Below are 71,818 nucleotides of genomic sequence, written 5' to 3'. Positions count from 1 at the left end.
TTTTTTTTTTTTTTGTATTTATTTTTATGCATGGATGTTTGGCCTGAATGTATGTCTGTGTACCACAAACATGCCTGGTGCTGGAGGAGGCTAGAAGATGGTGTCAGCATCCCTAGGACTGGAGTTATAGACAATTGTGAGCCATCGTGTGGCGACGGGAACTGAACTCTGTGCTGTTAACTGCTGAGCCATCTCTCCAGCTCCAACATCATTGATTTGAATAGTTAAGACTCTGACCACCCCTCCCTCTCCTCTCTGCCTCACTCCCCTGCCCCCTTCCTCCTCTTCCCTTCTCTCCAATAGTTAATTGATTCACAGGTGTCCCGACTTTTGACATGGTGATGTGACATTGTTATATACAAATGTGTTGGGACATAGCTATCCTGGGGATGCATGCAGCCCGCGGGTCACAAGCTGGAAGGGCACCAGGGAAATGTCAATGACCAAAACGGACAATTTGATTCTGCCTAGCAGCAGAAAAACAAAACAAAACAAACAAACAAAAAACAACAAACAGTAAGTGGTATTCAACAGTAAAATGTGGAAAGGCTGTGGGAAAATTGGAGCTGGCAAGATTACAAACACCCGAGTGAGCCAGTGGTGGTGGCGCAGCCTTTAATCCCAGCACTCGGGAGGCAGAGCCAGGTGGATCTTTGTGAGTTCAAGACCAGCCTGGTCTACAGAGCGAGATGCAGGACAGGACCAAAGCAACACAGAAAAACAAACAAACAAAAAACACCAGTGTGATTGTAGAGTTTGAATTAAATATTGAAGGATGAAATTTGATGGAAATGATGAATGAAGAAGTAAAGGAATGGAGTTTCCCGTAGAACCACTGAAGGAAAGATGTGTGCCAGCCTGAGCACAGCTGCATCCTAGGAGAGGTCCCTGGCTTTATGAATGAACAACACAGACACCAGTGTTTTGGGGCAGATGGAAGAGAGCACATAAAAGGGCCTGGGGTTCTAAGTTTATTCTGGAAAATGAGGGGGAGATGAAGTTACTGTTCTTTAAGGCACCACATAATCTAACAGATTCTCAGAAAATTACCTCGTCTGCCTTACTAGGGACAGACTAGAGAGGAGGGAAGAGTAGGATGAAGGAGACCACTTACAAGGCCATTACAGAGGAGCAGGAGAGGAAATGGAGGCCAGGACAGGGAACCATTCACACAGATACAGCAATGTGGTCAGCCTCAAGATAGGCCTCAAAGATAGGCCGTGAGAACTCGTGGATTAGATATGGAGTGTTTGAGAGGATGGCATTAAGGGGCACCCCAAAGTTTTGGACTGCTCTGGAATAGATGAGAGAAGACAAGAAGTACTGCTGAGACCTGTTAAGTTAGAAATACCTGCTAACAATCCATGAGCATATGTCCACCAGGCAGTTAAACAGCATGGACACTGCCTCCTAAGGAGATAGCCTAGGGCTAGCCCTCCTGGAGGATGCTGGGAGTTTACAGGTGATTGACAGCCCAAGCAGCTCCCCCTAAAGATATGAAGCCTTTAACCAAGGAAGTTAGGTAAAAGGACATCTAACTTTCAGCTCGAGACCTAGGATTCCTCCCCTTTGGCAGCAGACCCATAAGGCGTGGATCAGGAGACTCTGACCAAGCTTATCTCCTCCAAGGGTCTGTGAGAGCCCAGTGAAGTAGACACACTCTGCCCTCTGATAGCTAAACACAAGGAAGGACAGACAGAGTAAAGAGTTACCATTAGTTAGAGGAAAGATCTCAGCCTGTGAGGTTTTAATGTTAACCTACAGAAAGTACAAGAAAGATAGAAAGAGAAAAGCAGGAGATGCCTCTGCAAATGTTCTTGTTTGTGAGGCTTATTGGGAAATTGAGTAGAAAACTGAGGGAATTGGGCACCTACTTAGGTTCCCAGAAGTTCTACAAACCCACCCCTGATTCATAAGCCTTCCAGGATATGAGGCTCCTCTCTGTGGGCAATGGCCTTCAGAAACCATTTCAAACACTAAGTTGTTGGTTTTTAAACATTAGGATCTTTTGGAAGTTGTCAAAACTCCTGGATGACATCTCTAGGGACTTTGATTCGGGTGATTTTTCAGGAAGAAAATCCTAGGAGTATCTAGCCATGTGAGCCATCTCTACCATGACCATAGATAGATGGATAGATAGATAGATAGGTAGATGATATATAGATAGGTGATAGATAGATAGATAGATAGATAGATAGATAGATAGATAGATAGATAGAATGTCGATATCAAGACTTTGTTCTCTATCAGGGAGAGGGACACCCATCCACAGCTGTAGACGAGGAGAAAGACAGGGACTACCAGGACAGTAGATTTGCTCTTTGTTAGGGGGTCTCAGTCAACAGAGTTTAAGGGGCTTTCACTTTGGTGTCTGTCTAATTCTTGGAGATTTGCTGGTGTACTGAGGACACGTGTATCTGCTTCAACCGAATGTCATTGTTACACCTTTCACGCTAATAACAAATGTGACTTAAATCGTTTTTCTAGAAAATGCAGCAAGTATATTCCCACAGCATTTACATATCTGTTTCTCTTCAACAACAATGGAATGAAAGTTTTTACTTGGGTTGAACTCTCTGCCCTTCCTGTTTTTTAAAAAGTCTTTTTCTTTTTTAAATCATGCTATTTATGTGTGTGTGTGTGTGTGTGTGTGTGTGTGTGTGTCTGTCTGTCTGTCTGTCTGTCTGTCTGTGTCTGTGTGGGGGTGGGGGTGGCTGTACAAGTGCCACAGTATGTGTGTTTAGGTCAGAAGACATCCTTCAGTATTGGCTTGACTTCTTCTACTATGTAGGTCCCAGGGATCAACCTCAGGTTGTCAGGCTTCGAAAAAAATCACTCTAACCCACTCAGCCACTTGCCCAGCCCAGTGAGTTGTAGTTTATATAATTCAGCTGTTCCAACATTGAAGCCCACCGTGGGCTACTATGGCCTATCTTGCACTGAAAGTCCTTTGTTCTGGTGAGCTGTGTGTATTTATGGAGCCCTATGTTTATCCCATATGCTGAAATGTTAATTATGGTTCCTTGAAGGGAAGGAGGTGGTCATGTACACATGTGTCCCAAACAGAGCTACTATGACTTTACTATCATCAAAATGAAAGACCAGGCTGTGGAGGACTCTGCATTCTTTATTTCATGTATGCTTAAAGGGACCAACTTCCTGAGTACTTGTTAACCATAAGTTCATGAAGGAAGGAGAAATGGATCTGCCCAACATCGTAGGATTTGACCCCACATCTATGTGACTCCAAAATCAATTCCTTCTCCTCTTCTTCCTTGTAGAAAACATACCAAGATCAGCCACATTTTCAGTTCAGCATTGTACTCACCGCTGTGACAAAATACCCAAGAAAAGCAACTTAAGAAAGGTTTGTCTTGGCTCACAGTCCCAGGGTACAGTACATCATGGCGGACAAGCACAGTGGCAGAAGCTTGAGGCCACATTGCATCATAGTCCATACTGGATCTTGACCCGTGGTATGGTGTTGATCATAGTTAGATTGGGTCGAGAAACTCCCTCAGAGACATCCCCAGAGGTTTATTCTAAATGCCATCAAGTAGATAACATTAGCCATCACAAGCATTTCCCCACAATCAGTCACACTAAAGAGAAGTGGCAGATCTCTTTATCTCTGCTGCTACTCCTGGTCACTTCAGAATCACATTTAACATAAAGTTTCTGGTGAAGAGCTCCATCCCCCACACACCAGAAACTGTGCAAAGGTTAAACACTCTATGGCTGAGAGATAAGAAAGGAACCACCTGGAAACCCCCTTTTGCAAAAGCATCATCAACAAATGAACACAACATGTTTGCAAGCACATCTTTGCTCCTCAATCCCTTGGCGTCATGGATTCATTCAACCTTTTAAATCACAGGGAAATAAACACTTCCCAATGACTGGTCTCCTGCCAACATAACAGCCTCACTGTTAACAGTCTCAGGACCTCAGTAGACTGGGGAGGAGAGATACAGAGAAAGAAATGGATTAAGGAGTCATTGAAATCAAGAGAACAGCTCCATTGAGTGCTTCCTGATCTAATGTATGTAAGTCAGATGCAATAAAGGCTGGCTGGCACTGATCCTTGTTCACTTTCTGGAAGACCTCAGGGCACGCGGCTGCCCTGCTCTCCTTAACTGCCCCTGAGAACCACAGTCAAGACTCAGGCCTGGTTTCTCCACCTGTTCTCTGTCACCTGGTGCCTCCTCAAGCAACGAGAAACAAGCTATTTTTTCAAAATGATTAGTACATTGACTGTTTTCTGAAACCCTTTTCCCCATCCTTATTCAGACTGAAAAATAAGAGGTCACCACTGCTGTGTGCCAGCTCTTTCTGGTCTCCTATGGTTGAGTGGAATACGGACATGTACTGGTTTGAGCTCATGAATTATGTGGTTTTTACATTTATTTATTTAGTGTGCCTGAGTGTATATATGTTTGGCACATATGTGCCATAGAGATCAGAGGACAACTAGCTGAAGGTGGTTCTCTCCTTCCATCATGTGGGTGCCAGGGATTGAACTCGGGTCCTCAGACTTGGTGGCAAAGCACCCATACCCATCTCGCTGGCTTATGAGGGGTTTTCTTACTGCAACATGCTCACACTTGAACAAATTTACTTTGTAGCCATGTTTTTAATCCTGAGAGGAACAAGCAAGGAAATCAGTAGTTTAGAGACCACAGGATACTTCCACCAGTGTGGTCTCTGATTCTGAGGAGTGGCAGATGCCTAAGATTCCTGGTGTCTGTTTGGGGAGGGGGGGGTAAGGCGGAGGGAGGGGAGGGGATCTTGGATTGGTATGTAAAATGACTAGAAAATTTCTTAATAATAAAGAAATATATATTTAAAAAAGATTCCTGGTGTCCATGATAACACCCAGCTCTAAAGAACTGCCCTATGAAGACCCAGACTCTTTGCTCAAACCTGCTTGAATTCAAATGCTGCCTATGACTCTGGAGTCCATGACTTTTCATGCCCAATACGCCAAAGCTCCCTGCAGAGAAGACCGATAGACATCATTGCAGACTGAGAAGTAACAGGTGCACGTAAGGGCAGCACTGCCCTTCCACCACGCCCCCGTTTCCACCAGCACGGGATCCTAAGTGTGCGTGCTGGAGCCACACTGACAAGTAGCAGTCCAACTCCATCACTTACTAGCTTCATAAGGACACGTGGGCAAGTTGCTTAACGTCAGTTGTTCTCAGCTGTGAAGAAGCAAGACGATTACCTACCTCTGTGGGATAGTAGTGAGGAACAAACAAGGCAGGGACTGGGGAGGAGGCTCAGTTATAGAAGAGCTTGCTGCACAGCATGAGGACCTGAGTTTGGTCCTCAGAACCCATTGAAAAGCCAGGCATGGTGGACCACATTTCTAATCCAAGGGCTCAAGTTTGCTGGCCAGACAGCCTAGCTTAAGCTGTTATCCCTAGGTCCCAGTGAGAGATGCTGTCTCAAAAAAAAAAAAAGTGTACGGTTCAGGAAGAGGGACTCCTGAGGTGTCTGACATATGGCCTCCACATCCTCTTGCAGCTACACAGACATATGCACACACACACACACACACACACACACACACACACACACACACAAGAACAAACAAATTAAAACAAGAAAAGAACTTGGACAAACACTTTTCTCACACTGAGCATCATATAAACAGCAATTATTCATACTAACTAATTGTTAGTTGATCTGGACCAGGTCACTCTTCAGTGACAGTGTCCCTAGTGGGAGGCTAAGAGATGAGAAGATAAAGGAGATAGAAATCCAGGGTCGAAGGTCTTACACAAGCTATGTCTATGTCAAGCAAGCTCGTTAAGAAGTGCAGCATCTTATGTACTGTCTGGGGGTGGGGAATGGGACGGAGCCAGCAGAAAGCTAGCACACAATGAAGTGAAGTCAGTAGGAAGCAAATCAAACCATGTCGCACAGGATTTCTCAAGGGTATCAGAGACTGAGCACAAAACAGCCGTGGGGTGTGTAACTCCAAGTCTCCTAGCCCGGAAAAAGCCAAGTTCCAGGAACTGAAACCTTCACTCCTTGGAGGCAATGGCGGAAGCTCCAGACTGGACCCCGCCAAGTCTGCCCCTGGTCAAGAAATAACTAGGTCCCCTTTGTCCTTTCACCAGGGCCTCTGAGAAAGCCTTGGATCGGCCTCAACAGTATTACCACTAGCTACACTTATTTCCATCACTGAATAAACATCCTTTTGTTATTAGACTGATAGGTCTGAGTACGTATATAAAGAATTTCTACGATCAAAACATTTTGAAGCAAAAATAGATTCTGAATATTATTTTTCCAATCCCAAAGTTAGCCGTTCAGATGGCTGGGGAGTCCCCACAGTGAAGCACTGTGTTTCCACCAGTGGTACACACGTGGAGCATGATCAGGAAGCACCCCAGGGACTATTCTTTAATCCATACAGAACCCTTGGGTCACGTGACTGAAAGAATTTGCTAACACATTTGAAAGTTTCCTGCACTTCTAAGAAATAAACATTCTCCAGAATTTTGGTGAATCTTGCCTTTGCTATCATCACCATCACCATCACATCATCATCATCATCATCATCATCATCATGTATGTATCTCGTCCTAAAGACTCCAGTGATTGATTTTATATGGTTTTATTTTGATTATTCAATCTAGGGCTCATTGGAATGTTTTGAAGATTTAGAGTCTGAATAAAATTGCGCTGGTGCATGGCCATATACTCACATACGTATGAACATCACTAACTGGACTTAATAGGTTATTTTTTAAAAAAAGACATGAAGTTGAGATGGAGACATGTTAGGGGAAATATGGGGGGAGTTGGAGAGGGGGAATGGGGACCTATGTGATATTTAGTAGTATATCTTATGAAATTCTCAGAAATAAAGAAAAAATAAAGAAATAAATTTAGAAAAATTTATGCAAGGGCCTTCTGGACACCAACATTTTAGGGGATCTCTTTGTGTCTTGCTCACAGCTCCTTAGTTCTGTGGGGCATATTGAGACAGGCTTCATTTTTGCCTGAGTACTCAATTTTCTTTAAGTGATCCACAGGCTGAAGAATTATAGAAAAGTCCAGAGGACGAGCAGCTGATGGCCCCCACATTTCTCAGGGAGCACTAGGTCCCTCTGAACTTGACTTTTAGTGAATGTGGCACCAATGCATCTACTATGACAAAGCTCGGTGTGCTCACCACAGGCTTCAAGAGTATCAGTCTTCCCCTGCTGACCCACCAGCTCCCCACAACGTGCTAGGGACCATTTCACGGCACTTAGTATGACAGCCCCCCCCCCCAGTCGGATCTGCACAGGGACATGCGGCAGCCGATCATTGCACATCCTTATCTCACCACAATCTGCTCTCTCCCTGCAATGTGAGCTACTTTATAGCTGACAGTGAACGCAGAAGAAAATTGTCCCCCTTTCATCCCTTCTGACAGATCTGTGTTACTTATTTTATAAAATCTAATTTTTTGCAGTCAAATGTACATATGATGACACTTACCCTTGGGAGACATGCAGCTCTCTCATCTTTTGGCAGACTACATAGTTATGTGCCACCAAGGCTGTGTTGTTTGCGTCTAATGATGCAGAAAGTCCTTGTGGGGTCTTCAAGGAGATGTCATGGAAACTGCTTAGGGTTCCAAACACAGCTCGGGTTGTGTTCTCAACTTCCACCCCCCAGACATGTGATAAAGCCACTTCGACGCTTATAAACAAAGGCCATGTAAGCCTCAGTTTTCCATAAATCCCAAGAGACCAAGATGTCCCTTTTCACTTCAGCAGGGTCGCTGTGCACAGATTAGCCCTGCCCCTCCTTTTTTTCCTGTAGTTCTGGCACTGGGATATCTGGGGATTTGCTGATTCTTGCAGTGTCTGGAGACTGGGTCCCAGCAGAGATCCACAGTATGAGACACCATCTGACAACACCCAATACCACAGACCAGGTATCAGATGGCAAGAGAGAGCCTCTGAAATCAGTGAAGTTAGCCAGTCCGAAGCTCACTTACCATGCCTTGCCTTGCCTATTTTGTGGCAAACACACTCAAGACCCAGGCCTATGCTCTCCTCTCTCTCTACCTCTTGACTGACCCTGATCTTCCCCAGGAGGCTGTGCATGGCACTGTCCCTCCTCTTGGGATCTATGGGCAACTACTTCTTCAGTCAGAGCCATCTTCTTCTACCTGTTGGCTTTGCCATACCCGAATTTTCCAACGGTGGACACGTACATGTTGTGAGCATTGTATAAAGCACAAGTCCAAACAACTTCTTGGGGAGCTTTATGGGCTGTCTTTGGTAATAGCCATGCAGCTAGCAGATGGGCCAATTCTGCCCCTCCATCATGGCGTCACTGACAATATTAACAGCTTAGAAATCATTTTGTGAAAGTTAATATAAATGTGTTCTTGCAGATCTTTACTGTGTATCTGGTATGGACCAGGTTCGTGGCTAATGGACACTGAATCATAGCTGAGACCACCAAGAGCTTCCAGTACCTTTAGCCTACTGGTTATGGGTGGGTTAGGACTTCTATTGGTTTTTTTCTGTGACGAACACACAGATTGCAAGCCCAGTGCCACTTTGAGATCTTTGGCAGCAGTTAACTCTGCAGCTGACACAGGATTGAGTCTGTATGATAATGAATATTCAGAGACGGGTAATGCCTGGGGGGCACTCACCAACCTAAGGCAGAACACCTGTGTGGCCTGGGCAGGCGTCTCCATGACCAGTAAGGTGACCTGCTGATGTCCCATGCAACCTAAGTCAGAAGCTCATTTATTTTACTAAGGGGGACATGTAGGGCCCTGGCCCCATTTTGGATAACTGTTGCCTTGCTTGCTGACCTTGACCTTGATATCCTCCCTATGCTAATTCCCTCCCGGGTTTCACGCTCCTGAATGCTTAAGGGAAGTTCCTTGTCTATGTATCCTGCATAATGGGCGTTAATAGCTTAGATGCAAGATTGTAAAACATCTATAGCGAACTTCTGCCCTCTGGGGTTCTCCCATTGTGCTGTAAGCCTGTATTCAAGACCTCCTCCCTCCTTCAATAAATGGCATTGGGCATTTAAAAAAAAATGATGGAGGGACTGAAGAAATGTCTCAAGAGTTAAAAGCATTTGTTGCTCTTGCAGAAGACCCAGGTTCAATTCCCAGCACCCACATGGCCCCTCACAACTATTTGTAACTCCCATTCCAGTGCATCTGGCATCCATTTTTGAATAAATGTGTGTACCAGGCATGCACATGGTGCACAAGGCCTAATACCTAAAAAAAGTTAAATCTAAAAATAAAATTTAAAAAAAAAATATGCTCAGACATCTTTGTTTATGCCAGTGGCATTGTGTCTAACAGCCTTGGTTGAAGAGCCTCTGCTTCGGATTCCTCCCGGGATGTCCTTGGCCAGCTTCAGCAGTTATCGGCAGCGTGGGCGACAATGCCTTAAGTGTTAGAGTGTGCGGGCCACAGTGGGTCTCCTGGGTCTGTGCCCAGACCCTTGCTGAGCCCTCTCCTCCTCCTCCCACCTCGTCCATCACCACCAGCAGCAGCCGCATCCAAACCGCAGGTTTTAATTCTCCACTGGGCAGATAATGGCCAAGCTTCTGCTTCTCCTGCTGATAGACTACTAAGGAAATACCAGAAGCTTCTAGAACTCAGCCTCCTGAAACCTAGAGAGCACAGCCCCGGAGAAAACATGCTCTCTCCCTGCCGCCCTCCTTCTGGTTCTGGCAGTCAGCTAGTGGCATTGTCCAACACTCTCCGTTCTGAGGGGAGAGCTGTATCCTCAGGATCAGCTAAGACCACACTCACGTGCCGCTCGGCCTGATAAATTGCCCTGCAGCCGAAAGACCGGGTGCTAATTTAGTGATCGCTTCTCATCAGCTGAAATGTTTTTATTTTTGGAGGGAATCGGCTAGCTATAATTATTATTGATCTCCATGACAACAATCAGAGAAAGCTTTCATGTGTCCCCGATGAGCAGGCCCAGAAATAGATGAGGTGTCCTGTTGTTTGGGGCCAACCCCAGCTTCTTCTGGCCCTCAATTGATTTTACAGCTGACTTGCCATTTAAAGAACAAAATTAAGTTCTACACAGAGAATTTGGGTGTCGTAACCCTCACCCTCCCACACCCCATCAGCATCCCAAGAGAAGCCACTGGGGGCTTAGTCATATCCGTTTAGAGAAGGCCTTACCTGACTGGCAACAGATGGATGCTAATGGGATATTTATTTACAGAGTAAAATTAAATTGGAGCTGCATCTTAATGCACAATTTACATAATCAGCTTTGTTCGGAACTGATGAGCTGTCTTCAATAGCACTTGGGACCTTTCTGTCACAGCTGTCTCAGAGCAGCAGCCACTGAGAATGGAGATTAAGTAATTTCCTAAAGCTAGAAGCCTTGATGACACTCTATTATCCCATCCTAGAGACCTCGTAATTTCTCTAGATGCTGGCGCGGGATCAAAGATCCATGCTAGTTTCTTGCCATAATATGGGATCAAAGGAAAGATGTTTAATTTGCAATGGGAAAAGGTTAGACGCATAGGTAGCCTCCACGTTCACCCGCCCTTTTGTAGGATGGATTTATAACGCCTTCCATGACCCCATAACACTCGTGTTTACCAGTGTGTCATGCTGTGTGCTTGGTGAGCCCGGAGGAGGAATTTCACTCTAGGGCCCTGTACACATGACTCTGGTTCGGGGAGAGCAGACCTGAGGATCTGGAAGGAGCATATACTCCAGGGTAGAGCCGAGGGGGCAAAACTGGATCCTTCATAAACAAGCTGTGGTAAACTCTTACTGTTGCACCCCTATACTGATGCAGAAGACACTAAATGACTGTTTATTTAAGGATGACCGTTCATCCTTCCCAATCCATTTGGTGCCGACCAACTCTATGAAGGGTAGCACTGTTTTCTGAGAAAAGTTCTAACAACAGACACTTGCTGAAAATTCAAGTTCTCTAAGCACGCTTTGCCCCAGGTTTCTTGTACCTCTAAGATAACTATGATTGCTCTCCTGGATTTTGCAGACCAGAAAATTGAGTCCTAGAGAAATAAAATAATTACCCCCAAACTCCTAACTAATTAAATGGGATAACCAGAGCTGGAACCCGGTCTGTCTGGTTCCAAAATACGAAGCACTTGTGCACCAGGCCACATGAAATCTCACATGGCAAACACTGTAGGCAGTTCTATTAGCAGAGAGGAAGTCCCCTTTACTAATAGAAATAAAGGATTTTTAAAATGAGATCTCCATCCCTTGGAGCTATAATTACTAACCTCGAGCATTGAGCAAACACTTCAAGTCCTTAAAAGGAAAACTGATCTGAATTATTTATCCCTCCAGTCATTCATTTATTCATCACAAATGGTTCGCTCTAAAGTGCACCATAGTTAAAATCCAATGGAGAGATCAAATCCATTTCCTCTTGAGACAAAGCTCTGTTCAACTGGATCTCAGCAAACTTGGGAGTTTGTGACAACTGGTTGTCAAAATAAGTCCCAATCCTAACAGAGTGTTTTATATACATGGAACCTGTTTCTAAATTCCACTGGGCTCATTAGAGACCTTCAATGCAGTCGGGGGAATATTCCAATGGGACTCAGTGATCTAAAGGCTACTACTATTCGCTAAGCATGTGATCTTTGACTCACAGGCATTTCCCGATGGTCTAAAAGGCTACATCCTGCTTGTACTTAAAAGCTGTCACACTCTTGCTCTGGGAAGACGCACACGCAAACACTCAAGGGGAGGCTGTGTTGTCACTACTTAACTTGTCCTTGTGACAGAACACCTGGCCACAGAGAATTCGGAAGGGAAGACTGGTTTGTCTCGTGGCCTCAGGGTGGCTCATGGCATCGCGACTGGGAAGGCAAGACAGTGGGAGAAGCTCCATTATTGTTGGCCGGCGCATGAGGCAACTGGCCACATGACAGCTGTGGTGACTTACATGAGAAAGGTCCTCCATGGGCTCATGCTTTGAACACTGGGTCCCAAGTTGGTGGAGCTGTTGAAGGGATTTTAGGAAGTGCAGCCTTACTAAGAGGAAGTCTGTCACTGGGAGCAAACGGTGAGACCTCACAGCCTCACCCCACTACTAGCTCACTGTCTGCTCAGCACTTACCCTTGAAGATGGAGCGCTCAGCTTCCTGCTCTGGAAACCATGCCTGCCTGCTGCCATGCCTCCCTGCTAGGATGGGTTCTTATCCCTCTGAACCATCAACCCAAATAAACGCCTCCTTCTGTAGGTTGCCTTGGTCCTGGTGTTTTATCATGGCGACAGAAGAGTCACTGATGCATGGCAAACAGGAAGCAGAGTGCAGGATAGGGAAGGGGACAAAGACAAGACATCCCAAATGATCCACTTCCTGTGACCTGCTTCCGCCAGCCAGGCCCCCACCTCCTGAAAGTCCTCCAGCTGCCAGACAGCTCCATCAGTTGGGGAACAAGGTTTGACATGTGAGCCAACAGGGACATTTCAGAGTCGAGCTCTGACAGTGTCCGAGAGAGCGAGCACACATTTTTATGAGGCAAAATCAGGGCAAGCGGCTCTCAGTTTGGGGCTTTCTTAGTTCTCATTCATGGTGCCTTCAAGGAGTTCTGGGGGGGGGGGGGACTGGAGGTCCTCAGTCTCCAACTTAACACTTTGTAGTATTTACTCCCAATGTTCCACACCAGAGCAGTGCTGAGTCTTGATGCATTACTAAAACCGGTCTCATCTCTCCCAAGATCTTCCTCCCTGCCTTCGGCTAGTGAGCATTTAATGTTCAAGTGACCTTTCTCAAAGATAGTTTACTTTTTCATAGGGACTATCTAGAGATCCAGCACGTAAATTTCAATGTGTTTCTAATTGGTTATAATCTCACGCCAAGACAGAAAGCTGGGGGTGAGTTGGCCATAACAGCAGGTAGAACAGTTGCCCTTAAAAGGATGTGCCCATCCATGCTCGAACACTTAGGGCCTGTGGAAGTCACCTTATTTGAAAACAAGTCTTTGTAATTGTAATTAACTTGGGCTCTCGGGGGTGAGCTCATCCTCATTTAAATAGACAGGCCCTGACCCAAATGGCAGGGGTCCTTAAGAGAAACCGAAGAGAAGATACAGCCCAAAAGACTATGGAAAGATGAAGAGTGTGGGGGGCAATAAACTACAAGCCAAGGCAGGCCTGCAGCTGCCCAATGCTGGGAAACATAAGGAAGCCCTTCCCCCACCCTCACCCCCAACACACACACACCCTGAGCCTACAGAGGGAACCAGCTTTGTGGGCAACATAATTTCAGACTTCTGGCCCCAGAGCTATGAGAATAAACTGCTATTAGTTTAAGTCACTGAGTCTGTGATAATCAGTGACAGTGGCACTGGGACACTAATCGATTTGTAAGGAGCTGTTCTGTAGCGCACAAGAGTCATCTTGCCTTCACATTGAGAGGGAGAAGCAGGCTGAGCCCTCACCAGGGCTTTTCAGAAAAGGACTCACAATGTCATGGGGACATGAAGCCCTGGTCCCAGGTCCTGCCACACTGGAGAGCTGACAGCTCCGTGTTCTCTACAGCAGCCTCCCTTGAGGGACTACATGGGGAAGAAGCTGGGAACAAAAAATTAAAAGAATTCGTGAGGTTCCAGCTTTGGAAGAAAACTCAGAGGAATAAGATGCAGAGCACCAGGACATCCTTGAGAGAGAACAGTGTTTCCTAGGACAGCGTGAGGCTTACCAAAAGGGGTGGGGTGGGGTGGGATAAAGAAACAATGGGGTGAAAATGAGGAGAGCGATAGACAGAGGTGGGACTGCAGGATGACTTCCATGGGCAGGTGAGAGAAGACCTGTCATAAGCTGAATTGGTCGGCAGGACACACAGAAGCAGTGGGTCACCACGGCTTCTTCAGAAGAAAGCAATTGTCTAGGGGCAAGGCTTTCTTCGGAATGCAACAAAACCCCGTGGTTAGTGTGGTAGTTTTCACATTTTTTTTTTTTAAATAATCTTCCTTTGATTTGGGGTGGGTTTTCCCGAAAATTGCTAAATTGTCTACTTTTAAACCTAGGGTTTTTGTTTGTTTGTTTTTACTCATTCACCATTCCTATAGGTACTAGTCAAGGCAATCAAGTTATCCCTGAAGCAATCTTGGCAGCCTCCAACGTCTGAGTTCCAGAGCTCAGGGGTGGTCCTAGGTGCCCCTAGAGGGCACATGCAGATGGAATCCTAGGCAGCTTGCAAGGCTGCTCTGTCTCCAGCTCTTGTTCCTTCGCTCTGTGTCCACCACATTCACATAGCAGGGAAATCCATCTCGACGGCCACCAGTGTTTGCTGGGAGGAGCCCTGGCTAAAGTGTGCTCATGTCTGCAAAATAGTGAGTGGATGAGGTGCTGGGCCTGTCCTTCTGGGGCTCAGTTCCAGACCATCATAGATGGGGTATGGCAGAGCATAAGATCTTCCTTCCTTTGTGTGTCTTGCTTCCTTTCCTGTTGTTGTGATAAAATACTCAGGCAAAAGCAACTTCAGGGAGAAAGGGCTTATTCTGCCTCACAGTTCAAGGGACCGGTCCATCGTGGTGGGAAGGTCAAGGCGGCAGGAGCGTCTTGTCTCATCACAGCCACACTCAGGACAGCACTATGAGTACATGGTGCTTCTCAGCCCGTCTGTCCACTTCTGCAGTCCAGGTTCCCAGCCAAGGACTCACCCACAGTGGGTGAGTTTTCTCATCTAAATGAACACACTCAAGATTATCTCCCACAGGCATGTCAGAGGCCGCACTCACAGAGGATTGGAGATTCAATCAAGTTTACAATTAAAACGATCACTCCAGAATGGGAGGTTCTACACAAGCCCCTTTACTGGGTAAATTATCCCATCAGCTAAAACCAGTGTCCTCATCCATTCCATTGTCTGTATCATCTGAATTGGAGACGGGAGACATACAGAAAGAGCGTGGGGCTTACTACCACGTTTCTATCTCTGTGACACTGTGTAGAGATGAGGAGCATGCCACTGGATCTTTGTTACTCACATCCCAAGATGAGTAAGTGGGTCCCATTCAGAGTGCAAGACCTTCCACTAACCGTGGGCCCTGCTGGCCCTTCAAGTTCTAACCTATGGCTGTATCTGTCTCAATCTTGGGCCCATGCCCTCTGGCCTTCTTTTCAACACTCAGCTCTAGCTACCCCGGGGCCTTTGAATAGGCCATTTTCCTACCTGGAAAGATCTCCTGCACTCTTCATATGACAGGTGCTTCTCTTCATTCACATCTGAGCACAAATGTCACATGGGAGCCTTTAGGCTCCTTACTGCTGGTTTCAAATCAACATATAAAGTCCTCAGAAGCCACCACCCTCTCCTCATGGGAGGTGGGCTTTAAGACTGAAAGTCACCCATTCTTTTGGGGTTTACAAAATTGAAGTCACCTGATCATGGGAAACCTCTGTATCAAAAATCAAAGGGAGACAGATGAGGTGAAAAATCACAGAGTACCAGAACAGAATTTTCCTCTGGACATAGAGCCTGAGGACAAAAGTCTGAGTACTGATTGATTAATTTTAGGGGCTTTAAAGCAGGCAGTTCTGAGACTGGAGAATTGGAGAGTGGGTGGGGTGCAGGGTTAGAGAGATGTCTCAGCAATTAAGAGCACTGGCTGCTCTTGCAAGAACCAGGGCATGGTTCTTGGTACCCACATGGCAACTCACAATAGTTTGGAACTCCAGTTCCAGGGACTCCAATACCATCTTCTGACCTCCACAGACACCAGACATGCAGATACGCATATAAAAATAAAAATAAGCCAAACTTTAAATAGAAAAAGCACTTCTAGGGGGCCCAGTCATAAGCCTACCACACCCCCATGATGTTTATGTTTTATCTTGGGAAACCTGCCCAGGCTTACACCAAAAAATCAGAGAAAAGCCCCTGGCACCAGGCCGTTTTGAAATATGACAGCATTCTGTTGGTTTTCTTTTTGTTGTTACTTTGGGTTCTTTTTAGATGAGGGGAGTCTTACAATATAACCCAGGCTGGTCCATAATTCACTATGTAGCCCAGGATGGCCTCAAACCCATGATTGTCCTGCTTAAGCATCCTGGTTACAAGTGAGGATCATCACCTACAGCTCATTCTATTATTCTTTGTAACAAATGGCATTATTAAACCATATCCTGCCGGGAGGTTTAGCAAAGACTAAACTACCTAATAGAAGAAGGAGGCTGCATCCAGCTCTGGCTCTCTTTAGCCACTCTTTTCTACCCAGTGGGTGGGAGGCAGGACTGGGAAGGCCTTTCAAAGAGGTAGCTGCCTTGTCCCTTCCAGCCCATGGGCACAGGCTGAGAGCTGAGACTATAGGAGGATGGGACACTTCACTGACTCTTCCTCTCACCACGCAGATCAATCCAGAAGAAAATAACTATAGAACTACGCAGATGCAAGGGTCTGAGCTGGTACCCCCACCCCAAATTCATAAGTGGGACCCCAATACCACCAGTATGATAGTGCTAAGGAGCCATGGGCTGAAGAATGACTCAGTTGACAGATACTTGCCATGCCACCATGAATTTGATCCCCAGCATTCACATAAAAAAGCTGGGCACAGCCCGGCAGTGGTGGCACACGTCTGTAATCCCAGCACTCAGGAGGCAGAGGCAGGTGGATCTCTGTGAGTCCGAGGCCAGCCTGGTCTACAGACTGAGTTTTAGGACCGGCTCCATAGCTACACAGAGAAAGCCTGCCTCGGGGGAAAAAAATTACAGCAGTGCACACCTGTAATCCAGCGCTAGGGAAATGGAGACAGGAGGATGCATGTGGCTTGCTGGCCAACCATTCTAACCAAATGAATGAGCCTGAACTTCATTTAGAGACCCTGTCAAAAAATAAGGTAGAGAGTGATGGAAGAAGATACTGGATATATCAGGTCTCATCATGTGGAAGTACCTGCGCGCGCACACACTCACACTCGCACGTGCACGCGCTCGCGCGCCTCTGGGGAAGTGATTACTCGTGATTAAGAGATCTGTCCCTTTTTTAGAAGAGAATGAAGGCAGCTGCCTTGTCCCTTCCAGCACATCACGATGTAATAGGAAAGTACTATCTTCAAAGCAGAAAGCTGTTTCCCCAGATAACGAATCTGCTAGTGCCTAGCAGGCTTCCCAGCCTCCAGAACTTCGGAGCAAGAGTTTGTGTTATTTACAAGCTACCTAGTCTGAAGTATTCTTCATAGCTGCCTGAACAGTTTATGACAGCATCTCATATCTTAATTAAGAAGCCTCAAAGAGTCATCTCCTGATGATGCTATATGAAATTGTCGCTGTCACTCACAGCTCAGTCCCTCTTCCAGGGACTTTCCTGAGATTACTTTGCTTACCCACCTACCTGTCTATCACTTGTCTGCCCCAGTATAATGCAAATTCCCTGTCTGCTTTGTTCTTCAAGACACACAATGAAGCCCAGACCATGGTAAATGCGTGGTAAATAATTGAATAATTAAGTAAATGCAGACTCCCTGGTATGTGTCCCATTTGCATGCCTTTCTCATGAAATGTAACTTAAGTAGGTTGTTTTCTCTTTTCTGAGTAGTCCAAAGACAGTATTTTCATTTTTCTTGTCTATGTATGTATTTATATATTCTGTATGTACATATACTACAAATCATACTACATATAAATGGGTGGGTAGATAACTCAATTGTACTCCAGCTCTGTATAAGGAATGATGAGATAGGTAAGTACACACTCACCAAAAAAAAAAACATTTCCATTATTGAAAGATGTCAGCCAAGGTCACCGGGCAATCTCCTCCAGGCACACATTCATGGAGAAAAACAAATTTGATACATTAGGTAATATTTAGAGTTGCAATGGGATCTGGAGTGATTCTTCCCATAATTTTTTTCTCTTATCATGGTGCCCCACCCAACTTCCTTTTACAGCTTCTCTCCTTCCTCCCTTCTCTACTTCATTGTAATATATCAGGTTTTTGATCCATTTCGGATGTGAACATTCATAAATGGTGGAGAATAATTAGTTGGAATATCAGCAAATCCCTAGGGTCCCTGAAATCAGACAAATGAACTAAACTGTAATGATCCTATCATTCCCCACTACACTGTGTGACTGTTAATTTTATACGTGAAATTGACCGGGTGATGGGATTCCCAGGTAGCTGGTAAACATTATTCCTTGGTGTACCTACAAGCGATTATTAGCACAAGGAAACAAGATCAGTGCAGGCAAATGGTATCCCGTCTACAGAGGCCAGACACAGCAGAACCCAGAGGCGGAGGGAGGTGAGTATCTTCTGTCGGATCTTGGACATGCATCATCATTTCCAGTCCCACTCTACCTCCTGGCCACTTCTCAGGCCTTCAGATGGAAAGTAGTTATACAGTGTGGTGATTGAATGAAAATGGCCCCCATGGGCTCATAGGGGGTAGCATTATTTGAAAGGATTAGGATATGTGGCCTTGTTGGAGAGTGTGTCACTGAGGAAGGGGGGGTAGGCTTTGAGGTTTTAGAAGCTCAAGCCAGGCCCAGTCTCTCTCTCTCTCTCTCTCTCTCTCTCTCTCTCTCTCTCTCTATCTCTATCTCTATCTCTATCTCTATCTCTCCCCTCTCTCTCCTCTCTCTCCCTCTTTCTCTCTCTCTCTCTCTCTCTCTTTCTCTCTCTCTCTCTCTCCCCCTCTCTCTCTCCCCCCTCTCTCTCTTTCTCTCTCTCTCTCTCTCTCTCTCTCTCTCTCTCTCTCTCTCTCTCTCTCTCTCTCCCTGCTGCCTACTGATCCAGATGCAGAACTCTCAGCTTCTTCTCCACCATCATGTCTGCCTGCATGCTGCCATGCTTTCCACCATGATGACAGTGGACTAAACCTCTGAACTTGTAAGCCAGCCCCAATTAAGTGTGTTCCTTTATAAGAGTTGCCATGGTCATGATATCTTTTCTTATTAGAAACACTAAGACATGCAGCCAGTTTCTTGGTTCTCCAGTTTGCAGATGGCAGACTCTCAGCATCTGTAACTCCATGAGCCAGCTCCTGCTCCTTCTGGTCCTGCTTCTGTGCATAGCCCTGGTACTCACTGTAAGGATCGTGGTACCTAGCAGACGGTGTACAGACACTCTACTCCCTACACTGTCCTAAATACATCACGTAGAAGCTCATTCTCCTCTACCAGGAACCATAAAACAGCCACACAGGTCTTTTCACTCCAGTAGCTGAAATACATCCACCTTCCTTCCTCACCATGGCCCCACTAGGGATCTACCCATATTGTGCTGTTTAGGACAACAGTGGAAGGTATCTCTGGAGACCTCTGGGCACACCGCCCCGGGTAAAAGCTTCTGTAGTCATTGGACTCCAACAAATTAGATTTCTAAAAGTATCATGCTCTCTAACTTCCTATGTGTGGGAGTGAGGGACAGGGGTTGTGTATCCAAGAACAAAATGTGAGGTTTTTTCATAAACTGACCCTTGGTTGTTATAACTGGTAGCAGTGTTTTCTAATATTGATTCTGTACCAGCCTTGTTGTGCACATATGATCTTGGAAATTGTTATTTGCTACCAACTAATAGTCTACAGACTCTAACAGCTAAAATAACATTCAGTCCTTGGGGCCGTGGAGGTGGGATAGAGCCACGACACACACCAGCATCCTGTAGTACCAGTTTTAACACAGCCATCCTCACTTTCCTGTCTCTCTGTCTGGTGTGCTGTGCCTTGTCACATCTGCTGCTATACACTGTCTGCTAGGAACCGTGCTCCTTACAGTGAGTACCAGGGCTGTTGACTGAAGCGGGGCCAGAAGGAGCAGGAGCTGGCTCATGGAGTTACAGTTGCTGAGAAACTGCCATCTACATGATGGAGAACCAAGAAACCATCTGTATGTCTTAGGGTTTCTGTCGCTGTGAAGAGATGCCATGACCACGGCAGCTCTTATAAAGGAAAACATTTCATTGGAGCTGGCTTACATCTGGCTGAGAATGAGAATCTTCACTGTGTCTATCCTTCATGATACTCACTTCAGCAATTTAATGCATGTGTCTTAAAATTTTCGCAAGTAAATTTTCTCAAGTAAATGCTGATTAAATGTAAAAAAAGATGCTAGGAGCAAGCCTAGAGTGTTTCGCTCTGCCAGCACACAAGTGAGCACTGTACCCAACATCCAAATGTTCCCCCGAGGTTCTAACTTACTGAGTACTAATGTGTGCATGGCCTGATGCTGGGTAGAAGGTAACTAACTGTGTCTTCAAGGAACTCTTAGGCTTGAAGTAGAAGCAGACATAGAAAACTGCATCTTGGTAATACAGTCAGGGCTAAGGTAACAGAAGACCTATCCCTAAATATAACCCCTAACCTCTAACCTTAACCCTAACCCTAACTAACTCTTAACCCTAACCCTAACATTAACCTCCAATCTCTAACCCTAACCCCTAATCCCTAGCTCTAACCCCAGAAGAGATGAAGGGAAGGGGCAAACGCATCATCCTTAGCCTAACCTTGAACTTCTAGGATGGATTCCTGAAATAAATGATTCCCAATCAAGTCTTGAAGGATAATTAAGAATCCAAACACATAAAGAAGCTCAAGGAAGATTTTAGATGCAGAGAATTACAAGAGGAGAGAAAGAAAACCAGGGAGCTGTGTTACTTCTGCACAAGGCAAGAGAGCAGATGAGCCACCTGGCCTGAGGAGAGCGGCCTGCGCATCCTGGATTCTCTTCTATGCATCTTTCCACATCATGGCACCTGTAATAAATGATGCCCACATGGAATGAGGGGTGGGGTGGGGTGGGGAGGGAGTCAGTGAGGCTGCTCAGAGCATGGACACTGTTTGAGCTGAAGGAATCAGTACGTCTACACAGCTGAACCCAACGTACTAGTGAGCAAGCTCACTAAAAGAAATAATCAGCTATTAAAAGCACCAGAGAAAGGTTGTGGCATGGCCAGGACTATGTGTTTAATTTTGCTCACCTGGAACAGGGTAAAAATAATAAATGGATCAACTTAAGATTTGACCATCATCATTCAGGCAAGAGTAGATGAGGCCCTAACTGGTTCAGAGATCTGAGGAAGAAAGGGGAAAGCGCATGTTCAGGAAGCAGGAGGGAGTGAGGGAGGGGCTCAGTTTGTAGAGCGCCTGCCTAGAGTCTCACTTAGCCAGGGCTTTCTATTGCGGTGGTAAAGAGCGTGACCAAAAGCAACTTGGGGAGCCAAGGGATGATTTCATCTTGAACTTCCAAATAACACCGCCTCACTAAGGGAAAGCGGAGGCAGGAACTAAAGCGGAAGCCAGGAAGGAAGACAACTTACTGGTTTGCTCCCCATGGCTTGCTCCCTTCTACCACACAGCACTCCCTCTGGAGTCAGATCTCTGAACCAGATTAGGGTCTCATTAGGGAACCTGGCTAAGATTACAGCTTCCTAGGTGAGCTCAGTCTGATATGCCATGCTACAGACCTGTGAGCTAAATAAATGGGTATTGCAATTATTTGCTAAGTTCAGGATGGGTTATGGTATAATAAGTAATTGATATAGGAGGTCTTCACTTTATAGATGAAGAAATAGGACAGAAGGTGGAGGGATTAGAATATGATAGAAACAAGTTGGTAGAGGAAAAAAAAAACATGTCACCCTCGAGGCCAAGATAAAATAGAGCATGCACAAAACAAACACAAACCTCTCACTGTTACACAAATAACCTAAAAGGTCACAATCCACGAGACACAGGTGCCATTGAGCTTCCAACCTCTCCTCTAGCTCAATTCCTAACCTGGGAGCACTCTTTGTTAATAAACTGTCCGTCTGCCGCTGCTCCAGAACCCAAGAAGCTGGGAATCCTGGCAGGTGCCCACCAGACTCCAACATGTGCCAATGGCTGGGTTCTGGTGAGAGCCTTTCCTGGCTTACAGACAGCCCCTGGCTCACAGCAGAGGCAGCGCCATCTCTCTGATGTCTCCTAAGGGCACTAGTCCCATCATGAGGGCTTAGTTAGGGTTACATCATGTGTCTTAGTTAGGGTTACTATTGCTCTAATGAAATACCATGACCAAAAGCAAGTTGAGGAGGAAAAGGTGTGTGTGGCTTATGCTTCCACATTGTCCATCATTGAAGGAAGTCAGAATAGGAACTCAAGCAGGGCAGGAACCTGGAGGCAGGAGCGGATGCAGAGGCCATAGTGCTGCTGCTGTTGCTGCTGCTGCTTACTGGCTTGCTCACAATGGCTTGTTCAGCCTGCTTTCTTACAGAATCCAGTAATTGGAGAAATTCATGGATGTTGGGAAGAAGACTTATTTATTAAGGAATAAAATGGGGACCACACTCACGTATACAGAACAAGCAAACGCCACTGCTGATCCAGCTGCTGTTCTGCCCAAGGGCAGTGGGGACCAACTGCAGGCCGCTCTCTGCAGCTTGATCTGGTTCGGATCATCCAAGAGCATGTGACCCCTCTCCCTCAGCTCTTAATCTGTCATGTATGCAGACAAGATCATGCCCTAGGGCTTGTTAACCCAAAGCCATTGGCTGAATAGAGCAAATTCCCACAACACTTCTTCTTTTTGTCTAAATAAGGTTTTTAATCCTAATACAAAACTATATACAATAGGAACAATTATCAAGTGTTGTCCAGAAGAAAGAAAAGGTAATAACATAAACAAAAAGGGAACTACAGGCCGGGTGGTGGTGGTGGTGGCGGCGGCGGCGGCGGCGGCGGCGGCGGCGGCGGCGGCGGCGGCGGCGGCGGCGCACGCCTTTAATCCCAGCACTCGGGAGGCAGAGCCAGGCGGATCTCTGTGAGTTCAAGGCCAGCCTGGGCTACCAAGTGAGTCCCAGGAAAGGCGCAAAGCTACACAGAGAAACCCTGTCTCGTAAAAAAATTAAAAAAAAAAAATGGGGGAACTACAACCTACAAGAACAACATCAAGCAAAAATACATTCTAAATGACCAGACCATAGGTAACTGGCAAATTACAGAGATTACTCCAACAGCTGTCCTATCCTGAAGAGTCTAAGTCTTGTACCTAATATGCCCTTAACTGATATGGGAGGGTTGTACTGTAACTATCTGGTCTTCCACGCCATCAAAGACATGAGAAGGAAAATAATATTACCCGAGTAAAGAGGAAGCGCAAGCAAGCAACTTCTGAAAATGTGAGAAGTGACAGAAACAGCTGACTGCCTGGTCAGTCACCCAATGTTTCTCTGCAACATTAGGGCATCCTACTTTGGCTACAGGCCTAGAATATCTGACAGACCATTTTCAGAAGCAGGAAAATTTGAAAGACTGCCCTACCCTGGCTTGGCAAGGTTTAGCAGTCGCTTTTCCTTGTGTCCTGCTTGTCCGGATTGGACAGCATGCTTACTGTCAGCAGGACAGGCAAGGGCAGTTCTTGGCCCAATAGGTCAGTTTTGTCAAGAAAAAGACAAACTCTATATGGAGTGTCTTTGATGCCCATCATCCTCTCAGGAGCAGATCAGTGCTTCCAGGAGCAGTAGTGTCTCACATCAACAACCCAGGACCACCAGCTCAGAGATGGCACCACCCACCATGGGCTGGGCCCTTCCCCATCAGTCACTAATTAAGAAAATGCCTTACAGCCAGATGTTATGAAGATGTTTTCTCATTTGAGGATCCTCATTTCTGATGACTCTAGCTTGCGTCAGGTTAACATAAGACTAGCCAGCAAAACCTGTTATTATTTTTTCATTACTATGACCAAAATACCTGAGAGAGCAACTTGAGGGAGGGAATGTTTACTTTGGCTTTTGTTTTTAGAGGGTGTAAATCCATCGTGTCATGGAAGGTGTGGCAGAGCGGACAAGTTCCCACGACAGCAGGCCAGTAAACTGAGAAAAGAGAATGTGGATGCTCAGCTAGCCTTCTTCCCACCCCAACCTACCTCTTTTTGAAATGTCCAGTACCACCCACACTCAGGGTAGAGCTCTCCCCTCAGCTAATCCTTTCTGGAAATACCCTCGCAGACATATCCAGAGGTCAGCTTTCCTAACTTACAGGCTCTTCTCAACTCAAGTTGATATTCAAGATTAAGCATGATAGCTAAGCATCTTTGTATTTAGAGATGCACTCACTTTTTCAATGAGTGATTGGGTGATTCTAAATTCAGTCAAGTTAGCATTGAAGGTTCACCATCAAAACACCCTTGTGACCTCATCTAAGGCCAATTATCTCTCAAAGACCTGGTTTCCAAAGACTGTCACGCTGAGATAACTTAGTCCTAGGACTATCCTTTCTCACTCCTTCAGGTACAACTTCCTCAGACCTCCAGCTGTCCTTAGAAGGAAAAAGAACCTTTGTGCTCTCTAGTTGTTACTTCCATGGGTCAGGGGTGGCATCTGGAACTGTTTAAAGAATTCCAGTGGGACCCTGGGAGTAATGATGTAAGTGATTTCAGAAGGGCAGGAGAAAACGAAGTAACATCTACACTTAAGCCAGAGACCCATAGTCAAGTTTCAACCGAAAGACGTGGACAGAGAATGGTGGATTCTAAGGAAGGAAATACCATGATTATATTTTCATATTTAAGAAAGTCAGTCTAGTTACAACATGGAGAATGGCTAGAACTAATTCTAAGGGAAGATCAACTCATAGCTGCAGCTGTCACCCAGCAGATGACAAAGGCCAGAACTGGATTTGACCAGAGTAAATAGAGAGAAATGGAAGGTTTCTAGGACTGTCTAGGGAGCCTGGGGAGATGATGATTAAGTGACTGTGTGGATGAGGAGGAAATGTAAAGATGAGAACCATCCAAAACGACCCACAGAAAGTAACTGATCACCAAGAAATCCTCCTGTAGCTTACGAGACATTCTCTGAGTAGCAAAGGGCCCAGTTCTTAACAAATGATTTGGACTTCATGCTTCCAAGGGAAGAATTTGCAAATGGGCCAAGCTGTCTGCAAAGAATAAAGGCAGACTTACAAAGAAAGTGCCATAAATGAAGCCACCACTTGTCTTGACAGCACAAAGAATAATGTCACCAGCCTCTAACTTTGTTCTTGGTTACAAAGGCCTTTGTTGGAGTGAACAAATGAAAAGGAACCGATAAGGGCCCAGGTTGGAGAAGACCTGCATGTGAATGAAGAGTTGAGAGATCCAAGCACAAACTTTCAGTTTGCTGAAACACACACCATCCAATTGAGGGGCTCCAAATTATGAATGGGAAGAAACCCCATTTCCAGCAACTCTCAGCAATGCATGAAAATGACTTGGCTTCACAGTGAACCCTTTCCCGTGGGAAACTCAACTGGAAGACAATAAACTGTTCACTGCGAAGTGCTTAGAGATCACCCAACTTCCTCTGGCAGGCGCTTCATCCCATCATCATCATCTTCTCGCTGATTCCCATGCTTCCCAGTATAACACTGGGCAAGCATTGACTCCGTGGAGACTGGTCACTTTCATTTATGGAAATTCCAGAGCAAAGAGAAGCACTCAAGAGTAGAATTCGATCACTAAGGGCTTCCCTCAGAGTCTTTCTGATATTGACTGTCATTGTGGACTTGGCAAAGCTCAGGGTGACTGTTAGCATTTAAATGGAGCTTGAATGTTTCATCCAAGGGGAAGTTTGGTGTCCACAGTGGCAACATGAAGGGATGTGGGACCTTTAAAAGGTAGGAATGTTAAACTCTAAGCTTGGCATGAACATGTAAGGACCAATTCCTGTATTAAAGCACATTCAAAGGATCATTTCCTTTTGTTTTTTTTTTTTTTGTTTTTTTTTTTTTTGTTTTTTTTTTTTTTTTGGTTTTTCGAGACAGGGTTTCTCTGTGTAGCTTTGCGCCTTTCCTGGAGCTCACTTGGTAGCCCAGGCTGGCCTCGAACTCACAAAGATCCACCTGGCTCTGCCTCCCGAGTGCTGGGAGTAAAGGCGTGCGCCACCACCGCCCGGCTTCCTTTTGTTTTTGGATATAAAAAAATAAAAGATTTTTGGAGAAAACTGAGCATGCCCACAGGCATTCCTGTCTGATGTTTTTAAGTCACAAATTCTGCATGTGCCCAAGTGCTCCTGTGTCCAACACTTTAACTTTTTGAACATGTCTTCCATAACCTTGAGCTATGCATGCCAAGAAATACTTCATATTTCTTGCTTGAACTATGACCTTAAATTGAGCATGCCCAGAAATATACTCTTTAACTGAGCATGCTCAGGTATGCACTTGTCCCTAAAGTACTTTCCCATATGTACAGACTCATCTATCTATAGATACAGAAAACTATCCTCATGCTTCCTTTAAGGGGTCTTTTTTGATTGCTTTGGAAATAACCCCCATATTCTCCTTATTGGCTGAAGGTCATAAATACTTCTCCATTCTTTTATTTCCTGGCCACGATTGTTTGGGTTTTGACCTCCCGAGATGTGAATTCCTGTCTGGTTACAGATCACAGTGAGAGAGTCTCAGGTCACTGGGGCCTGTGGTGGTGTGAATGAGAATGTCCCCCATGGGCTCAGCATTTGAACACTTGGTTCCCAGTTGGTGGCACTGTTTGGGGAGATTTGGGGAGTGCACCTTGCTGGAGGAGGCCCATCAGGGGGAAGAGATCGGAGAGTTTAAATCCTTGAGCCACTTGATTGGCTTTGTTTGCTGATGGAGATGTGAGCTCTCAGCTTCCTATGCCTGCAGCCATGCTTGTGGCCATGCCTGCTGCCTGCTGCTCCTGCTATCATGGACTATATTCCTCTGGAACCAGTAGCCAAAATGCATTCTTCTATAAGTTGCCTTGGTCATGGTGTTCTATCACAGCAACAGGAAAGTCACTGATACAGGACCCCTGGGAAGATTCAGGTCTTGTGGGACCCTATGGTTAGATCTCCAGAAGATTGTTATAAAAGAACAAGCAGGCTGTGCCCCAGCTTCTTTGGCTTCCTGCAAAGTCATTTGATCTTTTCCTCTGGACTTTACCCTTGAACTGCCACCCACCATGAGTCCTCACCTGAGCTGGCCTGAGGCTAGCTCTATGCCCTAGGAATTTCTACAGCTGTACTATAGACAAACTTGTTTTAAATAAATACATAGCTTTGTTTCATTATAATAACAGAAAGTAATAAAATGATGCACTTTACACAGACGGTTTCCCTGTAAGAATACCACCACCACCACCACCCCACTCCACCCCACCCTCACTCCCCCACCCCCACCCCGGTGAATTCTAGGGCTGCTGTTTCTGTTACTTAGCTAGACTGTGAATGTTTTCTATTGACCCTGACCTTCAACTTACAGCTAGATATCATATGGACAAGATCTAGCCAACTCAGCAAAGAATAGTAGTTGACTGTAGCAACCAAGAAAGCCAGCAAAGCCAATGGCCAAGGAATAAAAGACAGGAAAGGTGGAATGTTTAACTCTCCAAGTGCAAAGCTTTGAGGCTCAGACCCAAGATCTACTTGCAAAGGGAAGGCTTCAGCTATTCAATAAGGGCCTAGTGTTGGACTTAGAGGCAGGCCTAGAACTCAGATGCCTAGAGGAAACCTTCCTATAAGAGTAAACAGTGAGGAGCTAGAAAGATGGCTTAGCAGTTAAGAGCACTAACTGCTCTTCCAGAGGACCAGGGTTCAATTCCCAGCACCTGGTAGCACACAACTGTCTAACTCCAAGGTCTGACACACACAGACATGCGTGCAGACAAAACACAAGTGCACATAAAATAAGTAAACATTTTTTTAAAAAAGAAATCAGTGAACTCTCTCACTGTTCCACCAGAAGTGCTGGCAATCTGACAGATTGCACTGTGCTGCACAAGGAAGCAATGTTCTGAAATAAATCTCCCCCATGCCATAAAAATGGCATCTTATGGCTTGTCTGGCTTATTTTCCATCCATTTAGATTCTGCCCGACAGAGAAACTTGACGTGGCTAAACAGTATTAAGGTCTCTGAGCACTCTCAGCTCGTGAGACAACATTCAACTGCTGTTATACAGATTAATCCAAGTTAAATATTGGGAACACAGACTTTAGGAAAGTGTGTCTTCTGTCTTCCTGTTGTCTAGGATAACAGAATTAATTTGGTTTCATGAAAAGACAAAAGTAACCCCCGCCTCAACCCCCACACACACACATGCTGGGGTTATTACATTGACAAACAGGTGTGATATTTTATGATACCCTGAATGATAAATTAATTTAAAAAAAAAGAGGAGGAAAAAGTACTAAGACTGAGAGGCCCATCAACAACCAGTTCCCATTTTTCAGACTCTGGCGCCATGAGCAGAGTAAATGACTAGCTGCCTCCTGTACATCTATCACTGTCCACCCTGTGTGCAGAGTAAACACGTCACTAGTTCGAGGAAAACCCCTCATATTGTCCCTCTCCTCTGGGATTTCCGAGGCTGCTTTGGGGATAAGACTCGTCAAGTTCTTAAGTCTGGAAAACAGATACCAAAACCACTTTTAACTTTTAGAGACTAGGAAACTGGCAGTGAGTCTTGTGGAAGGAGCCTGACCTGGTCTGCAGAAGAAGTCCCCACTTGTCTTTCCTACCTGTCAATCAGTGCTGGTCTTAGAATTCCTCTTTCCATGTCTGTTGGAGATGGCAGTGCCCACCACACAGGGTTCTAAGGATGCTGAGGGTCACAACATGCCAAGAGCTCCAGGAGATGGGTGGGTTACTGTTCTTGGCTCATTGTCTAAGGAACATAGCCAGAGAATCCTAACAAACTATGGACTTTGCATGCTGATGATGAGTCGATGTAGATGCATCAATTTTTATAAACTTTTGGTAGGGGATGTTGATGAGTATGGGTAGAGGTCTAGAGGAACTCTGACTCTCAGCTCAGTTTTGTTCTGAAGACTAAAGTCGTTGTCCATCATCCCATATCATGGGCCCCACCCTCAGTCCCTTGCTTTTTTACTATGGTAGCTTAGATAGACCTTAAGTTCACAATCCTCCTGCCTCAGCCTCCTGAGTCCTAAGAATACAGAAATGTACCACTCCACCCAGCTAAGTCTACTGTAGAAGGGGAGAAAAGGTACAGGAATTGAAAGAGGAGGAAAGGGGATTGAAGAGTAAGGTTGATGAGGAGGGAGGAGAAAAGAGGAGGTCAGGAAGCAGGAAGTCAGAGGAAGGAGGATGCAGGATGAGAAGAAGTCAAAATGCCACGCTGGTGTTGGCTGGCCCCAGCCTCCTCTGCCTTTATTGTGTCTCTGGGTGTAGGATGGTCCTTTCTCTGCTGGTCTACAGGCATGCACTGGGCGGGGGGCGGCGAAGGTGAGGAAGACAGAGGAAGGCAGAGGGTTCTCTCTGGCCTCGTGTGCCGTGCTTGATCTTGGTGTCTGTGTCTGCTGCCAAGGCCTCAGACCCTGCTGGGCTTCTTGGGATCTTTGTTGTTCTTGGCCGAGGCCGAGGCACACAGCTCCTCCACCAGCATCTCCATCCGGGCGGTGACCTCGGTCATCGTGTCGATGACCATGCACTGCTGCAGCTTCAGCTTGTTGTTCTCCCACAGGGCCTTGTTCTCCTCCTGGAAGATGCGGTGCACGTCACGGAGGACGTGCAGAGCCCGGTTCTCCTCCTGCAGCAACCGGTTCTCCTCCCGCAGGGCCTGCAGCGCCTGGTTCATCTCCCTCAGCAGCTGCAAAAGCTGAGCGCTGTCAGCTAGGTTGGGGCCGACCTGACCCTCATCTTCCCCAGATGGCCCAGACAAGTTGTTAACCATCTCCCTCAGGGCGCGCAGGGTCTTGGAGTCCTCCTGTGTGGTGGGGGGCCCTTTGGGCTCCTCAAATGGGGAGGAGAGGCCTGGGCTCTGGTCTGGGAGGAGCCCAGGGTTATGGGGCTCCTCCTTGGGTGAGGAGGTGGGCTTACCCTCCTCGGCGGAAGCGCCACTGTCTTCTGCCTGGGCCCAGTAGGCCTGCCTCTGCTCCAGCAACTGCTGGAGGGCCCGGTTCTCCTCTCGAATGAGGTGTAAGGTGTTCTCCTTGCTCCGCTGGACAGGCAAGTTGGCGTTGTCTTTCTTCACGACTTCCTGGGAGGCTGTGTCCTTGTGCAGCAACGGCGAGGGGGGCTGACTCTCCTCGTGGCCCAGGGTGACCTTGTGGTCTTCCCAAAAGACCTGCAGCATCTTGTTCTCCTTGCGGAGGGCCCTGTTCTCATCCCGCAGGGCCCGGTTCTCATCCCGGAGAGTCTTGTTCTCCTCCTGCAGCAGGTGCTCCCTGGCCAGCCTCTTGTGGTGCAGTTTATGGTGGAAGGAGGACGAGGGCGAGAAGTAAGGAGACTGCAGGCGGCAGTTCTCATTCACCCACCGCCCGTCCTGGAAGACGAACATCTCGTCGCTGAGCTGCACCCGGGGAGGGTTGTAGTCCAGTTCCAGGTCAGCCTGGGAGGTGGGGCGCTCCATGGGGTCGAAGGGCACAGAAGAGAAGCGGTTGAGTGGGTAGGAATGCTGGCTGGCTACCCTGCGGCTCATCCGGGGCAAGGCAGCCTGCCTGGAGCAGCGAGGAGTGCTGTACAGGTTGTGGAGCCTCAGGAAAGGCTCAGTGGTGCCCCTCTGTGGGAGAGAGCAGGGAAACTGTTAATGGAGCAGGTGCGCAAGGACCGCCCGGTGGACCAAGAGGCCGGGAGACCCCTCGCCTAACCTCCGGGAATCCTCACAAGGAAATCTAGCCGGCCTTTGTTATGCTAGGTAGCTTTCTTCTTGAATTAATGAGCGAACACCGAACCACGGTTCCTAGGGGAAATGCTGGGCTCGGTTCCTATAAGGCTCTGGTCATAAAAATTCCTGTCCATTGATCATTGTGTTTCTGTTTAAAGACACCCTCGCGGATCTGGAGATTGACAGTGGGTGCACCAGTGCCTGGGCAGAGCTGATCCAACAAGCTTGCTCCAGGAGGCACAGCACAGACACACTGTAATTGGGAACAAGGTGTGTAGATGCCACTTTAAGCCAGCAAAAGGCACGTAGCGGTCTAGAAACTGCAAACGGGACACTATTTTCCAGGCTGAGAGTTCAAACAAGAGGTGCCTGGAGCCCAGCTCTTGGCCACACACTCCCACACAAACTCTCTACAGGTCTAAGAATGACCACGAAGACTCTATGAGGACTGACGCTGGACTAGTCAAAGGTGTATACATTCATAACTATAAAGTCTATGAATAATGAGCCATGTTTGTGCAGGCCTGTAACCCCAGCCACACGGAGGCAGTCCAGATAGGAATGTAAACAAAACTTCAAGGCCATGCTGGACTACATAGCAAGTTCCAGGCCAACCAGGGCTACACAGAAAAAGACCCCCGTCTCAAGAAATGAAAGCCCACAGATAATAAGATTCAACCATACGGTAGAAACTAAAGGCATGGATTTTAGAATCAACCTTTTTTTCTTTTTTTTAAGCTCGATCTCCTTGCTACTTATCAGTTATAAGAATTTGGCCAAGTTGTGTGACTTTCAGTTGCTAAAGTTTTAACTTGGGGTAAATGCACCTCCTTGAAGAGGGTGTCAGATCCCTCAGAGCTGGAGCTGCAGGCTGCCCAGCTGGTTATGTGGGTGTGTTTTACCTACATTGTTCTCTCAATCCTCACAACACTGGCAAATGAAACACTATTTCAGCTTGAACATTCCCAACCCGAAGACTCTCCGTCCCAGAGTGCTCCATATCTGAAGCTTTCTGAGCATCCACAGGATACTGCAAGCAAAAAACTCCACACCTGCCTTCATGCAAAGACACAGGTACACTGAAACAGTGCATAAAACTATTATGAGTTGTATATGATATATAGATATAGAAATGGGTTTAGTAATGCCTATGCATGGGTCCCATTCCCTGAGCCTTCCCCCCTCTTCTGCTCCATCTAAATATTCAAATATTCCAAAATCTAAAAAAACACCCCCTTTCAAGGCTGCCTCCGGCATCCTTTAAAGGCTGAGCATCCATGCTGGGTGGGTTTAATCATCAATCTAGAATTACCTGGTGGGGGGAAATCTCAATGAGGAATTATCTGGATTGGGATGTCCTGTGGAATACCTGTGAGGTATTTCCTTTCCTTTTCTTTTTGAGGGATTTTCTTCATTGGGTTCATTGATGTGGGAAGACCCAGCCTGCTGTGGGTAGTGCCACATCCTGGGTTTGGGTCCTGGACTGTATAAGAATGGAGAGGGCAAGCTGAATACTAGAAGAGCATGTGCAATTAGCCTCCCTCTGCTCTTCTCTGTGGGTGTGACTAGGTGTCCGGCCTTCCTGTCTTGATTTCCTTGCAGTGATGGGCTGTAACCTGTAATGGTGAATCAGATAAGCCCTTTCTCTCCTGAGCTGTTTATATTGGGGACATTTTATCACAGCAACAGATGCGAAACCCAGACAACAGCCATGTCATCATCTTGAACCTAGAACCCAAAGCAGAGGTCCCAAGCCCCAAGAGCCTGGATCTCAAAAGTGCCATGACTGAGTCCTATTGAGAACTTCTTGTTTTTCCATCACCTCTGAAAAAAATGAGCCTACGCATGGCCGCTGTGCCTGCTTCCTGGGCTCATAAGAGGGCAAGTGGTAGACACAATGTCACAAAGACCAGAGTCCTGCTGGTGATATTTAACAATTCCTGTTCTAAACCATCGTGAAACACTGAATACATTGCTTTACAAAACGCTCCGCCAAAATATAAGCAACAAAGCTGAGCAAATACCCACAGATTCGAGGACCCAGTCTCCTCTAACTGGCACTCACAGCTTTGCCCTTCTCAGCTGGGGTCTTGGGCCACGTCAGTGATAGTCCCAGATTTCTTCCATTGGCTGATCTAATCTGTTTGATGACCTGGGTCCTGACCAGAGGTCTGTCTGTGCTTGGAACATCATGGAGGGGTTCTACTGAGCCCAGGAGGTTCAGTCAGTGGGAGGAGGGAAGTTCTCTTCTTGGCCTTAGGGGCATGTTCTCATGTAGACAGAGAGACCGACAGGCAGAAAAGAACCAAGTGGGCTCCTTCACGGCAGAGTAGGGAATGAAGTTGTAGTACAGGGCACATGTGGCTCCGAGGCTCATCAGACTTCCCCCATTAGGTGTTCGAAAGGTGACCGAGGGACTCTGTCTTCAGGAGCCAGGAATAGTGTACTCACAGCTGTGACCCAACAATGTGTTAATGCTGGGGATCCAGGAGGAGCCCTGGGTACATGCATGGCTCTTACAGCTGCCTGAAACCCTACATGTGGACTGGAATCCTTCCTGAGCACTGGTATTTCATTTCTAACGTAGATGCTTTAAATCACCAATGACTGTAAGACAAATTGCTAAATGATCTTATTACTAAAAAGCCCAGAGCCAGACATCGGGGTAAAAAAATCTGAAAGATCAGAGGAATAGGAAAAGCCACAGCCAACCTCACCTTACAGACGCCTCAGTCTCCAAAGAGACATACTTCCTGCATACCCATGCCTATATGCCTTTCTGTTCTGCAATCTCACTTCCTCTCTCCACCCAACTACATCACTTCCTCTCTGTCTGTACAGACCTCCAGACCTCTATGGTTAGTGCTGGGATTAAAGGTGTGTGTCACCATTGCCTGACTTCTATGTTTACTATAGTGGCTGGCTTTTTCCTCTGATCCTCAGATAAGTTTTATTAGGGTTCACAGTATTTTGGGGGATACAATGTATCACCACAAATGACTGTGTGGAATACTATTTCCAGGGATCCTGAAAAGGGGAACAAAAGGCAATGTAGAAAGGGAGGGACACCACCAGAGTCTCTTCCTGGAGCTGTGTGATTTTTAAAGACTAAAACTCTCAAGGAGGAATCTTCTCAGATAGAGTTCCTGGGGTTGCTGGCCTTCCACTTGAAGAGTTTGGGAACGGAACTAGACTGAGCAGCCAGGCTTAGCTGACATGCACTGCTGTGGTTTGAATGTAGCCTCTCGATTTCATGTGCTGGGACCTTCATCCCCAAAGTCACACACTAATAGTGTTTGAGAAGTGAGACCTTTGTAAGGTGGACTAGATCATGAAGGGATGGATGAACCCATTCATGGGTCAATGGGCTGTTGCAGGAACATCTGTTATAAAGTGAGCTCTCTGTGGCTTGCGGTATCTCACCAAGTGATGCCCTCCACCATGTTGGGACACAGCATGAAGGCCCTTGCCAGAAGATGATCAGGTGCTAGTATTGTGCCATGCTCTTGAATGACCAACCTCTATTCTTTGTGAACTGTCTGGCCTTGACATTTTGTTATAGTAATGGTACTGAGGAAACAGCACTGAAGTTCTCTTCCTTACATAAAAGATGTTGCTACTGCCACTCAGAAGAGACATTCACATGCTCCCAGAAAGCTCAAACTGGTTGACCAAGCTTTAGACATTCACATGCTCCCAGAAAGCTCACACTGGTTGACCAAGCTTTAGACATTCACATGCTCCCAGAAAGCTCACACTGGTTGACCAAGCTTTTAAAGCACCTGCTTTGCCAACATTATTGAGGGTTAATGAGCAAGGAATGCTCAGCCTGCTGGAGTACTTTTTTTTTTTTTTTTTTTTTTTTTTTTTTTTTTTTTTTTTTTTTTTTTTTTTTTTTGGTTTTTCGAGACAGGGTTTCTCTGTGTAGCTTTGCGCCTTTCCTGGAACTCACTTGGTAGCCCAGGCTGGCCTCGAACTCACAGAGATCCGCCTGCCTCTGCCTCCCGAGTGCTGGGATTAAAGGCGTGCGCCACCACCGCCCAGCATGGAGTACTTTTAATGTATGTGAAATTGAAGGACATCAGGGTCCTAGAAGGGAAAACCACAGTGCTAACTTCACAGCTGATCTCCACTACCATTAAAAAAAAAAAAAAACCCTCTGGTGTGCCGAATAGCTAAATACAGTGTTTGTTTTAATAAATGCCAACAGATAAAAGATAATTCACAATATAAAAGTGATTAGTTTTGATAGATTTTTTTTTTTTTTTTTTTTTTTGGTTTTTTCGAGACAGGGTTTCTCTGTGTAGCTTTGCGCCTTTCCTGGAGCTCACTTGGTAGCCCAGGCTGGCCTCGAACTCACAGAGATCCGCCTGGCTCTGCCTCCCGAGTGCTGGGATCAAAGGCGTGCGCCACCAACGCCCGGCTTTAGTTTTGATAGATTTTTAATGCTAACAGTGAAGAGAATAAAGAGGATGCCAGATAGTCATCTTAGCTAATTGATAGACTCTCCTAAAATCTTGCTCTGAAACTGTTTCATTTGGCATTGCTGGGAGCCGAGGAGGAAGGAGAAAAAGACAAGGGGAAATGGAGGGCACCAGGCCTGGTATCAGAGCTCATTCTGATCCACATGGAGATCTGCCGCTGATGACCCAGCACGAACCCAAGGCATGCACTGAGAGCTCACTGGGAAGCTTGAATGCCTGGAAAAGTGAGTCTGTGCATAGAAGGGCATCAGTGGCCTGGACAGGAAACAACACTGTGGCTTGCAAGCTAATGTGCTAGAAGAAAATAGATGTGAAAACACACATGTTCAGCGCGAGGAAGAAAAATGCGAAATCAATAAGACCTGAAGAGACCTAAAGGCGATAACTAGTGAATCGTAGCATTTGCAATGTAATTGAGAACTCCAGCCACCCAATAGGGCTGGGAGCTGGCAGCCAGAGGTACTGTTATAATTCCCTTCCAAATAGAATGAACTCAACTCAGAATGAAGCTACCTGGGGCGGAAAGATACAGGCAACTGAGGGGTTCCCGGAAGCAATCCAGACGTTAGGAAAGGACACACTAGCTTCTAGAAGCAAGAGAATAAGAGCTAAGACATCACGGGGCCCCGCTGAGTAGCGTGACAGGCTAGGCATTGACCTGGGTTAAATCTCAGCTCTGTCCTTGCTACCGAGTCTCCCAAGTCCCACAGCTGTGAAATCTCTGCCTTATACTTGTGTGACTCTGTGGCCAACACATGACATCGTCAGCACCCCATCGATATCCTTCCTCACCTTGTTTCTCATAGTAATCCTTTGTCCCACCATCTCTTTGGGGGAGGTACATGAACAGACAGGCCTTTGCCACAGCCCTATGGGTGGGCTCAGTCTACATCAACTAGTAATCCATGCCTACTTCCCTACCCAAGAGGATCCATCTAGGGTATCGTGGCAGGTTGCCTGGCTTGTGCCTGTAACCATCCTGGCAGGAATGAAGATATTCTAAAGAGATACTTATGTCCATCCTTCTAGATATCAGATTATTGAAACAGTGGACCCCAAGAAATTGCTCCAGTAGTCCTATGTCTGGAGAAGGTAAAGGCTGAAGGCCAGAGGGGGAAGATTGTCTCTCAGAAAGAGATGTCACACAGTTGTGTTAACTTGTCAGATAACCCTGCAGAAGAGACTGGGGATGAGACCATGATGCTGGGCTGGACCACGCTCAGAGCAGGACTGCTTCGTTATGAGAACCTCTGTGACTCTACTTAAACCTAAAGGTGGACTTGGAGCATCACTTGACCTCTTGGTTCCTCTTTCCAGTGTCGCCACATTGAGTAAACCTCCTCTTCCTGCTTTTCAGCATCAGTTGCTTGCTTGTTGACCTGTAGATGACCGCTGGCTAAGCCTGACTGGCATACTCAAGGCCACATCTGGCCATGAAGAATCTCCAGACAGCAGTGACCCCTTCATTCCACATCCCTCCACCTTCCAAGATCCAAGTAACCACATCATGTCCTACAGCACAGGAAGCAGGCCTGAGGGCACCAGAACAAACCCAAGACTTCTCAAAGCACCTTTTCTCCTTGACTGCTAAGCTGGCGCTGGGAGATGGGGACAGAAAAGTTGTGCCAGGGGTAGACAGATCTAATCTTTCTATCACATGACAGTAATGAAGGCTTCGTGTCAGCTTACTGGATTAAGGAACACCTAGGGCATTAACAAGGCACACACCCTTGGATGTGTCTGTGGGGACCTTATCAGGGAGGACTAACAGACTCGGGGCCCATACTAAATGTGGTTAGTACTCATGAGCTAGGATCCTGGACTGAAGAAACCAGGTTGATCTGCCATGATGTGAGGCAGCAGCCCCACCTCTACAGCTTCCACTTCTCAATGTACTCATCCTCTAAACCAAGAGGCAAAAAAAAAAAAAGAAAGAAAGAAAGAAAGAAAGAAAGAAAGAAAGAAAGAAAGAAAGAAAGAAAGAAAGAAAGAAAGGAAGAAAGAAAGAGAGAGAAAGACTTCGTCCCTTGACTTGCTTCCTGCCAAGAATTTGGTCCCAACAATGCAAACAGTAATTAATACAACTACTTTCAAATCTTATTCCCAACACCTACACCTAGGCTGGTATCTCCTGTCTGCCCCTAGTATGTGGGCCAATAAGATACCTAAGGAACCATGCCCACCCTCACGCACAGATGTGTATGTTACGTATTCAGAACCAGACCTAGCAAGGTTGTCCTTCTAAGGATGACCAGGACACAGTTGCCTACTATTCTGGCTTAGCTTTCATGAGCTGAAAGAGAGGTAATAGTGGCTGCTCACGACAATGCTGTAAGGAAAACGAATACCCAGGTTGTTTCCTTGTCTTGTGTTTCTCTCTCCTCCTGCCCACATTGGCTGAGCTTGTTGTAAGTACACTGACGCAGAACCACAGCTAGAGATCTGTCCTCTTTCGTACACACCTCCCTCAACCAAACTCGTAGGTCAATTACCTGTGCCTTGGGTCCCTCCATCCTACATTTCACCTCCGCTGGCTGCATGACCCTGATCTTCTAATGAGCACTTGGGTGACTCTGGAGAAAGCAAGGCCACCCCTTTGTGACATAGCGGACGGAGAAACAGTCAGATACAAGGGGTCCCCCCTCCCCCAAGAAATCTGCTGCGTGCAGGAGACCCAGGGACCACACACTGCAAGGGGTTTAGCCATTCATGAATGTCCATCCCCAGTCAACCATCTTTGGCCCATAGGAGGGCTTAATTCTCTTGAATTAAGTGGGCCACACGCTGGGGTTTCAGCTCCTGGGTTCATTTTCACACACATGGCTTCAAGGTCAACTCTAGTTCCCCACAGATATCCAGAGTGGTTATACACCGCCATGCCATGAAGGGTCTCCTTTGGTAAGGTTGCATTTTTCTCTTAGTATCATCAGACCTTGAAAGGCTAGCACTGGAGGACCTGACCATCCAACCCAGCCCCTTCATTCAAGGCTGGAAGTATCCCAAGGTCCAGAGAGTCCATGTGTCCTCCCCAAGACACATAGCCAGGGAAAAACTAACAAACAAACAAACAAACAAACAAACATGACAAGAATCTGAGTGGCTGACTGCTCTGTTCATTCTGTAAGGTTTGGAAACAGGGTAAGTTACATCCTCCTGTGATTGTCCGTCCCTACCTGAGGTAGGACCACATTGATTGGAATTTCTAGGCTTTCAGATCTGGTATCCCTTTTTCTTGTAAAATTTGGCCTCGAGTGCTGTAAAAAAGAAAAAAATTAGATTTCTCCTTCTCAACCCATCCTCGGGGCCTTAGTGGCTCACCTGAAATACATAACTACTTTCTACACATTTATGACCTCCTTACCAATTATACATCTTATTAAAAAATCACAGTCTAAAGGTATGATTAGATGGTACCTGACCTGAAGACAGGAATTAACTGATATAAAACCCTCTTGTCAGTCTTTGAAGCAGAGACTGCAGCAGCTCTCCCTGGTTTTAAACTATTATTTCTGTATCAAGTAAAAAGCCATACCAATGTGAGATGCCAGGTATAGGTCCTATGCATAAGCTGGTCACCAAAACACTCAGAACATTCCAGGGGTGACATCACAGAACAATACGGTGTTTTTCTGAGCTCATGGTTCCTATCTGAGCATCTCCAGTGGGAATGAGGCTTCTGCAGGAAGGAAGAATCGTCACTGGCTGTACCTATGTGGCTAGCCTGGGTTAGTTTGACACACAATAGCCCTAACACTGGCCCTTGTTTGGTCAGCCTGGCTGCCCCTCACACCTCACTGCCAGGCTGGTTTGAAACTCCACCTCCCTTCATAGGTGGCATCTTCTCCAATGGCGTTACTTAGGAAAGAAGAAACATTAACTGTCCAGACCTGGGGAGGCTTGGCCCGACTCAGGGACTCTTCCGGTCAGTTCTACCCCGATACTAACTACATGGACTTGGTATTGGGTTCCAGGAGTTAGGGGCTCAGCCCTACAAGATGACCTTTGACTTCAGGTACCAATCCCAGATCGGGGCCACCTATACTTGTAACTGGTTAGCGGTGCAGGGGCTCCCCTGCCCTTCTCCTCAGGCTCAATAGCTGTCTCTCAGAACTCAGGAATGCTTTACTTAGGATCACAAGTTCATTGTGAAGCACGCAGCTCAGGAATGGCCAAATGGTGGTGATAAAGGGTGAGCTATTGGAGGGGGTAATGTTGTAAAGCTTCAGGCCTTCTCTGGACTCACCTGGCTCCCAGCATCTTCAGCCTCAATGTCTGAACCCTGTTGTTTACAGGAATTTGTGGGCTTTCGTTATGTAGGCAAATTGAATTAAATCACTGGCCTTTGATCATTTAACTAAATGCCAAGTCCTACATCCCCAGAGGGAGAAGTTTGCCGAAAACTCCAACCTTCTAATCACCCGATTGGTCCCTCTAGCAACTATCCCCATTCCCATCTCCCCCACCCCTCCACCTCCCCATCCCCCACCCTGCCAAAGTCATTCGACTAGCTTCAACTGATGTGTTCCAAAGGAGGTCCTGTCAGGAAATCCCAAAGGTGTAAGAAGCCCTGTTCTGGTAGAAAACACAAGTATACAATTATATCACATGTAGAAGCTACATCAAGGCCCCAGCACCCCGTCCCTCCATCCTTAGTTCTGACAAATCCATCACCTCCAGAGACATTCAGGAGAACTCCTGTGTGTATTCAGAGTCCCAGTTCTGTGTGGTTTTGCCCCTTGGGGTGGGAAGAGAGGGGTGACGAGGTCAGCAGACCCAGGGATGCTGGAACCGACTACTTGAGTCCCCCACACCCAAATTACAGGCAAATCTTGGTATAAGAAAATCCAAATATACAAAAGCTGAAAGATACACCCAGATAGAAATCCAAGTGGCTGATTCCATTGCCAAAGAACTTATGTCTACAGAGAAATTTCAAAGAAGTTTTTTTTAACTCTCTCTCTGTGTGTGTGTGTGTGTGTGTGTGTGTGTGTGTGTGTGTGTGTGTATGCTGGTACATGTGGAGGCCAGATGTACCAACCTTGGGTGTCATCCCTCAGCTGCTATCCATCTTGTGTTTTAAGACACTGGTCTGGAACTTGACAATTAGATGAGGTGGGCCCAGGGAGCACCAGGGATCTGCCTGTGCCCACTTTGCCAGGACTGGTGGGGACAGAAGAGGGCCACACCAGGATTTATAGGATTTTTTTACATAGGTTCAGGAGATCAAGTTGGAGTCCTCACAACTGCATAGCAAGTACTTTACTGGCCGAGCCATAGACTTGTTTACCTGATTTTGAAACTGAGATCATAAACACGCAGCGCTGAATTTGCATTCTTGGCCATTTTAAAGCGTATAGTTCAATGGTGTTGAGTATATTCACATTGTTGTGTAAGAACATCTTGGAAAACCAGGACTTATATTAAACACTAATTCTCCCTCTTCCTTCTCTCCAGCCCTTGGAAATCACATTCCTATTTTCTGTTTCTATGATTTAAACTACATTAATGTCTTAGTTAGGGTTTCTATCACTGTGATAAAACACTGTGACCAACAGCAACCTGGGGACGAAAGGGTTTATCTTACACTTCCAGGTAACACTTTATCACTGAGCAGTCAGGGCAAGAATGAAGGCAGAGCCCATGGAGGGGGGCTGCTTCCTGGCTTGCTCTCATGGCTTGCTCGGCATGGTTTCTCACAGCACCCGGGACCAGCAGCCCAGGGGTAGCACCACCCACAGCAACCATCAGTCGGCTCCACGAGTTTGCCAGCTCCACGAGCTTGCCCCCAGGCCTGTCTTAGGCACTTCCTCAGTTGTTTCCACCATCTTAGATAATTCTGGCTTGTGTCAAGTGGAAAAACCAGACAAACAAATGACTACCCAGCACAATGAGATGTCTCACATGAGTGGAATTGCAGAGTATTGGTTCCTTCAGGATTTACCAAGTTGAGACAAATGTCAAGATTTCCTTCTTTGGAAAGGCTCAGTCAGGTTTCATGATATGCAGGGATCATCTGGGCAGTCTGTCCCCTGGCTGCTGGAAATAATACTGCAGTACACTTGAGTGTGCAAACATCCCTCGGAGATTCTGCTCTGAATTATTTTGGATCCGTACCCAGAAGTAAAATTGCTCAGTGACAAGGTAGTTCCATTTTTAATTTTGGGGGGCACCCCCTCACTGTTTTGCACAGTGCCTGCATTATTTAACCTCCCCACCAACAGAAGACTTCCCATTTCTCCACACCCTCACCGACACTCGCTGCTCTAAGTGAGTAATTCCTGTACTTCCTGAACACATAACTCCATTTCTCCTCATGCACATTCCCCATAGAAGCACCTGCACACCCCTGGATGTGAGAAGAGTTCTGTTACCAGGGAGAACTAATGAATCGAGGCTTGGGGAGGCGGGGGGCTCCCTTATACAAAATTTGCCCCTATCCCCTTGGCTCGAATATCTGCCAGCTGACACACAGTTGGTACTTCTGTTGTGAACTGTCAATAAAGTGTTATTCCAGAGCCGATGTGAGGGCCTCTTTGTCTGCTTGCTTGATGGATTGATTTTCACTTTCATTTTTAAAGAAAGAAACATTTAACCTGGGCCATCCCAGTCACCGCATTTGCGCCTGTGACTACTCAGGGTAACACAACCGTCAATCACACACGGTCCACAGACCTCCCTGTAGTCTGTGGGCGCTACACAGAGCACAGAGGTGGGTGGGTTTCCAATCTAGACAAGCTGAGCAGAGACAAAAGGCAAGCGTGCACCTAAGACTCGCCAGGCTCCTTCCTGTGGCTGCAGCTGACTGATGATCTGTGATATGGGGTAGTCCAGCAGCAAGAAGGCGCTCAGAGAGCCCGGACTCCCTCGCTTCCTCTAGAAAGTCACACAAGCCGAAGCTCTTGGCCAAGTAGCCAGAGATAGGCATCAGATCTATGCTCTAACCTCTCTTGTCTTCTCATGCATGGGGAAAGGCATAGGAAACTCGGTAGGTATAGTAACATATATGTGTATACTACTATAACATATATCTATATAATATATGTTACTATACTATATATATATAGTATAGTAACATATAGTAGCATATCTTACACAGTGGGTGTACCACTGTGCTGTTTTGCTGTTTCTGTGGTAAACACTATGACCAAAAGCAACTTAGGGAGGGAAGGGTTTATTTGGCTTCCACATCCTGATCACAGTTAATTGTTGAGGGACGTCAGGGCAGTAACTCAGGAAGAAACAGAGGCAGGAAATGTGGAGGAATCCTGCTGACTGGCTTGCTCGCTTCCCCTGGCTTTCTTAGCTTGCTTCCTTATATGACCCAGGATTACCTGTCTCGGGGTGGCATCTCCCACAGTGCCCCCCCCACCACCAATCATGAATCAAGAAAATGACCCACAGATAAGCACACAGAACAATCTCCTCTGATAGGGACAATGGCACCATTAATGTTCCCTCTTCCCAGGTGACTATACTTTGTGTCAAATTGATAAAACAACAACAAACACAAAAACAGCACAATTAAACCCTGTAGTGGTTTAGATAACCCCCATAGGCTCATATATTTGCATGCTTAGTCTACAGTTGATGAACTATTTGGAAGAATTAGGAGGTGTGGCCTTGTTGGAGGAAGTGTGTCCCTGTTGGAGGAATTGGGGTTTGAGATTTCAAAAGCCCACACCAGACCCAGTGTCTCTGCCTGTTACCTGTGGATCAGGTTATAAAGCTCTGAGCTACTGCTCCAGCACCATGCCTGTCTGCTTCCCACCATGATGATAATGGACTCACCCCCTGAAACCATAAGTAAGCCCCCAGTTAAATGCTTTCTTCTATAAGTTGCCTTGGTCATGGTGTCTCTTCACAGCAACAGAATAGTAACTAAGATAACTCCTTATCAACTTGACACAAATATGCACCACTATTTTTTTTTATGTACATTGGTGTTCTGCCTGCATGTATATCTGTGTGAGGGTGTCAGATCCCCTGGAACTGGAGTTACAGACAGGTGTGAGCTGCCATGTGGGTGTTGGGGATTGAACCCAGGTCCTTTGGAAGAGCAGCCACTGCTCTCAACTGCTGAGCCATCTCTCCAGCCCCAGTGCATCACTATTAAGCCACAACACTTTAAACATTTTCCTTTCTTGTTTATCCCCCAAATCTCAAGTTACCATCACAATATAACATAGTTTAACTTTTAAAAATCTCACAATCTTATAAAACCTCACTACTTAGAAGTTCAATATTTCTTTAAAATATTTGATATGTTAACTGTGGACTCCTATAAAATCAAAAACAAGGAAATGTTTTTATTCCAAGAGGGAAGAAGCAAGGCACAGTTACAATCAGAAGAAAGCAAAACCAAAATCCAACAGAGTAAATAGCTCATTACCCAATGTCTGGGACCCATTATCATTTAAGCTCCAAAAGGCTTGGGTAGTCCCCCATCTCTGGATCTGCCATCTGAAGTACAGATAGCTTGTCACATAGGCTCAAGATAGCTCTACTCCACACCTGTCACTGTCATTGGTGGTCACCCCAAGATCCTGGCATTCAAATAATCTGGGACTCCCACTGCCACTGAGACTGTACCTTCACCAATGGCCTCTTTGGGGACTCTAACTCTGCTACACATGCCAAACCCCAGCTTCTCTCAATGACCCCTTCAATCCTACAGCGTTCGAGCTGCTAAAACTAATACCATGTGGGAGACACTTAGACATTACCAAGTTTGGTTGCCAAACAGAGATGTGGCTATGCACCCCCACCCCCACCCCCACCACAGCTTGTGTGCTGCCTCTAAGGGAATGCAACCCAGATCTCCCCTCTCAATGATATTGACTTCTTATTAATCACAGCGGATGCTTCAGTTCCAGCCAACCGGCATCAATTATCCCAATAAAGCAAAGGTTTCGCTTCCATCAATTTTTAATCCAAAATATCACAAATGGTCCAGATAGAGTCATTACTTTGCTCTGAAACTTCACGAGCCAGGCCTCCTTCATCTGCATTTCCCTGGACATGTGTATCTTCCAAGTTCCCGCAGCAACAGCACAGTCGGCCCTGAGCACTTCCAGCCCACGGTTGCAAATGCTTCCCCGGGCTCATCTCAACACTCCAGTCTCAGTCTCCTGTCACTTCGGGCCCCCTTTGCCCTCCTCTTCAGCAGCTCTCTTCAAGGTAAGTCTCCACCGAGCCTCCTCTTCCTCCTCTTCTTCATCCCCTTCATTCTCACCAGCTCCCTCCTCCTGCTCCCCGGTTCCTTTCTCTCCTCCTCCGCTTCTTTCTTTCTGGCTTCCTCTCCCCTCTGCTTCTCCTCCAGACCTTTGACACTCGCTCTGAATGCCCCTCCCTGCTCTTCTCCAACGTGGTGCAGAGCCAAGGCTGGCGGGAAACTGGGGTCCCAAAGGGAGACACACAGAAGCTTCAGACCACGGAGGGTGACTGGGGCAGGAACTGTGGCAGTGGCAAAGGCCAAGGTGGCTGTGGATTATGATAATCAAGTCACATTTGCAGGAGAACTGGAGGAGTTAGTGGAGGGAGAAGGCACTCTGAAGGGAGAGAGTTGACGCTCTTCCACCTCAGAAGTCACCTGAAGAGTAAATGCCTCTTGGTGAGAGCAGAAAAGAGACCACAGGCTGGATATCACCACCTGTGACACCCAAACTTGAAGAGCTCTGTGTACAGCTCCAAACCCTCAGATACTAAAAACTCCAACTCTTTCCTGAAATTCATCAATCTGTTCACTTGATCCAAGAGAGAGGAACCTGATCCAAATGGTGGCCAATGAAGGGGATAGAGAGATGGCTCAGTGGTTAAACACACTGGCTGCTCTTTCAGAGGACCCAGGTTTGATTTCTAGCACTCTTGTGGCAGCTCACAACTGTCTCTAACTCCAGTTCCATACATACACTTAATGGTGTCTTGGGACTGTCCACTCCCCTCCCATCACAACCCCCTTCATTTTTTCAGCCAACAGAACTGACAAAAACACAGAGAGACGCACAGGCGACAATAAAGACAACCAGGGTGGCCACCACACAGACTTAAACCGGGGGATCTGGAGGCATCTCATCTGGATCCTGTACATGGAGATTTGGGCTGCACCCAGCCTTTCCTGAGTGTCCTTTCTAGAAAGCATCATAAGCAGACTCACCTTTGGAGGAGAGAAATCCAGGCAACTTTCAGTAATCACCCACTTAGGGTGGAAGTGGTGGGAGCCTCTGGGATTGCAGGAGTTTCTGGGGCCCTATAACACCTCAGGGTGTGCACCCTAGGAACTGTCTGTTCTCAGCATCACTGCTGAGACTAGAGGCAGTCAGAGAACATTGGCCTCAGTCTTTGATAATCTGACAGTGCCTCTAAACTGCTAAAAATTGTCTACCAGAGAACACACATGGACACTCTTGTTTTTTTTGTTCCATTAGTTTTGGTTTTTTGAGACAGGGTTTCTCTGTGTAGCTTTGGCTGTCCTGGAACTCTCTTTGTAGACCCCAATTAAATGGTTTCTTTTATGAGAGTTGCCTTGGTCATGGTGTGTTGTGAGATAATCTTTTTGTACACTGTGAAGATGTGTCTCTGCTAAGGCATCTTCTGATTGGTTTAATAAAGAGCCGAATGGCCAATAGCAAGGCAGGAGAGGTTAGGTGGGACTTCCAGGCAGAGATAGGAACTCTGGGAAGGAATCAGAGAATCAGGAATTCACCATCAAGACATGGAGCAAGTCAGATGTACAGTATGAAGGAGTGGTATGAGCCATGTGGCAGAACGTAGATTAATATCTCTGCCTTGGCACTTAACCAAAAGATACAGTAATATAGCCATGTCCTGTGGTTGGGACAGATACAGTCTCCTTGGCTTCCAGTGAAGGCGCTAGGACTTCTATCTCTGTTTTCCTTAATCCATTCATGTAGAAAAGATGGATTGCTTACTCTGTTAAAACCACAGCAGTTGTCTTTCTCACTGCTACCTACCGTCATACTGCTTTTAGAAAACTAACCAGAAGCTGCGTTTAGAATGGGAATTACTGTCCCGACCTTTTCTTCAGTTCTGCAGCAAAGCATCTGTGCTCCGTGTGTACGTGCCATGGATGTATTCTAAAAAGTTTTGGCATATGTAGGTCAGCCTAGCAGATTTTTTTTTTCTTCATTTAAATGGAGCCTGAATAATGGAGATTTTTGTGTCTGGGAAATTCCTAAGATCAATGAAAGAGTGACAAACTATTTGTCTCTGATGCGTAAAAATATTTGAAGCATTTTCTCAATCATTAAAATTGACTGCTAGTCAGGAGTGGCTCTTTAATTACCGATTTTCATTGCACTTCACTCTGTTTTCAGGGGGATCGGTAACATTCTGGGAGACTGTATCTGTCTACTTTGTGTGACTGTTTTGAGAGACTGTCCCATCAGTGAACAAACTGCATGGCCTTGGAGAGAGATTCTGGGCTTCTGGCTCAGATGTGTTCATCCTTTCAGAGCTGTTGTGGGTGTAAGTGACATGATGTGGCCAAAAACCCAGACTGTGCAGTTGCGTTGTGGCAAACATGCAATGTGCTGTAAAAACTCAATACAGTTTAAATAAAACCTCTATATATAAAAAAAAAAAAAAAAAAAAAAAAAAAAAGAAAAAAAAATATCTCTGCCTTGGGAATGCTAGGATTAAAGGCGTATGTGCCACCATTTTCCAGCCTCTGTATCTAGTGGTTGGTCTGTTCTCTGACCCCAGATAAGTTTATTAGGGTGCACAATATTTTGGGGAACACACCATGGGATTTCCACTTCTCCTATTGTCAGCCAGTCATTCTCACTGGTTAGAAAGGTGAAGCTGTTGGCACCAGATAATGATAGTGTGTGTGCAGCTCTATGAATAACTAAAAATCACTGCTACGTGCTTTTAAAAGAGGAAACTCACATATAAAAAATCCCAATTTAAAAAATACTCTTTAGACGATTTTTGACCCCAAATCAAAGCCTATCTAAAACTGTTCTTCTAAAAAAATTTTTTTTAGACAGAATACCTTGACATGCTCTTCAATGTCAGACATGGCCGTTTCGTACAGACTGAGGGTGATGCGTTCATAGATTGATGGAGATGTTTTACAGCACTGTTTTCAGACTGCCCTCTTCATTGGATATGCTTCTTTCCAAAACTCTTAGCTACTCATTGTTAAACCACCTCTCTAGCAAGAAGGGGTGGAGACTGTTTTCTTTCTTTTCAAATGGTCCCAGACAGCACCCTGTAAACAGCCACGTGTCACCACAAAGGCCTGCAATCATGGTGCTTGGTCCATAGCAAAAGAGATGACTGCAAAACTCTCAGTGGCACGAGAGACTTCCAGATCCTTCTCTGTATCAACACAAGAGAGATGCCCAAATTTCACGCAACCATGTTGCTTTTAAAAAGCAGGTGGGCTCCATCCACACTGTGCTATGGCGTGTTGTCCGTTTCAGGCCTCGCCTGCTCTGTGGCAACAGTTTGACCAGACATAAATCGCTATGGCTTTAAATAAATAAACGCACGGCAAATAAATTTCCTGAGTAACACTACCCCCATATGCCTCCAGCATCCTCTTTTAATTCCAGCCAAAGCAGCTACTCCATCAAATGTTATCTTCAGTCACTGCCCCTTCTGAGCATCGTCTCTAGTAGAGATGCTATTTACAGCTAAGAGCGTGTTTCTCCTGGCATGCTTTCTGTAGCTCATTCACAAATGTGTACGTTTTAGTATCGAAGCTGCATTTATGTTTCAATCAACAGTCCGGCCGTCACTTCCTGGTTTTTTTCCATCACTCATCCCTGTCCAGTTTTCTCCACCAGCATCCACCAGCAACCGTTGCAGCCAAGGATGAGAATTCACTTCATTCAGTCATTCAGGAATGATTTATCGAGTGCCTTGAATGAACCAACCACTGTCTGAGGAAGTAATGAACAAAATTAAATTTTTATAAAGCTACACTCCTATCAAGAAAGGCCAATGACAGGCAAGTTTTAGAAATCACATACAAATTATCCAGTAGAATCTGCTGCGGATTGATTCCAGGACACAAACATCTTGCAAGCTTAATCAAGTCTGCCATATAAAATAATAGCTTATGAAATAGAAATGAACACAAAATAATAGTGTCTGCGTTAACCTACCCCCGTCTTTTACGGTTTGATCATCTTTGAGTTATTTATAATGTCCCCCAAACGATGGAAATAGTGATTAGATCAGACCGTTTAGGGGATGACAACAAAAAATTTCTGTACATGTTTAGCACTGACTCAAATTCTTCCAAATATGTTGTTCTGCGCCTCTTGAATCCACAAATACGGAACCAGTATAGATGAAGGGCCGAGCTTACGTGGCACAAATGTGTACTCACAGGCAAATCCAGCTGCCTTCTGAGACAGCGGCGAGGCAGTGGGGATAGGCAGTTGAAGGGGCCTCTGAGGATGTGACTAAGATTGCCTTGGCCTTTGAGGACAGACTGCCAGCAGACAAGGCAGTAGGAGGAAGTCTCTGAAATAGAAGTCCTACAGAATTGACTACCTGGATCTAAGGTGGTCTACCTGGAGGCAGAGTGAGGGGTGGGGATGTGGAAGAGTCAGAGGGTGGGGGGCAGAGGGCCAAAGGCAGCCCAGGGAGGTGACAGAGGACTCTGGGGGCTAGAGTGGGGATTGTGGGTTTTATTCTGAGTGGCAATGGGAAGACGCTGGAAGGTGTTCATTAGACATGGCATGTGGTGAGATTTTGTTTGTGCTCTAGCAAATAAATCTTGGGTGGAGATCAGAGTGTGGAGCTAGCCACGAGAGGCCAGGCAGTGGTGGCACACACCTTTAATCCCAGAGCTTGGAAGGAGGAAACAAGAAGTGATATGGTTGGGCAGAGAGAGGAAGTGATAAGGCGGGGTGGAGACAGGAGCTTGGCCCCTTCAGGCTGAGGATTCAGTAGAGGTAAGAAGTCTCTCTAGTGGCTGGCTCCTTTGCTGATCTTTCAGCTTTCACCCTGATATCTGGCTCCAGGTTTTTAATATTAAGACCAATTAGGATTCATGCTACAATGGCAAGACTTGACATAGGTAGAGGAAAGGATTTCTCTGACGTCACTGGAGAATAGACAGCAAAATGATAAGGCAGGAGCAAAGGCCAATTTCAATTGTCTAGACCAGAAATGAACGCACAGAGTAAAGATAAGAGGACCTGATAATCAGATTCTGGATGTATTTTGATGCAGAACCGGGGGGACTTGCTGGAACTTGAGCTATAGGGTAGGAGAGAAGGGAGATAGCATGCTGCGTGCTGCACAGTTCTAATGTAAGCACTTGAGAGAGGTCATATTCTTGGAGTGGGGTGGGGGTGGGGGTGGGGAGGGAGGTGAAGGTGGACCAGGAGTGGAGACACAGAATTCAGTTTGGACATGGACAGACTGTAGATAGGACTGAGTCTACGGGCCAAGGAAAGAGTCCCTTGTAAGAGTTTGGAACTACAGGAAGGTGTTTGGGATGGAAATATCAATTTAGGATTTGTTAGTGTATAAATGGGATTTAAAAAGCCTTGCCACTAGATTTTTCCCATTCATCATTTCACACGTACTTATTTTGGCAGCAAGAAGAGGTGTTCCTCTGGACAAATACCACTCTTTTTTCCCCTCTACTAAGCAACAAACCCAAAGGACACTTTGAAGCACAACTTCCCATTACATTTACTAACGTTTTAAAATACTTCATTGTACATGATTTAGATAGTTAAAAAAATGTAGTATACCTCTTTATAGTCTTTTTAGAAATTATGATGGCTTCAAATTCTCATTAGCCGGTATCTCAAGACAACACAGTTAGGTGAGGTTCATCGTTGGAGAATGTGGAGATAAATCTGTATTTGCACAGTACCTAGCAACTCCACTGTAAAAGAGAATGTTCCAGATGAGACACTGCCACTGCGGCCTTTTCTCTTGTCCATTCCACTTCCCTTGTCATTACACACTACCCACCCATTCCTTCTCAGAGATTTTAAGCCATGTGTCCATTTTGGAATAGGTAGTCTCGTTATGAGCAGGTAACATCATTCCTGAATCTACTTTCTCGAGCACAGATAAACTGCCCCCCATCAACACAACGCTCAGAAGGGAAAGAGATGCTACTGAATCCTGGCAGAACCTCCTTTCCGTGATGACACTCCCCCTATCGAGCAGGGACACTCCTTAGAGCCCTCAAAGATGCTGGTGTCTGTCCTTGAGTTATGGCACACAGAGTTCAGTTTCCTTTTTTTTTTTTTAGGGAAAAAAAAATCAATGGAAAATGGGGCTGGTGAGATGCCTCAGTGCTTGAGAGTACTGGCTGTTCTTGCAGGGCTGGGTTCAGTTCCCAGCACCCACAAGATGGCTCACAACCATCCGTAACTTCAGTCCCAGGGTATCTGATGGCCCTCCTCCAGCTGCCGAAGGCACCAGGCACACATGTGGTTCACAGACACGCATGGACAGAATACTCATATGCATTTTTAAAATGGAAAAAAGAAATCTAGTCAGTGGAAATCAGAATCATGTTGTTCTCTTCCCACACTCAATGGGGTGCTTTGTGCGCCCTTTGTGAGACTCGGAAGCCGCTTTGATGGAGCCCCTTTCACTGATAAAGGAAGCCACAAATGAGGCCACTGTAGAGTCAGAATAGAAACAGCCCCAGCTTCTGAATCGAGAGACTCCCACCAACACCTCAGTTCCCACACTCCCAGAGACACCAAACAATGAAAGACAGCCGACATCCGCAACTTAAAGACGGAAACAAACGTTCAAAAGCCGAAGTTGGGGCTGGAGAGATGGCTCAGTGGTTAAGAGCACTGACTGCTCTTCCAGAGGTCCTGAGTTCAATTCCCAGCAACCACATGGTGGCTTACAACCATCTGTAATGAAATCTGGCGCCCTCTTCTGTATACATAATAAATAAATCTTAAAAAAAAAAAAAGCTAAAGTTGTTCAAACTGAACACTTGTCTGGGGGCTATTTAAAAACTAAAACTGTGCTCGTTTTCTTCTCTGAAGCAACTGGTATGAAGTTTTGTATTTTGTTTGCTTGTTGCTGTTGTTTATTTGTTTGTTTATGTTCTCCAAGGACTAGGGAGATGGTTCAGTGGATAAAGTGCTTCCCATGCAAGGTCCAGAGTTCAAATCCCCAGAACCCACATGAAAGCTGAGTAGGCTTGTTGGACTGCCTGTAACCCCAGCACTCAGGAGACAGAACCCCAGGGCAAGCTGACAGCTACAATACCCACAATTGGCAAGCTCTGGGTTCAGTAGAGAGTCAGCTTTAGAGAGAATGAGCAAGCCATTCAACTCAGTCCTTCTCCTAACTTGGCGGGTGAGTGAGTGTGTGTGTGTGTGTGAGTGTGTGTGTGTGTGTGTGTGTGTGTGTGTGATGTCTATGGTTGTTTTGCCTGCATGTATGTCTGTGTACTGTATGGTACTTGGTGCCCATGGAGGCCAGAAGAAAGCATTTGTGAGTCACCATGTGGGTGCTGGGAATTCAGTCTGGGTCCTCTGCAAGAACAGTCAGGACTCCTAACCACTGAGCATCTCTCTAGCCCCTTAGCTATGGACATGTTTCAAAAGGAAACTAAGATAGTTTTTTTTTTGTTTGTTTGTTTTTGTTTTTCTGGAGACAGGGTTTCTCTCTGTCTTTGGAGCCTGTCCTGGATCTCACTCCGTAGACCAGGCTGGCCTCGGACTCACAGAGATCTGCCTGGCTCTGCCTCTTGAGTGTTGGGATTAAAGGAATGCGCCACCACCGCCTGGTCTAACACAGCTTTTGACTGGACCATATTTCTTCCACCAGGACAACCAGATTGTCTCTCCCAGGCCTGCCCCTAGCTTCCAAATCAGTTGATCCACCGGAAGCCCTGGAACTAGTTAGGAAGGTGGGAAGAGAGTAAACAACGGTATTACTCCCTTGCTTTCTCCCCATGGGTCAGCTCACCCTGGAAGTGTCTCTGGTCACTCTCTAGAGGTACCTAACTACTGAACTTTTCTCCCGGGTTCCTGTCGCTTCTTCCTGCCTCTCCCTATTCCCGCTGATGCTAAGGGGTAAACACCACACTGCTGTGCACCCTGGGTAACTGCACTGACATTGGTTTCCTAGAAAGTCTCTTGGTACATACTCTCCTCATAGTTCGCGTGCTTCCTGCTAATCCCAAGAGGATGCTGCAGTCAACATCTGGACCCTGTCATGTGACTTTATAGAAGCAAGAAGTGTATCTTTTGAAACCCTAGGGCTGACTGGGAAGGTCAGGTTTTCTCGTGTTTCCGAGATGTTGGAGAGCCCCAGAAGAGAACAAATGGACACTCCAGTTTAAGGAGAAGTCTAGGATGACTTAATCCTGACAAAACGGTGGGAGGGTGAAGGGACACTGTGGAACAGGCCCACCGAGTTATTAACAGAGCAAGATCCGGAAGAAATGGTTCTCAGAACCTGGAGGAAAACAGTGGGAAAGTCTTCCGTCTTTGAGTCCTAGCCAGCCCACAAAGAGGGGCCGCAGCAGGGAACGAGGCAACAGTCTACCCATCAACACTATCTTCTCACCCTCTGATCAAACTCAAGAAGCCAGAGAGCAAGAGTGCTCCTCACTACAGTGCGACATCCACATCTTTTCGCAAAGAGAAAGACAGGGCTGATGTGAAGGGTAAATGGAAGATAACTATCACAGTCTCAGAGTAAGAAGAATGCATATCAGGACCAGTCAGGGACATTTATTAAAATGCTACCACCCTCCCAGTTCAGAATTGATTTGTCAGGAGTGGGGTTATGTCATCTGTGTTCTCTTAAAATGTGTATCTTAGGGCTGGAGATAGGCAGCTAAGAGCACTCTGCTCTCCCAGTCACCCAGGTGTGGTTCCCAGCACCCACACGGTGGCTCACAACCATCTGTAACTCAGGTTCCAGGAAATCAGACGCCCTCTTCTGGCCTCCTGGGGTACAAGACACACATGTGGTAACAGACATACACGCAAGCAAAAAACCTATACATATAAAATCTAAAATTTTTCAAAATTTATCTTAAATGCTTTCCACGAACAACCAATATAAGATCACCCAATTTTATAAGACACACAAATGACCCTGAAGATTTCAAAGGATATCATAGAACCCCTTCTCAACACAGAATCAAGCCCAACAGGACCCGATCACTTAAGACCCCTCTATAAAGTGATTGCATTCTGTACAATTATAGCGTCCTCACTGAGAAGGCACTTAACCAAAGAAAGAACTGGGTCCTCAAGGACTAACCCTGACAACAGCTGAGCCTCAGAACGAGATTTTAACATTGATCATTATTGTCCTTTTATCCAAGTGGAAAATGCAAGTAATCACCCCCAAAGAAAAGCCTGATTCCTTGAGAACCGTACTCACAAAGCCAGACTCGGCCCGTGCCCTGTCACAGCTCCAGCGGCTAAGGCAGACTGTATTAGCAAGAGGGCTGTTCGGTGGCAATCGTGTCCTGTGGATATTTCACTTAAAGATCATCTTCCCCATTATGATCCTTGAAGTGAAACCAAGAAGGGGGAAAAATACCCCTGACAACCCGTGCTCTCGAATCTTAGCATCAGGCATGCCTGTTAACCCAGTACAGTAAAACTCACAAATTCCCGGAATCCTCAGGGTACTCTTAAAATTGAAATTGATTCCGTGAAACTCCTTTCACCTACATCATTAAGAAAAATTCCATTTCAACTCAGCTCGCCACAGAGAGGACGTGAAGAAAATTAGTGGGTCTAGGAATACACGTTTTTTACACACACTGAGACTCCAAGAAGCTGCCCAAGGCATGTCCGGTCCAGTCCGATCCTGATATTTGCCTGCCCCTGCAGGCTCTGGGTCTGGCAACAGCCAGCTTTCTTAAGTAATAGAATAGAAGAAACATCTCACACTGTCCAATATCAAAAAGCCATGTTGCTTTCTGCAAAAGTACTTTTCCGGTTAACGCACCCAGGACTAACAAAATCTTGAGGAGGAAAGAGTTGGCTCAGTCAGTACAATGCTTGCCTTGCAGGCACAGGGACCTGGATTTGAAGCTATAGTCAACCAGATGAGAACCCATGCGAGAAAGCAAGGCATGGTGCTGTGCACTTGTAACCCCACTGTGTTAGCGGGATGAATACAGGTGTATTGGGGGGGGGGGGGCAGAGTTCCAGGCCAAGGAGATACCCTGTGTCAAAATAAGGTGAACAACATTCCTGAAGAGTGACACCAAGGTTGTACTCTGTCCTCCACATGCATGTGCTCATATGTACACACACACACACACACACACACAGAAGGCAGGTTCCTGCCTGGAGCTCCTGCCCTCGGCTTCCCTTAATGGTGGAGTGTGAGCTGTAAGACAAAATTAGCCCTTTCCTTCTCAAGTCGCTTCTGATCAGTGGTTTATCTCAGCAGCACAGAAGCAAACTAACAAAGATGGCCGAGGTAACCGAAAGGCTGCGTTTGACTGCAGACACCGGAACTGGAAAGTGTGCGCGTTGATCTGTACGGTAAATGGACTGGTGCAGCCGGACTCCTGGATCCTGTTCACTGGCGGGCTATTCATCTTCCACGGGGCCTTGGGCCAGAGCTTTTAAATGTCTCCTATCAAGTTCTTGGCACGAAGAGTGGAAATAAAAACACGCCTGTCTATTCGAGCCCCAACTCCTTCCTGTTGATATATCCCACTGTCGCGAATATTGATGTCCCTCTTCGTGACGAAATGTCGCTCACAGCGAGTGAGAAATCGGAGGGTTGTCAGGAGGCGCTTAAGCTGCTCTCGGCGTGGACTCTAAAAGCACGCACACACACGAGGGGCCGAGAGGTCAGGTGCTGAAGAAAGCCGTTCTTTTTTACAATAACAAGAACACTGGCTCTGGCAGACTAACCGTCCTTCTTTCTTAATTCCCATCAACTGTCCATGACGCACTTCTCCTCTGCCAGGAATCTCCCGCGTCTACCACTATGTCAATGGCAGTGTCTTAGTTAGGGTGACTGTTGCCGTGATGAAACCCCGTGACCCAAGCAACTTGGGGAGGAAAGGGTTTATTTGGCTTACACTTTCAGGTAACCGTCCATCCTCGAGGGAAGGCAGGGCAGGAACCTGGAGGCAGGAGCTGATGCAGAGGCCATGGAGGAAGGCTGCTTACTGGCTTGATCCTCTTGGCTTTCTTGGCTTGCTTCTTTTCTTTCTCTTTCTTTTTTCCTTCTTTCTTCTTTCCTTTCTTCCTTCCTTCCTTCCTTCCTTCCTTCCTTCCTTTCTTTCTTTCTTTCTTTCTTTCTTTCTTTTTCTTTCTTTTTTTATTGAGACAGGGTTTCTCTGTGTAGCTCTGGCTATCCTGGAACTCTTTCTGTAGACCAGGCTGGCCTTAAACTCAGAGATCCACCTGCCTCTGCCTCCCGAGTGCTGGGATTAAAGTCATGCACCACCACCACTGCTGGCTTCAGCCTGCTTTCTTATAGAATCCAGGACCACCAGCCCAGGGTGGTACCACCCACCATGGGATAGGCTTTCCCACATCAATCGTTAATTAAGAAAAGTACCTTCAGCTGAACTTGTAGAGGCATTTTTCTCCATTGAAGTTCCCTCCTTTCAGATTACTCTAATTTGTGTCAAGTTGACGTAAGACTAGCCAGCGCAGGCCATTAGCAGGAATGTGCATTATTGTCCCTCCGTAGCTTAAGGACATTGACGGAAAGTAACTGACTGGCCGGAGACTGCATTCTCCAGTCCTTGTGAGCTAGGCTGAGGTCATGAGACTGAGTTCCAGCCAAAGCTATGTCTGCAGAGATGACACATGCCACCACAGCACCACCTCCACAGTTCAGCGGAGGGACTCCTGCGTCCCACTTGAGATAGTGCACGCATCTTTCCCTCCTGTGAATCAGTGAGCATCACACACTTCCAGAGACTCAGTGTGGCTGCCTCCCTGGCCTCAGCCTGGGATAGGTCACCCTGGAAATTAGACTGTGTATATTTGTTACTTTTGCCTTACCCTGGCCACAGAAACAACTAAAGGGAGGAAGAGTCCATTTGGACTCATAATTTGAGGGGATTGGGGGCCATCATCAAAGCATGATGGAGCAGCTCTATTCATGGTAACAGGAGTGCAGGATGGCGACTGTTCACATCACCGCAGACCAGGAAGAGAGGCAGGAGCCGGAGGCTGAGGATAATCTTCAGAGGCTCACAGGCCTACAGGTCTCATATCCCCTCCAATAGCATTAGCAGATAAGAAAAACAAGTGTTCAAAAGATGAGATGTAAACCAAAATACTTGGTATCCACTGAACTCCTATAATATGTCAACATCTTTCACATGACAAATATTTTCTTTTCAAGGCTGAGGATCAAATCCAGGGCCCGAACATGCTAGGCAAGCACTCGACAGACTGAACTACATCCCCACTCCATGCAATCTTATTCTCAAGAAAGGAAGAATCAGCTCCATTTAGCAGAGTTTCAAAACTGGAATCAAAGAAGTGATTTGTCCAAGGTCAAACAGAACGCAGTAGTTCTGAAGTTTGAAGCCAGGTTTTCTGGCTTGGGCTGCAACGATGGTAACATTATTCCACAGATCCCTTCACCAGACAGCATGCCAAAGGAATCTCCAACTGCCATTCAGCTGTCCCTCTCAACCCCAGGCATTCAATGCAGAATATGAAAGTCACCATGTGCAACCCACCTGCCCATAAAGGGCAGCCTACATGGGACTCTGAGAAATTCTAAAGGGCAGGAAAAGGAAAGATTTCTCCAAATTGTTTGATCTACATGAATGCATGGGCCATGGGGTATGGCCATCTGTCTACCACTATCCTTGAATAACTGACCACTGACTGCCAGGTGTCATGCCAGCCGGCGTGGACTAGGTAGTGTAGAACCAAGTTCAATGTATTTAATTATTCAAATTGGAGCCTTTAATGTTGGATAATACGAACAGCGTACTATAAAGTTGGGACACTGAAAAGATGAGTGACCAGAGAGGAAGTAAGAATAAGGTCATTAGTGAACCCGATTCATGCTTGAGTCAAGTGTAATACTCATTTGCCCAGCAGACTCTGTCAACCGGCCATTGTGATCCTTGAAAAATTCATGTGCCTGGACACATATGGATTTGTGATCACATGATCCACCACAGAGAAACCTCACACAGCCCTCTCTGTGAATACTGCCCTTTGTGGGTTCCGATCAGACCAATACATTCCAAATCTGCTGGCTAGAGACAGGGGGTACATCACAGTTACCATGGCAGCCCCCAATGTCCCCCTTGAGAAGGGCCTCCATTTGCCCATACCCTCTGCTACAGGACCACAGCACATATATCACTCTAGCTTCCCGAGGGGGTTCCCAGACTGTCTGTGCTATTGATTGTTTTAGCAATTTACCAGGTAGGGAATTAGAGTTATGGGTTGGTAATTTCCTGTCTATGTCTTCCCTCAATTGGCGTGACGCTTGGATGCCCTGATGGTGATACAAGAGCTGGGTATTTATCTGCAAGATTTGTCAAAACTCGCTAATTGTCAGTATGCCTCTAGCTGATGTTACATACAAGATCAGTTGCCAAAAAGGCTTGTTCTGAGAATAAATAAAAGATTCGCCGAGATGGAAGGTGACAAAGCCGGGGAGCGGCAGCTTGGCATTATTCTCCAAAGAGACAGTCGGAGCGGGGACTACGCCACAAGAGAGGCGACATGCAGCGAGCATGCGCCTTGCTCAATTCCATCCCCACTGCAATGTGTCAGTTTAGCCCATAAAATCATCAGTCAACGTGGTCAACCAAAGAAAGGCCAAAAACCACAGAAAAAAATGGTCCTTGTGGTGATGTATTGTGTCCCCCAATATTGTGCACCCTAATAAAGTGAGAGTTTATTTGAGGATCAGAGGAAAAAGCCAGCCACTATAGTAAACATAGAAGTCAGGCAATGGTAGCACACATCTTTAATCCTATTGCTCAGGAGGCAGAGGTCCGTCTGGATCTCTGTGAGTTCAAGGCTACACTGGGAACAGAGCCAGGCATGGTGGTACATACCTTTAATCACAGCACTAACCATAGAGGTCTAGAGGTCTGTACAGACAGACAGGAAGTGACAGAGCTGGGCAAGACAGGAAGGGATGTAGCTGGGCGGAGAAATGAAGTGAGATGGCAGAACAGAAAGGCATATAGGTGTAGGTAGACAGGAAATAGGTCTCTTTGGAGACTGAGGGCTGGTAAGGTGAAGTTGGCTGTGGGTTTTCCTATTCCTTTGATCTCTCAGATTTTACCCAATATCTGGCTCCAGTTTTTTTTTTTTTTTAATTAATAAGACCATGTTTCAGTTCATCTTACAGGTCCTCACAGGGAAATAATGCCAGCCAACACCTCCTCCTCCTCCCCCTCCTCCTCCTCCTCCTCATCTTCGGCTTCCTTCTCCTCTTCCAACTTTTGCTATTCTTTTTTTTATCATTATTATTTGAGATAAGATCTTACTATGTAGCCCTCGTTGGTCTGGGACTTACTAGATAGACCAGGCTGGCCTCAAACTCACAGAGATCTACCTGCCTCTGCCTCCCGAGTGCTGAGATTAAATGTGTGCCTTTATCCTCTCCTCAATCTTGGATGAACTGAAATCTTTTGTTCCTGGGGTGGAATGACTTGCTCCACTCCAAACCCTACTCTCGACTCATGGGTTCGTAAGACAAGCCACTAAGACCCATTTAATTTCGTCAATGTCCTCATGCCCCCCCAAAAAAATATTAGCCAAGGGTCTAACCAAATTCACCTACGAAATGGCTCCGTACTGTCTTGAGCCAAAGTTTCGTGACCTACCTTGTATTTCCCAACCTTGTTAGGTCCCAAAGAAACTCACATGGCTAGCTGTGGTGCCTATTAGCATGCCAAAGTGTACACTGGCCTCTAGGCTTCCCCAGCACCTGTTACAGAGTCATCCTTGCTGGCATGCCCCCCCAAAACTTCTCCAGCCCAGGGGCCATGCTTCTCTTCCCCTAGCTCCTCTTTCCTGTAACAAACCTGCCATTTCATTTCAACTGTGTTCTCTTGCCTCCTTTCTTGTTCCTGCACTCCTGACTCTTGGCTCTCTCTCTCTCTCTCTCTCTCTCTCTCTCTCTCTCTCTCTCTCTCTCTCTCTCTCTCTCTCTTTCTCTCTCTCTCTCTCTCTGTTTTCTCAGTCCTTGACCCGATTCTTGGTCCACTTGCCCTCTCTCCTCTTCCTCTCTCACTCTCCCCCCCCCCTTTCCTCTCATGGGTATGGTCTGCTGGCCATGTTCAGTGTACTACTTTCTCTCCCAGCTCTGGACCCTTCCAGATGCCTCTGGCTGTTCTCTCCCTGGTATCTACAATAAAAGCCTTCTCCTCAACCATACCTTGGGGCGGTCATGTCCTCATTTCATTCAAACCTTATTAGCATTATGGAAGTATCAGTAGCACAGATGCACAGAAACTCAAACAGGGTGGGAAGGGTACAAAGCTGTGGTTTACTCCTAAAAGAGTGGTTCTTCGGCTCCCCAAGTGTTTGGTGGGAACCTCCAGCTCACTCCTGCTTGATCCAGAAAGCCCCAGTTCTCTCTTTCCAAACCTGCCTTCTCAGAAAATCTCCAACAAAGAAAAGGCACCAAAAAGCCAAGTTCTGCATTCTCGGCGGCTGCAACAGCGCCTCCCCTGAAGTTGCTGTGGCCCAAGTCCCCACCTAAAGCGTACCATACTTGGGCACAAACCCAGCTTATGGAGGACATGTTATTCTTATGCCCAGATTGCAGGGACCCCCAAAAGAGCACCACAGGGACCGAATCGTGTATGTAAAAGCAAAGAGCCTTTATTACCTTCAAGCTCCAGGTCTTGGTCTCTCTGTCTGTCTGACACAGCAGTGAGAGCAGAGAGCCCAGAGCCCAGGCAGGGTGAGTTTTTTTTTTTTTTTATCATAGCAGAGGTTGGGGTGAGGGGATTTCCAGGGTTCAGGACCCTGACGGGATGACATTTGTCTAGGGGTATAGGGAATGTTTGGAATGTTTCCTCTTAGATACAGGCCCCACTGGGTGGGGTCGGTTAATGGCTCTTCCTGGGTCCAGGTGCTGCCTGCCAGTAAGCCTGTCACAGAAGCTGTGTCTGGGCCTCTAAGCCTATCATGGCAGCTGTGTGGTCGTGCTGTTTGGAGACCACTGTACATCACACCCCTCGCCTACAGGGTACATAAGCGCTCTGACTTAGGTCAGCCATAAGATTTTCTCCTGCCTCTTCTCCCTCTTTGATCTCTGGGGGCTGGAGATCTCACCCGGGAGTTGCTTTGCTCAAATAAACCTGTTCCTTTACTTTTTCAATTCGGCTGGATCTGGCTTACTGTGTCGGCAGGGAAACCTGCTATCGAGGCACAGAAAACCTATTACCAAGAGCTAAGCACTGTCCTTTAGGAGGAAAGGCGGCGGCGGAGTCTAAAATTCACATAAAACTTACGGAGGAGTTTGGTAGCAAGACATAGCTTCTCGAATAGTGACAATGGCGGGTGGTAAAATGGACCAAGAGGTGAAAAAAGGTCCAGAGGAGTGAGGGCTGCAGGGACCGGAATCAGCACAGAACACACCAAGACCAAGTTCTCAGTGCAAAGGAGATTTAGTGCCCAAGAGGGACAGAGGGCGGGAATAAGGGACAAGGACAGGGACAGAGGACGAGGGAAAGGGGAAAGGGGGGAGGGGTATTTGCCTCTGAGGGACCAAAGGACGCCTCTGGAAGGAGAGGAGATAGACGTGCCCCAAGGCAAATGGCAGTTTATAAATGGAAAGGGGGAACACCCCGACCCCCACCCCGAGTTAGGATGAGTTGGTTTGTTTTCATTGGGCACGTTAATTAGGCGAGCCAAAAGGGGGCATCTGATTGCTGAACTTCAGTACTTTGATGGTTTTTAGCAAGGAAGAGGGAAGGGGGGAAGGGCAAGGCCTGCCAGAGCCATGTTTGCCGTGCTGGGGTCTGTTAGCGCCTTTCGATGACCAAAGACCAACCTGTGTTTTTTATAATATTGTCAAGGGCCAGATTTGATGTGGGCATCATGGAGAGAGCCACCTTCAACAGTCAAGCTTTGTCACAACTCCTGAGTTTAGAAGTTTCAGTCTGTCCGGGATCTTGACTTCACTGCTTTTGCCCCACCCCCACCCCCACCCCCACCCCCACCCCGGAAAGGTTATCTCACCCTGGCAGCAGCATATCATGTGACAAGAACCTGATGACCAGAAAGCACTACAGAAGACACAGGAAGAGGAGAGGCGAGTGTCACCAAACCCCCTCTAAGGACACACCTCCAATGACCCAAGGCCCACCGCTAGACCCTGACTCTTAAATGTACCACCGCCATCTCTCGACAGTACCAAGCCGGTGGGGACCAGCTGTGGAGGACTGTCAAGACCTGAACCGTGAGGCCGCGTGGACTGAGACAGTGCCTGTTTGTCAGGTGGAATTAAGGGTCGCCTCCAATCACCTTTGCACACAATCGCCTTTGCACACAGTTTGATAGAAGCAGCAGCCTTCGAGGAACTGGTGTGGGCTAAGGAAAGGCACCGTACTCCCAGCAGACAGAGCCCTTCTCTCAACCCCTACAGGGCACCCGCAGCCCCCCATACCCCCCATCCCTCCCCAGGATGCCCCAACTGTCCTGCCGCTTACCACTGTAGCCTCAGCCCCTCTGCCGTCCTCTGTGCCGGGCTGTCTCTTAGGGCCTCCTGTAATTAACCAGGAGTATTTCAGACCCATATTTCGACTCATCTCACAGATTGATTTTCTAAATTATGTGTCAGCATGAAGGTGTTTTAAAAAAAAAAATCCACATAACTCAGCAGCAATTAACTGCAAAGCTTTTAAAGCTTAGTTTTCGTCTCACAGGTCTTTGAGAGCCAGAAATGATATCAGTAGCTGCTGAAATCAAGTTGTGTTTAATCCCCGGCTAAAACGGCAGCAAATGGCGTGAGCGATCTTATTACTAAGGCAACATTTGCTAAACTTTTCCTTTTCTGTTGCACTTCTAGCTGTTAACATTTCTTACACACACACACACACACACACACACACACACACACACACACACGTTTACTATAAATGAAAATATATTGGGGTAAAATTTAGCTGGAATGGGCATTGCTCATAAGGGGTTATTGAAGAGAGTGGTCAAGATCTCTGAGCTCTTCTAGAATGTCAGCACATAGTTTTGGACAACGCTTAGGTGTAGGGCAATTTAGTAGCTGTAGTGGAAGTTTTCCAGTGTCCTGCCCAGTCCTGTAGCTGCTCAGACCCAAGTAAACACACAGTGACTTTATATCAATTACAAATTGCATGGCCAAGGCTTATGGCTCAATTCTTATAACTAAACTCAGCCCATTTCTATTAATCTATATGTCACCATAGGTTCTGTGGCTTTACCTGTGTGCCATTACATGCTGCTCCCTGGATGGTGGGATGGCGTCTCCTCCGCCTCTGCCTTTCGTCTTCCTGTCTCTCTCTTCAATTTCCCCTAGCTATAACCTGACTTGCCATAGGCCAAATGGCTTTATTTATCAACCAATTAGAGTAACACATATTCACAGCATGCAGAAAGACATTCCACAGCATTTCCCCTTTCCTGTCTAATCAAAAAGGAAGGTTTTAACTTTAACCTAGTAAAATTACATATAATAGAACAGTTATCAAGCAAGAATTACAGTTACACTATCTAGTCTATTTGTATTTGGCAAAATTAAAGAAAATATTCTATCATCTATCCTATATTTGTTTCATATCTAATTTATCTTTTATCATAACTGAGGAAAATTATAGCTATCTAGTCTTCAACTACATCAAAGACCCCAGAGGGATATAATATTACCTAAGTAAACAGGAAGTACATTGTAAGCAACTTCCAAAAATTCTGGAAATGACAGAGACAGCTGCCTTCCTGGACAGTCATCCAAAGTTCCTCTGTAACATTGGGGCATCCATCTTCAGCCAATAGGCCTAGAGTTTTCTGGTTGCTTCTCCCTGTGTCCTGCAGAATGTCTGGCAGTCTCTTCTGTGAAGCAGGAACCTGAAGGACCATCTCACCTTGCAAAGTTCAGTGGCCATCTTCTTATGGGTCCATCATGTCCAGTTTATATAACATCCTGTCAAGCAGTTCAGACAAGAGCTGTTCTTGTCCAAATGGCTATTTTGTGCCAAGAAGAAGATAAACTCCATATGGAATGTCTTCAATGTCCATCTTTCTCTTTGAAGTAAATCAGTGCTGCCAGGAGCAGACATGTCTCATTGTCCAGAAAGTTTAAGTTTTTAAAACATTTTAAATGCCATATTCTGTAGGTATTTGAAGTGTTTGAAGATCACCTACCTAATTGAAATATATCTATGTATACCTAGAAAACTTAACTAACATGACTATAAGTGTGGTTATCATAGATGACTAATTATTAATCTGTATTTAATTATGCATTACAATTTCAAATATGCTATACAAACATAATACCTTAAACAAGAGTGGAAATATGCATACAGTATAACAAAATTAACTTTAAATTTGTATCAATAAACTAAAATCCATAGCAATGTAAAACATTTCAAACAAGTTGTTGCTCTTTAAAAGTAGATTCAATAATCTACCCTTTCATCTTATCATATCTATACTATCCCCTTTTCTTCTTTATAAAGAGATTGCATTTAAAATCAACCTACTTTAAATAAAAATAAACATTCATAAACAATATTTTGGGAATTTGGGCATAGCTTCTCATACTACTTCCTGCTGATAGGGAGCACTGGTAATCTTATGGGAATCCTGAGAAAATTAAGAATTATGGTCAAGTCCTGACTGGAGTAGTCTGTGATGCTGTATTCTCTGAGCCAGTTGCCTTGAAGCTGTTCTGGATGTTGGATCATCTGGAGACCTCTCAGGGGGTCTTAGACAATCAAACCTTATTAGCCTAGAAGCAATCCACAGGTTCTCATCTTCTGTGGAAACAAAAGTAGAACCTCTTTTCCAAAGCAGCATATCCTCAGAAACAAATTTTTTTTAATTTATTTATTATGTATACAGTGTTCTGCCTGCATGTATGCCTGCATGCCAGAAGAAGGCACCAGATCCCATTACAGATGGTTGTGAGCCACCATGTGGTTTCTGGGAATTGAACTCAGGACCTCTGGAAGTGTTACCGGTGCTCCTAACCTCTGAGCCATCTCTCCAGCCTCCTCAGAAACAAATTTTGAAGTTAAGATAACTTTAAAATATACATATTGGTTTAACTTAGTAGCTTTTACAATCAAATGTCTCTCTGCAGTTAAAAATCCCAAAGACAATATAATCCAGACTCTGTGTGTGATTTTCATCTTTACATGGCTTTTGTTTTGTTTTGTTTATTTGTGTTTGTTTGTTTTTGTTTTTTGAGACAGGGTTTCTCTGTGTAGTTTTGGTGCCTGTCCTAGAGCTCACTCTGTAGACCAGGTTGGCCTCAAACTCACAGAGAACTGCCTGGCTCTACCTCCTGAGTGCTGGGATTAAAGGCATGGGCCACTGCCACCTGGCCACGTGGCTTATTTTTTTATATTATTTTTACTGTCTCTTTAAAGACTTTATTTTTTTTGAAACTATCTGTTTCTTTATATAACTGTCTATATTCATTTTCCTCTCTCTTCCAAGCCTACATACATTTTTACACACATTCTAAACCATTTAAAGTCTTATTTCATCCAAATCTGACTTATTGTGAATCTATAATCCTTCTCTGACCAGGAGAGATTTTAAACTGCTAAACGGCATTTTTAGGACTTAAGTGGCAGCCTTGGCTGCTGACTCCACCCATTTCAGCTTTTCAACATGGTGGCAGTAGTTCACCTCCAACTCTGGGAGCCAATGCTCTCTGCTGACTCTGAGAGGCAGTGGGTCCATGCCTCTATCCAACAGCGAGTAGCCCAGAAAACGAAAACTTTTTTTTTTTTTTCTGTACTATCAAAAGCTAAATCCACCAAGCAGCTTACTGTGCAGCTTGGAGAGACCTCTGTATACCACAGTGGGAATCTACCATACTGTAGGTCAAGCTCATATGCTGCTGTGAACCCGCCATACTGTACCTCACGGCTTGCTAGAGAGACCTAACTAGCAAGCTGTTTTTAGCTCCATTTTAGAATTTTTTTTTTTAAGCTTTCTTGGGTTTTAGGTGGAAACTCTTGCCCCACATTGGGCAGCCAAATGTAGTGGAAGTTTTCCTGTGTCCCACCCAATCCTGTAGCCGCTCAGACCCAAGTAAACACACAGAGACTTATATTAATTACAAATTGCATGGCCAAGGCCCATGGCTCAATTTTTCTGCTAGCTAGCTCTTATAAGTAAACTCAGCCCATTTCTATTAATCTATATGTCACCACATGTTCTGTGGCTTTACCTGTGTGCCATTACATGCTGCTCCCTGGATGGTGGGATGGTGTCTCCTCCGCCTCTGCCTTTCGTCTTCCTGTCTCTCTCTTCAATTTCCCACCTAGCTAAAACCTGACTTGCCATAGGCCAAATGGCTTTATTTATCAACTAATCAGAGTAGCACATATTCACAGTGTACAGAAAGCTGTCCCACAGCAAGTAGCATCTGCCAGGCATTTTCTAAGGAGGCTAGGCATCTGAAAATATGGCTATCAGAAATGTGACTCTCAGACATTTGAAAACTTCTCTGTCTACTCAGAGAGGCCCAATTAGCAAGAAGCCAATTATTTTCAGCAACAAAAAGCGTTTGATGCCACTTTTGGGTCAGAGCCCGGGGGCATGGTACACCCCAGGATGAGGTGAGAGGTCGACTAGTAAAACTGCAAGTCAGGGATGGCTGGGATGCCTGAGGCCAGAGAACTGTCCTCCATCACCTAGTATCACAGGAGTTTGGAGGTTGAGACCCGGCAAAAACATCCCCTGCGTGGTCTCCCACCTGCCAGGCACCAAGCAGGCTCACAGAGCTTTCTGCTCCCATGGCCTTTCTCAAGTTGTCTTTGTGATAACCTTAATCTCATTTCTTATTCCTCTAACAGGTGAGGGATGGGGCGACAGCCATGTTTTGGGGTGAACAATCTCTCTTTATGATTGACCATCATTCTGAGGCTCCCTTGTCCCTTTGAGCTCACACTCCTAAACTCCCTTGGCCTCATATTTTATTTTGTTAGATATACACCATTATAAACCAACGTGGTTTCCTTTTCGGCTCAACTATCAGGAACCACAGAACCCAAATGCTCTGCTTTAACGTGACAGAGCTCACAGCAGCTCACATTTTCCGCCACTTACTTTGTCTTACTTTGTCTCCTGACTCGTGCTCATGACATTCTAGAAGAGCTCAGGGATCTTGAATACTACCTTAAACACTCCTTATGAGCCATGCCCATTCCAGCTAAATAATTACACAATATTACCATTTGTTCTTCCATCATTCCTTGGGTATCATTTTTACAGCAAGTCAAGAGAGAGAGAGAGAGAGAGAGAGAGAGAGAGAGAGAGAGAGAGAGAGAGAGAGAGAGGGAGGGAGAGGGAGAGGGAGAGGGGGAGGGAGAGGGAGAGGGAGAGGGGAGGGAGGGGGGAGGGAGGGATGGAGAGAGAGAGAGAGAGAGAGAGAGAGAGAGAGAGAGAGAGAACGAAACAATATTTATAGAGAACAAAATCACCTTTAAATCAATGATTTTCCATTTTGGAATAGAAATGGCCTCTGAGACCTCCCTGTGTGGACGTCCTAATTGAGCAATGTGGATCTGGGGGTGGCGCTCTTCAGTGAGGTGATTAGCATGGCACACCAAAGATCCTGACACCTCCACACCAAAACCCCACTCCCTGAGAGCCAAGCTGCCTCTGCCTCCCCAGGAGAGCTCTCCATCTTTACAATGATGATGGTGCTCGATGCTCGATGCTCGCTCCTCCCTGTTGCCCTCTTGTTATGAGGATCAATGGGACAGCGTCTACGGAGTGCTGGATCTCCTTGGGGGACAGAGCTCCGTAGCTGTAATTATCTTTATTGACAGCAACACAGAGCTGTGACAGGCTTTTCCTGGTACAATTCCTCATCGTCCTGCTTGTCCCGGCTTCTCGGGGGACTATCGGAGCAGGGGATAGGTTCCACACACTGGCTTTGTCCTGCTGCCAGAGGACATGCTTGGCCTTAGCACCAATAAACGACCGAAGCTCCGTACAAAAGAGTGCTCGCGTGTAGAAAGGGTCGAAGAAGACTGGGCAGAACAAACAGTCACCATGGCCAGTAAAGAAACTCCTGACCTTGTGAGGGTCTCTCCCGGGCAGGCGCGGCTGCTCTGATCTTAAGACAGCCATGTCTGTGTCGTTCCCAGGGGACATCATTCTGCGGGAACACAGCATAGGCCGTACAGAAGATAATCCCTTCCCTGGGTTAACAGTGCTTGCCTGGGACTCTGTTTGTTATGCTGGCAAAAATAAATGATGTGTCCATCACCCTTTGAAGGCTGTTTATCCTCAAGACTTATCTAACGGAGAGGCCCAGAATCCAGTCCATCACCTTTTACCCCGCCTCCGGCAGCGGCTACTCTCCGCTCTCTTACTCAATGGCCGAGGCTCATTTCACAGGCAAGTCCCTCTTCTGGGAGGTTCTGAGGTTGCCCGACCTGAAGCATTGCCTTTGGCAACCCAAGGTCTTTTATGTCTGTGTTTTTAAAATATACTGCTAAGTCGCTGTTTCCTCAGCATTAAAATATTTGACTAAGTCTGGGAAGATAAACAAAAGAAGTCTCCGGAAGCTGTTGAAACGTAAAAGATTCACAAGGCCCCTCCCAAAGGCTACCTAAGCTGCTGGGGTAAGAGACCCTGGTCCTGGCTGCTGTCTGAAGCCCTGCAGCAGCTCCAGGAGTCGGGGCCCAGGCTGGGGTGGGCTTTTCAGTGGTGCAGCTGCCTTTGCTCACCCACGCTCCTGTAATCCATCCCCCACACTGCTGTAAGTCACCCCAAAACGCTTACAGGTTGGCCACGCTGCTTTGGGTGGAGTAGTTTCTCTGGTTTATCGTCAGGAGCCGATCTGGACATGACCTATCTGGGATTAAAAAAAAAAACAAAACACTTTTGTTCACATTTCCCCTGGGTCTCGACAAAACACAGACCCTCTGAGTCCTTCTCCAGCCCCTTGGCTTAGATTATTTTCTCTCAAGTTTTTCCAGACATCAAAGAACATTAGAACAAATCGTGAAAGCAGATGTCCGTCACTCAATTCCAGAGAAAACACTTTTGTCTGCAGCTGTCAAAAGTCATGAGTGATGTCATCAGTGAATGACCAAAAACTTCAAGAACCAAATGAGATGAGATGGTTTGTAAGTCGGGATCAGGAGATACTGTAAAGTTAAAAAGGAAGGAAGGAAGGGAGGGAGGGAGGGAGGGAGGGAGGGAGAGAGAGAGAGAGAGAGAGAGAGAGAGAGAGAGAGAGAGAGAGAGAGAGAGAGAGAGAGAGAGAGAAAGAGAGAGAAAGAAAGAAAGAAAGAAAGAAAGAAAGAAAGAAAGAAAGAAAGAAAGAAAGAAAGAAAGAAAGAAAAAGGAACTAAGAAAGAAAGAATACACCCCCTGCCATACCCCCCCACCCCACCCCCCACAGCTTCAAAACTCATCTGGCCACACAAGCAATGTATATGGTACTTAGCATCTTGCATAGTGGAGCATCAAGGAATGCCAGAAAAGGCGATTTCTGAATATCTGAAACTGAACTGCAAATTTTCGTTAGCACTTAGGAAAGAGGAGGGGAACCGAGAGTGACGAATGTTCTTAGAGTCTCGCAGACTCATTTTTCCGGCTAAACTGCTGGTTTGAGAAGGCTCATCGGCTTTGGGAGAACACGAGCTGCAGACTTGTCGTTTTCCGCTTGGCGCTAATACAAGCTGACTGATTATCCACGTCTGCCGGCCCCCATCAGCAGCCAGGCTCTGGTTCTCGGCTACGTGGTTAGAGCCAGAAAAAAAGTCTTCTCGGGGGACTAATGAAGAACTGTCGTCAGTGCTGTATGACCGGGTAATGGAGGAATGACTGATAGGGACGAGCGGCACCTCGCGCTGTGAGCCTCGCTAACCGAGAACGGCATCCGGTTGATTGAAGGCCCCTCGAGCCCATTGGGCTTAATAAGCTGCCGCTCTTAGTTGGTTCTGTGCCCTGGCCTGTGCTCAAGGACCACTGCCTTCTCTCCCCCCGGGATCAGATTCATCTCAATTCAGGCCATCATTTAAATTGGGAGTACACCCCCACCATTCTCCCAAAGACTTGGGGAGAAAGCTGAGACTGCCGACCTGTGAATTCCGGTATGGGTACACTCTGCTGACTTGACTCTGTCTGCCCATGAGAAGATCAAAACGTGCTTCCTTAGGAACGATCCTGCTACACTACAGCCGTACTGTACTGAATGTGCCCGATCCCAGAAGCTAAGCAGGGTTAGGTCTGCTTGGTAAATGGATGGGGAGACACGGTACAACTAAGACACGATTAAGTCCTTAGGTTTTTGTTGTTGTTTTGTTTTTCTTTTTGAGACAGGGTCTCGTGTATCCCGGGCTGTCCTCAAATGCAGCATGTATCCAAAGATGACCTTGAACTTCTGCTCTTCTGCCTCTACCTCCTGAGTCCCGGGATTACAGGACGGCCTACAGAACTGCCCTTGTCCGGTCGGCCTCTCCCTCCTGCCCACTGTCCACGCCAGGTGCCAATGACTCTTCTCCCAGCGTTAGCCACTGTCGTTACTCATCGCGACCGTGACCCTTCTAGGTGGGGCTCCGTAGCTCCCAGAGTCCTGCCTCTCAACTCCCAAAGTCAACGTTCCCCCTGGAGTATGTGGAAGCACAAACCACTTCGACAGTCCTGCCACACCGGCCCTGAGGTAGAGAGGCCATGCCAGGCTGGCCTGCCCAGGTCTCCTGTGCTGGTTACTATCAGGGACCAGGATGGTGTGGCCCACAAGGAAGGAAACTGGCCTAGGAGGGTCTTCAAGGCTGGTTGTTCCAAACCTTGGCACAGCTTCTCCCGGTTCTCAAGAATTTGGGTTTGTTGTGTCAAATACTATCATCTGGTTGTGATGTTAGTATTTTCTTCTCATTAAAACAACAAAAAACACTGGATGTGGTGGCCCACACCTTTAATCCCAGCACTTGGAGGGCAGAGAGGCAGAGGCAGGTGGATCTCTGTGAGTTCCAGGCCAGTCAGGGCTACATAATGAGGCCACTTCACAAGGAGGAGGAGGAGGAGGAGGAGGAGGAGGAGGAGGAGGAGGAGGAGGAGGAGGAGGAGAATTTCTTTTTTACCATTTTGGAGCCCATGGAGCCCTGCTGAGAGATCCCATCCAGATCTTCTGGATGGGAAATCCATCTGGAGGGCTCTGGGGTGAAGTCATTTTTGCTGGCTATTAATGAGGTCTCTGGAACCAAATGGAGCACATGTTCTTCTCTGTGTGCATGCACGCACATGTATGTATGTACATATATGTAGAGACCAGAGGAAATCCTCCAGGACAGTTCCTCAGGAGCCATCGCCTTGTTGAGGACCTCTCACTGGCCTGAAGCTTCCTAAAGTGGGCAAGGCTGGCTGGCAGGGTGCCCCAGGGGTCCACCTGTCTCCACTTCTCCAGTTCTGGATTATGAACATGTGCCACTATGCACCACTTACTTTTCAGACGGATGCTGGGGGTCAAACGCGGGTCCTCGGGCTTTCAAGGCGAACACTTTACCCCACCCCACTTGTTCTTCTTAAAACTGAAAGTGTTCATGTGTGCTTGTGTTCACAGTGCAAAAAACAACAAGGTGAATTCCCAGTAGCTGTGGCTATGCACGGAAGACCTGCACAAGAGTCGGCCAGTTGATGAAATTAATATCGAGGTAAATGTAATGTACAGGTAAACTAAAGACTGACTAAAATCAGTATCAAACTAAAGACTGACTGAAATCAGTATCAATGAGTCAATATGCTGCTTCCATCGAAACCTGGCATGCTGCTGAAACATAGTGCGGGAGAAAGACAAAGGTGTGGGGGGATGCACAGTGCACACACCACACGTACACACTCCTGCCATTTGTGTTTGCCGTATACCCCAGTTCTCGGTTGTCCGAGGCTGAGAGTCATTTCCTTCGGATAGACTCTGTTGGCCTTTATGGGAGGGCATGCCGAATGTCAAAGGGCCAAAAGAGTTTCCGGAACGTTCTACCGTGGCTTATCTGACATTCGCTGCCCACCCTCACTGACTCAGTTGGGAGTTACTGGCAGAAGCTCTTTGGCACTCCTTTCTAGAACTGCTACGCTGTTCAGAGACTTGCCAATGATTTCCTTCCCACAAACAGAATGATCAATCAAGAGCCGTTTTCTGCAGAGAAAAGAAGAGATCTCACATCCTACCGAGGACAGATTCTGATGGAGCCTCCGACAGTCTGTGGATAATGACTGTAAGAGCTCACCACAAGTCCCAGCTGTCACCGTGGGGGTGCGGTGTCAAAGACACGAGCAGAGCAACCCAAAGACGTCAGTCAGTCGGAGCAGTAAGATGCATCGCCTTTCTGTATTTAGATGTTCTGACCACCAGGAAATGACCACGGCCCTCCCGCCTCTGTTCTCCCTTCAGAAACATCCAAGGGAACAGAGTCAAACAGAAAACTAACCCTTCTCAGCATGCACAGCCCCGGCCCCCCTCACCACTAGGCCCCTGAGTTCACTGCCCAGAGCCCACAGTGGAAGGAGAGAACTCACTCGTGAAAGGTGTTTTCTGACCTCTATGCACATGCACACTCGTGCACACACACTCGCAATCATGCACATACATACAAGGCCACAATAAAAATAAATGT

At 46.4% G+C, this 71,818-nt stretch overlaps 1 protein-coding gene across 4 annotated transcripts; it reads right to left on the bottom strand.

The window, feature by feature from the left end:
* Nucleotides 1–29,081: 29,081 nt before the first annotated feature.
* Cby2 (chibby family member 2) lies at nt 29,082–38,761 on the bottom strand. 4 transcript variants are annotated; one of them, XM_037208384.1, is made up of 4 exons: nt 38,472–38,573; nt 38,226–38,306; nt 37,545–37,625; nt 29,082–30,463 (listed from the first exon to the last, which is right to left on the bottom strand). In XM_037208384.1, the coding sequence occupies exons 3-4, from the start codon at nt 37,590–37,592 to the stop codon at nt 29,273–29,275; spliced, it is 1,239 nt and encodes a 412-aa protein (XP_037064279.1). In that variant the 5' UTR covers nt 37,593–37,625; nt 38,226–38,306; nt 38,472–38,573; the 3' UTR covers nt 29,082–29,272. The 4 variants fall into 4 exon arrangements, with proteins under 4 accessions (XP_037064279.1, XP_028734985.1, XP_028734965.1 ...); XM_028879152.2 differs by having other exon boundaries at nt 38,467–38,568; XM_028879132.2 differs by lacking the exons at nt 37,545–37,625; nt 38,472–38,573 and adding an exon at nt 38,585–38,761.
* Nucleotides 38,762–71,818: the final 33,057 nt, after the last annotated feature.

The sequence above is a fragment of the Peromyscus leucopus genome, chromosome 9 (assembly GCF_004664715.2).
Source record: "Peromyscus leucopus breed LL Stock chromosome 9, UCI_PerLeu_2.1, whole genome shotgun sequence".
In the NCBI taxonomy this organism is placed as follows: domain Eukaryota; kingdom Metazoa; phylum Chordata; class Mammalia; order Rodentia; family Cricetidae; genus Peromyscus; species Peromyscus leucopus.
This window is presented reverse-complemented; position numbering and strand designations above follow the sequence as displayed.

What these genes read in the sequence shown, in the direction of transcription:
- Cby2 (XM_028879132.2), bottom strand. Translation starts at nt 38,659, where the DNA reads ATGTCACCCCTGGAATGTTCTGAGTGTTTTGGTGACCAGCTTATGCAT. An exon ending in ATACCTGGCATCTCACATTG is followed by an intron (nt 38,307 to 38,584) that starts GTATGGCTTTTT and finishes TCTTTTTTACAG; the next exon opens with CACTCGAGGCCAAATTTTAC. An exon ending in TCAATGTGGTCCTACCTCAG is followed by an intron (nt 30,464 to 38,225) that starts GTAGGGACGGAC and finishes TCTCTCCCACAG; the next exon opens with AGGGGCACCACTGAGCCTTT.